The sequence below is a fragment of the Vigna umbellata genome, chromosome 5, assembly GCF_029865625.1.
Source record: "Vigna umbellata cultivar VRB3 chromosome 5, Vumbellata_1.0, whole genome shotgun sequence".
In the NCBI taxonomy this organism is placed as follows: Eukaryota; Viridiplantae; Streptophyta; class Magnoliopsida; order Fabales; family Fabaceae; genus Vigna; species Vigna umbellata.
In genome coordinates, this window is record NC_142169.1 from 66,534,506 (window position 1) to 66,590,282 (window position 55,777).

At 30.8% G+C, this 55,777-nt stretch overlaps 8 protein-coding genes across 9 annotated transcripts; 4 read left to right on the forward strand and 4 right to left on the reverse strand.

The window, feature by feature from the left end:
- Positions 1-4,760: 4,760 nt before the first annotated feature.
- Positions 4,761-8,647, forward strand: LOC124835001 (phosphatidylinositol N-acetylglucosaminyltransferase subunit P). 2 transcript variants are annotated; one of them, XM_047309843.2, is made up of 7 exons: positions 4,761-5,185; positions 5,603-5,665; positions 5,962-6,039; positions 6,851-7,046; positions 7,232-7,304; positions 7,746-7,864; positions 8,060-8,647. In XM_047309843.2, exons 4-7 carry the CDS (start codon positions 6,860-6,862, stop codon positions 8,179-8,181), a joined length of 501 nt encoding a protein of 166 aa, XP_047165799.1. In that variant the 5' UTR covers positions 4,761-5,185; positions 5,603-5,665; positions 5,962-6,039; positions 6,851-6,859; the 3' UTR covers positions 8,182-8,647. The 2 variants fall into 2 exon arrangements, with proteins under 2 accessions (XP_047165799.1, XP_087970936.1); XM_088114810.1 differs by lacking the exons at positions 4,761-5,185; positions 5,603-5,665; positions 5,962-6,039 and having other exon boundaries at positions 6,046-7,046.
- A 1,574-nt stretch (positions 8,648-10,221) lies between these two features.
- Positions 10,222-14,966, forward strand: LOC124835006 (ATPase complex subunit). The gene is made up of 8 exons (XM_047309853.2): positions 10,222-10,432; positions 10,510-10,550; positions 10,674-10,737; positions 11,239-11,427; positions 12,087-12,158; positions 14,281-14,459; positions 14,548-14,666; positions 14,819-14,966. Exons 1-7 carry the CDS (start codon positions 10,283-10,285, stop codon positions 14,663-14,665), a joined length of 813 nt encoding a protein of 270 aa, XP_047165809.1. The 5' UTR covers positions 10,222-10,282; the 3' UTR covers position 14,666; positions 14,819-14,966.
- Positions 14,967-16,153: 1,187 nt separating this feature from the next.
- Positions 16,154-16,932, forward strand: LOC124834996 (Small nuclear ribonucleoprotein family protein). The gene has a single exon (XM_047309838.2). It carries the CDS (start codon positions 16,285-16,287, stop codon positions 16,627-16,629), a length of 345 nt encoding a protein of 114 aa, XP_047165794.1. The 5' UTR covers positions 16,154-16,284; the 3' UTR covers positions 16,630-16,932.
- Positions 16,933-18,197: 1,265 nt separating this feature from the next.
- On the reverse strand, positions 18,198-22,651 carry DEG5 (DEGP protease 5). Its single transcript, XM_047309837.2, has 8 exons — positions 22,368-22,651; positions 22,106-22,255; positions 21,698-21,760; positions 21,455-21,544; positions 20,477-20,599; positions 20,063-20,150; positions 19,292-19,366; positions 18,198-18,446 (listed from the first exon to the last, which is right to left on the reverse strand). Exons 1-8 carry the CDS (start codon positions 22,593-22,595, stop codon positions 18,340-18,342), a joined length of 924 nt encoding a protein of 307 aa, XP_047165793.1. The 5' UTR covers positions 22,596-22,651; the 3' UTR covers positions 18,198-18,339.
- A 2,786-nt stretch (positions 22,652-25,437) lies between these two features.
- Positions 25,438-26,382, reverse strand: LOC124835010 (uncharacterized). Its single transcript, XM_047309858.2, has one exon. It carries the CDS (start codon positions 26,315-26,317, stop codon positions 25,577-25,579), a length of 741 nt encoding a protein of 246 aa, XP_047165814.1. The 5' UTR covers positions 26,318-26,382; the 3' UTR covers positions 25,438-25,576.
- A 5,508-nt stretch (positions 26,383-31,890) lies between these two features.
- Positions 31,891-33,864, forward strand: LOC124835009 (uncharacterized). The gene has a single exon (XM_047309856.2). It carries the CDS (start codon positions 32,415-32,417, stop codon positions 33,804-33,806), a length of 1,392 nt encoding a protein of 463 aa, XP_047165812.1. The 5' UTR covers positions 31,891-32,414; the 3' UTR covers positions 33,807-33,864.
- A 7,249-nt stretch (positions 33,865-41,113) lies between these two features.
- On the reverse strand, positions 41,114-42,542 carry JAZ8 (jasmonate-zim-domain protein 8). The gene is made up of 3 exons (XM_047309859.2): positions 42,393-42,542; positions 42,180-42,300; positions 41,114-41,555 (listed from the first exon to the last, which is right to left on the reverse strand). Exons 1-3 carry the CDS (start codon positions 42,461-42,463, stop codon positions 41,349-41,351), a joined length of 399 nt encoding a protein of 132 aa, XP_047165815.1. The 5' UTR covers positions 42,464-42,542; the 3' UTR covers positions 41,114-41,348.
- A 5,775-nt stretch (positions 42,543-48,317) lies between these two features.
- LOC124835014 (DUF1365 family protein) lies at positions 48,318-52,490 on the reverse strand. The gene is made up of 5 exons (XM_047309862.2): positions 52,155-52,490; positions 51,709-51,820; positions 51,143-51,235; positions 49,729-49,929; positions 48,318-48,687 (listed from the first exon to the last, which is right to left on the reverse strand). Exons 1-5 carry the CDS (start codon positions 52,469-52,471, stop codon positions 48,460-48,462), a joined length of 951 nt encoding a protein of 316 aa, XP_047165818.1. The 5' UTR covers positions 52,472-52,490; the 3' UTR covers positions 48,318-48,459.
- Positions 52,491-55,777: the final 3,287 nt, after the last annotated feature.

Below are 55,777 nucleotides of genomic sequence, written 5' to 3' on the forward strand. Positions count from 1 at the left end.
CAACAATAATTAATAAAAATTTATATTAAGACCTAGCCCAATATCATAATTGATAACTTAATTCTCTTCCCATAAAATATGGATTTATTTATATAGACGTTTTTTTTTGTCTCAAAGTTAGGAGTCGTTGAAGTTATGAAGCGTATTGTTGATAGTAGTGTTCCATAAATCATTTCTAAGGTCAACTAATTAAATATCGTTCATAATTTTGATCAATTAAATACAACATTTCATAAATTTATCATAAGCGTGAGTTATAAGAACTTTAATAGTGAAGCAAAACGAAAAAAAGTGTAATTCTATAAAGTTTCAAAGATTTTACCGCCAAAATTGAAAAGTACAGATAAAGATATACGACGTAGTATTAAATCAATCGAAACACATAAATTATTGTGCCATTTGAAAACAAGTAGAAAATACAAATAATTCATCAAGTAGGTTAACTATTATCAGTCTTGCTTGTCAATTTCAAATATTTTATAATAATCATAACATAATTACAAATATAAATTATGACGAGGAATTTAAGATTACGGAAAAATGAGTTGAATTAATAAATAAATAAGTAAATTATTACATAAATGGTGGAAAAAGGATGTCTAAAGACAAATAGAATAAAAAAGAATAATTGAGCTAAGTAAATTGTCAAAAACATCAAAAGAAATCTAATCGAGATAAAAATATATTAAGAAAAAATTGATCGAAAAGAGTGGTAATGGAAATAAATGTTGGAGTTAAATAGAGAGAAACAGTTATATGAACTTACAGTTAAAGTGAAATCAATGAGAACATTAATATTAAAAGTAGTTTAAGGCAATTACTTTAATTTTAGTGTTTTCCTTTTATTTTAATTATGAAGTAATATAAATATATAATTCAAATATAAATAAAGATAACAAATTGTGAATACAATTAAAAAATATATAACATCATGATCAGCAAAAAATGATTAACCTAATATTGGTTTGTAACCAGTTGAATAATCTTTTCATTGATTTACTTTATTGTTATTATTTTACTGTTAGATAATTTTTTATAGGTAATTCATATTCGTATAAATCATTCATATCCATTCTCTTATCCATTTATCATTTTATCTTTTGATTTATATGCCATCATAGTTGTTAAAAAATAAAAATATGTTTATTAGAAATAAATGCATTGGATTGAAATCCATATTAAGAAAGAATTCATTAAATTAAAAGATTTAAGTGACTTTAATTTGATTAATAATATTAGTGACTTTGATTTATAATATAAGTGAGTTATTAATCAAATTCGTTTTAATAATGGATACGTAAACACTCAAACACTTTTAATTATATTGAAAATCGTCTAAATTTGTTAGCTCACTTTAAATGAGTCCACATTAAGTAAATCATGTTCATGAAGTGATATTAAAAAAAACATTTAACCATGATTATGAGAAACCGAGGTTAAATAAGTTTTTGTTCATAAATTTTAAAATTCATTATTATCTAAAAATTTATAATATTTTTTTTAGATTTATTAAATAAACATACTTGAATAGTTAACTTACAACGTGTTTTGATATATCCAAAAGAATTTAATACAACTATATTTATTTATTTTTAAAATTGATGACCAAAATATAATAAAGTTTAAAATATAAATAAATTGTTGAAATTTAAAAATTAAGAAACTATATTTAACCTTTGATTATATATCAAACTCAACCAATAATGTAATAATTTTTTATACTTTTGTAGTTTTCTCTTAATTATTGTAAAAAGTTTAGTTGAAAGCATCCGTTTTTGAATTTAGTATATTTCACAAAAAATAAACCCATGTACCTTGAGCCTTTTCAAGGTTATAACAAAGTAAGGGATAAAAATAAAACTTGTGTAGATTTGGATTAGAAATAATGAGCTGGTTTTGAATTAAATCAAAATTAGTGTGGTGAACGTGGTTCTAAGACACCCTGTTTCTATCTCATGAATCCGATCCTTTAATTCTATTTTATTCTGTCAGTCTCTCCCACCAAAAAATATTAAAAATAAAATATCTGCAAAGCTGAAACTGTTACCTTCTTGATGCATTCAAATCATTAGTGTAAGTTGGACATTATATTATTAGTATCCCCTGTTTAAGGCTTCATTATTTTTTTTAATGATGTATAAAACAAAAAAAAATAATCAATGCAAATTAATCAGAAAGTGGGAAATAAGTGAATGGATGGATCAATGGAATTTGTTCAGATTGAGTAAAATAAAGTACTGATATAAAAGGATGTTCAGTTTTCACACAAACGGAACACTAAAGAAAAAGTTTATTCTTTACAAGTGGTATTCGTTGAAAGCTTTTAAAAATGGTTGAGAAATTCTTTCAATTTGCTACTTTAAAATTTGTCCTACCTTTTATGGGTATATCTAGAAAGAAAATGAGTTTTGAATTTAATTACATAAAAGATTCATATTATGTTTTTTTCATACTATCTTTATATTTATACAAGGTAAATGTGAGACTTAGATTTATACTATTTTTATATTTATTCATACTATCTATACGATTTTCACATTAGTAGATCACTGACTATAGAGACAAAAAAACTGGATGACCAAAGTCTTAAGTAACTTTAAACACAACTTCTAATCAAATTTATTGGTAAGTTCTATTTGATGGTGGACCGTGATTATAATTTTTCTAATCATAGACTCATTTTGATACCCATAAATATATATCAAAGGTAAGAAGATAAATGATTTCATTTATTATGAATTTAAGATTTTTATTATTACTCCTAATCGGTTATATTACTAACTTGAGCGTCAGAGTCCTTTTGATAGATACTTACCCATACAGTTTAGAGTTCGAACGTCAATAAAACAAAATAAAGTTAATTAAGAGTGTCTATATGATAACTTAAACTGAACTATAGAAAGTATAACATATAAAATTTTTGGTTATGTACTGAATATACTAAATATCTAAGTATTTTTTATATAAATTTTCTTATTGTTTTGAAGATTTTATATGATGTTAAACAATTATATGACATTGTTATGAGTGTGTCAATTTATATATATATATATATATATATATATATATATATATATATATATATATATATATATATATATATATATATAATTGATTTGTGTAGTTATGACCTAAAACTTGTTATAAAGCATAAAAATGCATGTATTTTGTATCGCAATTAGGAATCATAGAGCATGTGCCTTTAACATTGTTCTCATACTTTAGATTTGGATCCAATAAATCACTAACTAAACCAGAACACGCGCGCACGATGTGGCATGTGTGCATTCATGGCATATGCTTTCGGAACACTCTTTGGTTAACTTTAGCAAAACTAACATATGCTTTTAAAATATTCGTTAATTGTTACCATTTCATCATTAATTGATTAAATTGATTCAAATTAAATTAACTACTTTGGTTTGGATTATCAATACCAATTCAACGGATGGAGATCAGACAAGTTAACCAATTTAAGAGATTTATTCTTTCCCTTTCACAAAAAATTATTATTATTCTTTTTGTTTTTAAAATATTTTTTAGTCACTTTACAATTTTTTTATCAGTTGATAAATAATTAAAATATCGTAATTCCGAGATAATGAAATCTTTTTGCCAAGGTGAGGGTAAATTAAAATAATATAAAATCCGATTTTATATTATTTGTTCTTATTGAAAAAAGAGTATGACTCTTCTAAAATGATCTTAAAATGTTGATCATAGGTTTATAAATTAATATAAGAAATGATTTCCTGATCTGAAGAACAATATATTAAAAAAGTAAAATAAAGTGAATATTTTACGTGATAACACATTATATTTATAAACAAAATATATGATATATAGTTTATTACTTTTATATATGTGTCTTAATTATCAGATTTAATTATTTTTAATATATCATGTTCATAATTATATTTATTATGATATAATATTTTGTGGTGTATTGTAGTTGTATTTTCTAAAAAAATAATGCATATTATTATGAGATATTATGAAAATATTGATTATAATTATATTTATTTATTTTATTTTTGTAAATAAGTTAAGATGATGTTACATATGTAAAAAAATGGACTAATAGTAGATAGGTAATAGCTAATTCGTGTTAATTTGTGTATCTATATCTATAACATGAGAATATATAGCAATAAATTTTTCTGCTATGATGAATGTGCAATGCTGTAATATAAATTTATTTATAGTAAAGTTGTTTTATTCATTATTTTTGTTAAATAAATACATTAGTTTGATAGGCTGGAGGTTTAAAGGATGTCATATCTGTTTAAAGGTTTAATTTTTTTATTTTAGAATTTTATGTCATGGTTTATTCGAGTACACACCTGGAGGAAGCACAACACACACTACACCCACAAGAGGAAAACTGCTTGATAATTCTTTCCACCACCACTAACCTTTGCAACTTGTAGTATCTCACAGCATACCAAAGAAAGAGAGGAACAAATATAATGTTAAAATGAAAGAAAAATATTTTATTCATACACGGTACTACAATAGGTTATTAGTGAAATAGGTTATGAGGGGATAAAATTAAAAAATAATAATCCTAAAAATAAATTTTACTGAGAGACAAAATAGTAAAAAGGAGGTGGAGAGAGAAAGGTGTGATGATAGAGGGAGCAACACCTAGTTTAAGGCGGCCAATATGGATTTAACATGGCCCAATACAAAATAGCCCTCATTTGGCCCAATACAAAATAGCCCATAGTATAAAAAAAATTCAGAGACTTAATCTTGCAAATGCAATTCCCAATCCATAAATCCCTCCACCAAAAATAGAAAAAATAGAAACGGCACAATAACGCATCGTGTTTTGGTACTCCTCCTCCTCCCTCTCCGACAAGTCCCCTGGTCCGTTCTGGGACCTACCCGGCGTCGTCTTCAGTGGAATCGTGAAGCCCATCCAAATCCTCGAAATCATAAAACGCAGACAAGATAAAAGTGCTGGAGACAAACGTTACTGCAAGAAAGAATGCACAGTTACTAATTCTCTCATTACTCATTTACAATTGCGAGATAAGGGAAACGCTATTGAACCTGCATTGCGAAGAACTGAATTCACAATTCTTGAAAGAACACCGCCACCGGATGCCGCGAAGAAGAAGCCACCCGTTACTTCGAGTCCTACTCAGAATCATCAAATTCAAATTATGATTTACGTGACGTGAGTATTGGAAAGAAATTTAGGATTAGGGCTTGGAATTTTTCATTTATTTTCTGCAATTTTTTTTCTTCATCTTTTAATTCATGTACTCTTCTTCTCTGTCATTTTATTTTGTTTGAATAAAACTTTCAGTAATTACGTATTTTTAATTAAACAATAGTTATTTTTTGTTGTTGTTAAAAACATATAATTTTACTTTAAGCCACTGGCTGCTGTTGAGTAATTTATCAGCTGAGAAAATAACTTCGCAACTTGTGGGGGTAAGGCTTGCCTGATCGGAACTCCACGTTGTCTGTGCCTCGTAACGAGTCTAACGACAAATCCTTTTATACGCTTGTTGCTTTAGAATATTATGGAATGATTAATAACTTTTATTCATTTAGGTTGTTAAATGTTCGTTTTTTTGTCCCTTCACAGACTGAAGGACATTATCTCCATACGGTCGTTAAACTTGTTGAGAGAGCTGGATTCAAACTGAAGGTAAATTTTAAATTTGAACAGAATACTATGGGAATTTGATAAGAGATCATTGGAATCATAGCTTTAGGAAAATTATATACAATATAATGGTCTTGAGCTGTAAGAATATTACATTATATTTAACGAGGGAGAAGGCGACATGGCTGATTGGTTTTGAGAGAAAATTTATGCAGCACAACCACAATAACCTGCTTGCCAACTTTCATTTGGACTTACTCTATCTCAGACAACAAATTCTTGATTGGTCTGTTGGACAAATCAGTGTTCAACTGATAATAATTCTATCATCATTGCAGGAATTTCGGGCCTGGTTGCTAGTGTTAGCAGGACTATCTACATATATAGCTTAAGCTTTTGGCCAAAGTATTTTCCTGGTAATTTCTGGTTGTTGATTAAATTGTCCTGGCCCCGTATGTATGTAATGAAGTATTTTATATTTTCTAATACTGGTTTTCTGTATGGTAATATCATCCATGGTCGATGCTGTTAATGATTATTTCTTTTTGTTATGGTTTAGAAATAGGGTGTACACCTTATTAGGACCTTCCAACAATAGTTTGTTTAGAAGCCACGAAAATGAATATTGCTGGTTTAAAAGATAGCTACAAGTTGATCGTTAATGCTCTCACTCAGGATTATCAAACTTCAGAGTTTACTTTGGTAAACTCGAATTTTAATTTTCATAAGATTATATTTCAAATAAAAAATATACTAAAATACATAACATAATAATTCAATATTATATTATGTTATAAATAAATTTTTATGTTTTATACTGTAATATTGTTATTATTGTTAGTTGGTAATATCATATACTATTTTAAATATTTTTTATATTTTTCTAGTATTATTATCCTTTTATAATTACACTAGGTGCTATATTATGTAATTTGCTTTACGTAAAAAGGACGTTGATGGACTTACACCGAGGCCAACAGTCCTCTAATTTGACCTTAATATGACCCATAGCTTGGGCCAGCCCTATCAATGAAGCGGAATAGAGAAAGGAAACGGGAGAGTACCAAGGCAGATTTTCAATACAATGATGAATGCACTCATTTGTATGATTGAAAGTGTGTTAGTGAACCTAGTTATTGGTACCCCGTTATGGTTGAATTTGATATTAAAAGAAACAGAGTTTGCATTATTCTTGAGCATTTGTTAAGAGTTTAAATGTAATTGAAGGGACGCAACATGGAAAGTCCCCACTCTGTGAACAGTCCAAGAAGAACTCTCAGTCTGTCAAAGCAGCGGAGGGCAACTGTGTCCTTTTTTGACCCTGATGACAAAACCTCTGGCTTCGGATTGTCTGGCGATCATGGCCCTAAGCCTTCTGAAGTTTATGGTTTTGTAGGTTCTATTACCACTGTTGTTGCTACAGGTCTTCCTCCCTTTTATTCTGCTCTTCAGAATTTTAACCCTTTTCTGTCTATACTCTCTTATACGTGCTTTCTATGCGCAATAATATATGTGATGATTGTAACTTTTAGTTGGCCACCAAGTTTTTCGTGATGCTCATATGGGATTTTGACTTTAATTGCATTTCAATATTTCCTTTGTGAATAGTTATTTTCTTCATATGGGCATATGTTCCAGAATCATGGCTACAATCTACTGGCATATCGTACTATCCTAGCAGGTTAGACATCTCCACTCCTGTTGTTATTTGAACCTATGAAAGTGCAGATGTAATTGTTTTGGTGCACAAAACAATAACTTTTGTCGAGAAAACCTGAAGTGAGAAGTTCTGGAGTGTTAATTTTAAGGTTTACAAATGTCAACTCGGTCACGGTGCATGAAGCAATGTCAATTTAGGTGTTAAGTAGGGTTTTTGGGAAGGGATGGAAGTTATTAAGCCCAACTTTTTCCTTTAGAGTCTTTAATAGTGAATATATATGGAAAAAGGGTTTCAAATCACCTGTTTATGTAACCAATGTGAATTTTGCATCACTTTTTGCTTTCGAGATAATGGAGTGGGGAACTTAGTTCGCATATGTAGGAAAAAAAATATTTTTGGATACTGGGCTTTTCAGACTGTTTGTGTGGCAAAATGCTAGTAAAACAACTTCTGGCTTTTCAGATATTGGGCTTTAGCAGTACCAACATATGTGATGGTGACCATTGTTTTGATGCTGGGATTCTACATTGGTCTTAACTTCATTTCAACACCTTCGCCTTCTTCTTTAAACACAGTTTTTGGTGAGTTCGATGCCAAATTCTTCAGTGACACGTGTGCTTAATTTTGATTGTTACATGTTAGTAAACGACACAAGTTTGACTCCCAATTCATTTGGATTTTTCTTTTCTTGAGGCTGTGCTATCAGATAGAATCCAAAATCCAAAAGCATTGCTTTTAAGTTTTCTGATAACTGATTTGAACATCTCTTTGTTTAGATGAATTCAGTAGAGATCCTTCGAGTAACGAGTGTTCTCTAGAAGATGAAAAGCCCATCGATCCCATTTCAGATATCGGCCTTGACAGAATCAATGATATTATGTTCAATAATGCAACCTAACAATCACATATCTCCAATGCTGTTATGGTGGGAATTGCTGTCAAGCAAGTTCTGCTAATTTGGGTTATAGTAGGAGAAGCTATAGCTACAGAGGTGAAGTTTATTAAGCTGGTGGTGTGAGAGAATGATTTCATTCCATCTTACCGTAGAATTTCCTTTTAATGCTGATTTTGTTAGGTCTAGTTTTTAAAAGCTGTTATCTGCTTATTTTGGAGTTTTGAACCTTGCTACTCGATGAATTGGCGGTTCTAGATAAGGAAACGGCCTCTTTGTTTATGGGGGAAATATTATGTATCTGACTCTTGTCCCAGAATTGTGGTTGTATTTGTGCACATGATATTGACACGTCTACTTGAACACGCCCAATGCCCAAAATATGGGACACGGGGATATAACCTTTATGTATGTAATGTGACAAATTTCAATTGAGAATAAAGATTTATATAGTTTAAACTATTAAAACCAATTTATTACACTTTTCTGCAATAACATTCTTCACTATATAATTTTAAATACGATGACTGTCTTGATAGCTAAAGCAAGTAGTTTTTTATTTTAGTACTGTTCTGTGAAGAATAGGGGTCGAGTTTCTTTTCTCTTGTTAAGATACGTTTAGGATTTGTCCAAAATGGTTTGTCTAAAATGTCGCAAAGAGTGTCGGATCCAAAAGAAAAAATTGTAGTTAAGACGTGTCACAAGTCCAATGTGTGGCGTATGATCCGAAAAATAATTTAGTTGTGACAGTAAAAAAATCGTGTCAAGAAAGTGTGAACTCAGGAACAGTATTTTAAAGGTGGTTCCTAGCTTATATGTATATTTTACATTTTAATTAGTAGAAGACATAGATGGTGAATTGAATTCAGTATTATGCTTAGCATGTACAAATAGTGGATTATAACGAGGTAAACGTGAACACCTCTATTATTTTTTGGTTGAAGACCTCTTGTAACACAATCAAGAAAGAAAGCATAAATTTCCAAGAAATTAATTCTTATTTCTTTTAATAACAAAAAAATATAAATTCTTTTATGAGTAGTTTTAATATTGAAGACTTTTCCTCCAATTAGAATATCACCCCCTTTTCCTTAAAAAATATTTACCTAATAAAAGTAGTTAAAATGAGAAGTATCTTTTTTTTTTTTCATATAATGATTTGTGCATGTAAAATATTTAAGTACCAAATCATAGATTGAAATTGTAAGCAGATATACCAATTATGTATCTAAAAAACATTGATCAAACAAAATATCTTTGTAATGACATAAAGTTGCAAGTTAATGAGTTAGATAAAATGTGATTTTTTTACTGTGATCACATATTGGACATGGACATAAGATAGTTATACTAAGAATAGATTTAGTGTTTTTTATTTTATTTTGGACTGTCTTTTAAATTTCAAAAAAGATAATTTCCAATATTATTTTGTTTTGTAATGATAACTAATAAGAGTTAAGGACAATCTCTTACAAGAGTTTGATTTTATTTATCACATATAATTTTATGTTGTTGTTTCAAAGTTAAAACAAAGAAATAATTATAATTTTAAAGATAAAAATGTGAATACCACAGTTAAAAATATTGTTTATAAATAAATATTCAAAACTCTTCAAAAAGAAACCAATACAACATTTGCAATACGTATACAACTGTTTTTTATTTCAAGTTTTATATCAATTAAAGGTATGTTTATTAAAATTATGTTTTTAGTTTCTTTATAAATTAATGACATTATTGATAAAAGTCTTCTTATATAAAGTTTTAAAGTAATACAACATTTTTTAGATGTACTTCAATTTACATGGTCATTTTTGAATATTTTAACAAGGAATGATGAGTATATAATTTTCTTATTCAAATATATTAATGTATTTTCATTATGCTTATCGATTAATAAAAAACATTATAATCTAAGTTACGGTTGGTGGGTAAAAAAAACTAGTTTGATACATACAAAACTTTTTGAACAAATTAAAATTTGAAAAACATTTATTAAGATAATTAATAAATTAATGATAGATATGAGTTTGGAATTTAAGATGTGGAATAAATTGCTCAGCATACAAGGGACGGAGAGAGGCAGATAGAAAGGGAAGCGGCCAAGATGGTGGGTTTGAAGCAAATGATACGACGGCGCTCCACTCTCCGTGATTACGTTGTGGGTTTCGTAGCGGAGAAGGTTCATTGTCATTGTCCTCTTCCCTCGCAGCATTTGGCACGCCTCACCCCCAAACGCTTCCTCGATCTTCATCAGGTTTTATTTTTCTTCGTTTTTTTTCTCTGAATTACGTTAGATTCTTAGTTTTAACCAGGTTTCGTTTTTCTTTGCAGTTTGTAAATAAGAAAGCAATCGAGGAGGAGCGCGCTCGACTGTAAGTTCAATTTATGGTTTTTGTGAAGTGTTGTAGCTAGTAATGAAGGAAAGTGAAAGAGTAAGTGATGTTGACTGATAGTTTTTTTTTTTTTTTTTTTTTTTTTTTTTTTTTTTTTTATAGTGGAGATGAAATGAAGAGGGGATACTTTGCCGATATGGCTGAGTTCAAACAGCACGGTGGTAAGGTAAGGTATCGCATTTATAATATCAGTGTGCTAATTTGGTCAGACATTCTTGCAATATTGCATTTACTTTACTTTGCTGTTAGTGGCAAACAACTATTTTATAAAAAATTCTTTTGTTTCTATAGCATGTGATTTGGTCTAGTGGAATGTGTTGAAGCTCGTTCATGCGAGATCAATGTTGGTTTTCTCCTGTTTAGTTATAGTTTCTATGTTCCAAGTAGGATGACACACCATGTACATAAACTAAAACTAACTTTCCAAACTCCATATCTCAGTTTTTCTAAATTGGTCTAAACTAGCTTGCTTAGAAGTTAGAACTCTACTTATCTGCTAGGCCAATTAAACTCAAAACAGTTATCTGTATATTGTTTGAATCAGTACACACAGACGCACTATCTGTCTAATAAGAAGGAAGTGATTGACTGTTTAAACTAGAAACACGTCTAGGGTATACCAGCTAAGAAAGTAAGAATATGACAGATTTACCTGTGATTTGTGCAGATTGGTGTAGCTAATAAAGTGATAATACCTGCAATGGCAGCTGTGAAGTTTCCTGATCTTGAAGTCAGCTTCTCGGATGGTAAAACAATGAAGCTTCCTATCCGTGTTTCTGATCTTGCAGTTGATTCTGATAAATCTTCTGTCCCCAAGGCATCTTTGGTTTGTCTTTCATTTCGAGCAAGCTCCCAGGTAATGGATTATGGTAATGTTTTGTGATTATGTAATTTCTATGGTGTACAGTCCACACTATTACGTTGCCTGCTTATTCGAGTGCAGGCAACACCAACCATGTATGTCTTACACTGCTTCTGGTTTACACCCTTTCCACTGCCCTAGGTGCGTTAAATGCCAATCCAACTCTTACTGGTCATTGGCATTCAATGTGTTTTAACATTTATTCAAACAAAGCCCTAATGGTGGACATTTAATGGTAGCATTTGTTGTAGTCTTATTCTATTTGATTGAAAGCTGAACAATGTCTTCTATTACTTGTCCCTGTAAAGGGAATTTAAATGTCATTGGAGACAAGAATAAAATAATAGAGTAAAGATATCGTAAAGAGAACATACTTTATTTACTCTTACTGGGCTATGTTTGCATTTCAGCCTTAAGAATCCTTGTCTTTTTTATGGCAAATCTCATTTATTGCTGCAATCTTGACATGACCTGCTGCAATGAATTTGCAACTCTAAGAAGTACATTTTACATCTTTTATTCTGAGTACAAGTGATGAAGGAACTAGATATTATGCTTGTTGTATTGTTTGGTATGTTTGTCAGTAACCATATTTTTGGCTTAATTTGGTCTACTGTTGCTGCAGTAAATTCATTTTTGTATATCTTTGACAGGAAATGATCAACTCTTGGAGTGCACCTTTTCTTGAAGCATTTGGAAAATCAAAAGGTGTTCATTTATATCAGGTAATTTATCTGTTTCTTTCAGGTTTATGCTTTTTGTTGTTGATCATGATATATTTAGTCAGTCGTATATGATAGCACATAAGTTGTAAAGAAAAAGATGACAATACAAGTTATGCATTCGCCAAGTGCTTAGAAGGTTATCATGGAATTTGAAAATTCTACTTGATTTTCTTAAGTTTTTCCGTTTTGTGCCACTATTTGTCTAAGATGAAAACCCTTAACTTAGCTTCTTGGAGAGAGTTTCTCAATCAATCACTTCCTCTGTTGACCCTAACCGAGAAAAAAACCAGGGAAAGAAAACTCTATAAGTTATTGCTAATTTTATCGCTAGGGCAGTATAATGGTGGAGATTGGAGTGGCGTAGAGTAGCCTCTGGCCATCATTTCATACCTGTACTAGAGTTTTTTATGTACCAGGGGTTGCGGCTGCTAATTGCAGCCACCATCCAGAAATCATGGCCTACTTGGTCACTGTGGCTGGCAGAGGGAAATTCCCCTCTTTATTCCTGAACCAACTTTTTGGGATTTTCAGTCTTCATTTGAAATATAGACGTAGGGTGCAAGATTTGTTCTTTTTGTCATCAGGATGAACACAAGAAAGACCAAAATACAGCACAATGTTTCCTTTCCAACTCTGTTCTGGGGACTGTTCTGGTCTTTCTCTCTATTCTCCCACAGGTCTCTTTGTTCTCTATCTTCTACAGGTCTTTCATTTCGTCTTTGTTTGCTGTTCTGATTTATTTATTTACATCTTTATTTTTTTATCTTTGAGCTTTTATATGTTGTGGTGTAAATTATTTTTGAGCTATATCTGAACTTCATCAGTCATTCTGTGAGTTGCCGAACACTGGAGTGGTCAGCGGTTTTGGCAAGCTATGTTTATTACTTATGTAGCAAAAAATTTAAACTGTTAAGAATATATATTATTTAGAACAATCAAAATGTTAATATATATGTATGACCTATACAATTTTTATATTGAAATTATAATAGCTACTGGGAATGTTTTGCCAATTGCATTTATGCACGGGTTGATTCCAATTCTGTATTAGGAAGTGAATTTTGAACCTAGTTCAGTCCTGAAATTGACTTGTAAGGTGGTCTTTATAACCATGATTAGATACTATAATTTTTAATATTTTTAGTCGATGTAAAATTTTCAGTATATCTCTCAATGAATACTGGGCATCTTAGAGGTGAGATTAAATATTTATGGGTGGTGTGTTAAGGAGTGATATGATAGGTCTAACAAATGTCAATAGGATAAACTTTAATATCATATTGTAGTGATTGCTAGTAGTTGTGTGTTATGTATACATAAATGTTATTATCTGTAATGAATAATAAGAAATACAATAATAAGGAACAAAATCAATATTTAATTATAGGAAATATCTTATACGATATTTTCCTTCAAATCATATCATATCTCTCTCCATTTAATGTAATATTCAAATCATATCTCTAACAAATATATTTAATTTTCAAAGAATTTGAAGTACATAAAATGAAGGTTAAAATCAATATTTCATATTTTAATGTTTATTATCATTGTCTCTTGCTAACTGTAGAAGCCATTGTGATTGACGTCCTCTTAGCAATCATTGTTGTGGACACGTGCTGAGGACGGATTCAGTGACTTTTTTCTGGAAAAAGTCACTTAACTTTAGTTCATTTCATGTGTGGAATAACCAACTTTAATTTTCTAAATCAAATTATAAAAGAAATCAGCTAGAAATTGAGCAAAGTTAACTAAAGTTAGGTGACTTTTCCCGAAAAAAATGTCACTGAATCCGTTCCTGACACATGCCATATCATTGTCAATTATCAGCAATTGACATTGATTGTTTCCTGTGTTCTTTGGCCATCATCACCATTGACGTCCTTTAGTAGAATTCCAACTTAATTTGGATTATGATTCTATTCATCAACTCTGTCCCAAACATAAAAGAAATGTGATTCTTAAGAAAATCCAATTCCAAGAAAATTGGATTAAAATTATAATTTCAATTGTAATTCCAATATTATTATTTAAACAGAATTTCCGTGATTATTTTTGTATTTCCATCTTTTCAATCACTAGCTACAATTATTCCATTAAGTTTTATCGTGTTTCTTGTCAGGTATCATTTATAGATTCGTGGCTTTTGTGTCGGCCTCCTATAAAACGTTTCCTTCTATGGACTATGAAGAAGCCTAATAATCATGAAAACAAGGATACACTTGAGAAGCATATAGTCTATTCATTCGGTGACCACTATTATTTCAGAAAAGAACTTCAGATATTGAATCTTCTAACAGGGTTAAAAGCTTTTTGATATTCTTTCATTTTTTAGCCAGTGAAGTTATTAGTTATAAATAAAACTGTTGTTAACATTCCTACCTCACAGGTATATCTTTCTACTTGATAATTTCGGTAGAGTAAGATGGCAAGGCTTTGGGTTGGCAAAAGAAGATGAAATATCTTCTCTACATTCTTGCACATCACTTCTTCTGGATGAGAAATGAGGTTAGGGCTAGTTTAATCTGTTTTTATGACTGGTTTCAGTTTGGTAAATCTATTCTTGAAACATTTATTTTCACTCCCGATCCCTGTTTGTTCTATTTTATTTGTTCATTGTTTCTTTGGCGAGAACTTACAATGATTTTATGCATGTGCAGATATTGAGTATGATGGATGTGAATGAGTATGCAATTTTAACTAGTGACATTTGCGGGAACTAGAAATTGTAACCCAAGGAAGTATCCATGTGGTGATAAATAGAGTACATTTTTTCAATAATTCTTGTTCCAATTTTCTTTTTAATCATATATTGAAATTCATTCAAATAAAAGCACACTAAAACTTACAAATTTATGGAAAACCAAAGATTTATTCTAGAAATCTGGTAAACTATTAAATGTTTGTTACTTGAATTTACCGATTATACACCTCGTGGAGAGCAAAGACTGAGTAATGACTTCGACTGAGATTTCTTATGAAATTCAACCGTTATTGAAAAGAATGGGGGAACAGACTAATGCCTGACCGTCTCATTCTAGAGTAGAGACTTGAATTGAAAGAGGGCAGACTTTAACCCTCTATATAGAACCATTCTCAACTGCCTGACACCTGATAGATTAATCCAGAAAGAGGAGTGAGGGGGTCATCTTCCTCTGTGGGGTCCAAACTCCGTGTATGGTTGGCCGTTAAAGATCAGCAGAATGATATTGTAACATCCCCTGCATAACTCCATTCCATTCTATATATCTCCTCATATCGTAACATTTCATTCAAAGTTCTTTATGTTGAGCAGTATTCGCTTTGGAGATGTCTACACTTTTGATTTGTTTTCAAAAATAGCTATAACATAACAATCTTAATCTTTGAAGAGTCAAACCTCCAGAATGTAAAGAATGAGGAAGGTATTTTTGTTGCACAAAAGAGAAAAAAACAACCATTTTCCAACCGCAAATGACGATCATCTTCAATTCATTTGGAAAGAAAAATGTTGAAAGAAAATTAAGTCTAAATTTTAATAAACAAGAAAATCAATATATAAATTACTATGAAAAAAAATATTGGATTTTATAAATCTATTTTCATAAATTGACTTCAGATTCAATTTGTTGTTTTCAAGAAGATACTGAACCTGAGAACTACTGGTAAATGGCCGAAATGAAATGCAGTTTAGCTCTATGTAAACTAATTGTCTTGGTATAATCATGCATCAATGAGGCATGTGAAGTGGGTGCGATCAAGCGTCTTTACAAATCATCTTGTCTCTGAATTTTAAAGATTGATATGTTCACATGCATGAAGGGTCTCTAGAGACTATCCACGAACATAAAGTATCAAGGGAGTACATCTTTTCATTTGTATTTTTTTTTTCATTTTCATAAATGACAGGATTAACAAAGATAAAACTAATTTATTTAGTTTTTTTTTATAAAGTGGCTAATTTTAAAAAAAAAAAACATTTGAGTTTACTATAATAAAGTGTGAAACAGGTTCCAAGTCCATTTGAAGTTATAAAATTCCCACATTAGGTTAAGGCGGTGAATAGGTGCGGTGGCTTTGCTTTGGAATCCAAAAGCCAGTGGAAAACAATTGATCGCAAAACACACACATACATCGGTGCGGTGAGATGGAAGAAGAAGAAGCTGTTCCGGTCGAAGCAGAAGCAGAGAACTCCAGTGGCTCCGGTGCGGTGAGTCGGGCGCGGAAGCTGCTGTTTCGGCGAATGCTGGTGGGGATCAAAGACGGAAGGTTCTTTCTGGGCTCCTTCTATTGCATCGACAAACAAGGCAACATCATTCTCCAAGACGCCATCGAGTATCGCAGCACGCGCCAATCCTCGCCTTCTCCCATGGAACAGAGGTGTCTCGGTCTTATTCTCATTCCCTCCTCTTGTCGCACCTCTTGTCACGTCGATTCCTCTATCCACGAACACTTCTCTCTCCTCTCGCTTCATCCAGCACCACCGAGTTAGCTAGGGTCTCCTATGTATCGACTGTGAGTGCCTCTTCAATTGCTAATGTTTCGTTATTGAAACGAAAGAGAGTATATTCGTGCTACTATGTTCATGTTTTTGTATATTTTGAGATGCTAAATATTCTATCGGATGTGATGTGAGCGAGGAACGGGTGAATTTCTTTTGTTAAACTGCGGTTGTGGTAGTAGTTTGTATTGCTTGATATTGCGGAAAACGTATGTATACATCTCAAACACAATCATGGTTACATTGCAGATGCAATTACTTCATAAATCTTGATATTGTAACTGGATTCATGTTCGCGGATAGTTATTATTTGTTTTTTTTTTCGTGTTTGAAATCAAGAGAGTTTATAATCAAACAATTCCTAGTAGAGCTCATTGATTATTCTCTCATAATCAGTATCCTTGATGGTTGTAAGAGAGGTATTATGGATGCCATGCCAATGTTTGGGGTCTGTAGTATGACAATTTTGACTACAAGAACAAACTCCTCTGCTGTGCACTTATCTGTTGTGGAGTGCGTAAATTCAGTGCAATGCATAATCCATCGGGTACGTAAAAAACATCTTGCGTTGGTCTTCCGAAACTGTCAAATTGGTTAGTTAGAGAAACACGAATGACAAAAAGAAAAGGGTGTATAGAAGGAAAACCCATATTAGTAGAGCTCCTAGTGTGAATGCTGTGCAACAGGTAAAAGAAAGTGAGAGATAAGCATTTTCTGAAAATGAAATATTCTAAACGATAACAAGTTCGTGGGTAAAAAGGACTTGGAAGAGCATTATTATCTCACATGTACCGGTTAATCAGTAGATTTTGCGCAACATCACCATACACGAATGATTTATACTAATACTACATGGTATTTTGTGCTTTTAAAAAGCAAACCAAAATATATATTATTAAAACCGTAGTATATATTACATATATTGAACCTTTATTTATTTTTTATTAATATTCGTATCTAAGTATTATTAGCACGGCTACCACTCTAGATTACAGAACTGAGTGAATATTTTTTTTATGTTCTCTTATCATCAATCACGTTTAAGAATTTGTGCACGAACTAGGTACAACTATCAACTGTTAGCTTTTTTGACGGTGATGATCAATTGGTCTCGACAAAAATGCTGGAAATGTAACAATGGCACAAGGGAAGTAAATAAACAAAGTGAAGTTGATTGTGCAAAAAATCATCATTGACTCGATGCTCAAGAATCCATAAAACCACCCAGATCACTGTAAATGAAGAAACAGACTGCAATTCACCGCATATCCGACATATATGGTTTGAAAAACTCCCATATGCATGACTTTGCTTTGCCTATTGGAGCAACTATAACAAAACTTGCTGTATCACAAGCCTGAGAAAATGAACAATCTTTTCTGTTTGTTTAGTGATGTGTCCAAAAATATGCATTTTAGACCGGAGGCCAGCAACTAATATCTATTTACAAAGAAGAAAGCATGTAATTGAAAAAGGTTTGTCCTTTAAATGTTTTATATTTTACTTTGAGAGATTAATCCTTTATTTCAGAACGAAAGATATCCGGATTCACAGAAAAATGTTAAAAGGGTAGTGGCAAATTTTACAGATTTAGAAGTGAGGATACTTGTTTAGCTTTAGAATAGACATGGTGTTTCATGTACAACTTGAAGGTAAAAATGATATTCAAAGTTCGGGTTTTATAGAATGTGACATGAACAATCAAAACCTATTACTATAAGGTGTTCCGTAGACAATAAGGTATGGAACAGTTCTGACGACTGTGTCAATGGGAATTGCAAAGTTAACACCTGACGACATTCCAGTCCCTGAAATGCATCAAAATGAGTAACAATCATTATTCAAACATAATAATAGTCTACTAGTAGAAATTATTCTAATTTAGCTTTAATAACCCTTTCCACCAAAACAATAAGCTTAGATAATGCTGGTGAAATTAAGAGGAACAACAAATTAATTTCTTATTTAGGTTAAAATAGTTTAAATTTAACTGGGCACTGATATGAAATAAGATGTATGGTAAGGAGCGGGTTACAATTAGTTGGTTAGTTAGTAGTTATAACTGGCCAATTATTAATGGATGCATAGGCAGTTTTCATATCTTGTAAAACATTCAATACAATCAAGTAATTATTTCGGAACCCTTTCTTTCCTATGTTCTTTGAGTTTCATGTTAATTCCTAGAACTAGCATTGATCATAACATACACATATTAGACAAATTGACATTGTTAGCAGTTTCAGTGGAAGAAATAGCTTCCTCAATTGAGCGGATATACTATACATATGAAATAAAAGGGAACAAAATCCTAAGGACTGATTACTCTTTTAGAAAATAAAGAAAAAAAGTAAAGGTGATGATGAATCTGTGAGTTCGTTACCTTACTCAACACCTTTTCTACGGAAGCAAGATACTAGATAGAGAAAAGATCATATCAATTTTCTAGACTTAAATTGTGTTGCAGTTTCTTGTGTCCGACCATCTTTTAAATAAATATGATGTACTGGAGTTTTGCAGCAAAAAATGATGCAAAGGAAGTAATAGTAACATTATTTAAGATTTCCTGTCTAATTCAGACTAAAAGCACAAGTCTCTTATTCCCTCTTTAGAGTATTAAGGAAGTATATTCATAAAAGCAATAGTTTCTTATTACCTTTCTTAGTGAAGGTAGCCGTGTTTACTCCAATAACATGGCCATACGAGTCAATCAATGGTCCACCTGAATTTCCTGGTCACATTCGTGCACATATAAGATTATACCTACATAGTCTCGTACAACAGCAACTTAAGAAAATACTTAACTCCAAAATAATTTGGTTAATCCTAAGAGTTGTAACAAACAATACCATCTAAAACTTGGCACTTCAGTAAACAGCAAACTCATGTCATAAGACAGTGAAACAGGGACCAAAATAGATCTAGTAATTTCTCTAAGTAAAACGTTTTTAACCAAAATTATTTTCAGAACTATATATTTTCTTTCCCCTTTAGGCAGAACGAAGTGAATCTGCCAGGTTGATCTCACTTGGGCCTCATAATTTCCAAGAATAATGCAGCCATCTGTACTAAATATATAACTGGCATTGTTGATGCCCATGTCCTTCTGCAGAATTTTGTTTCAGTCTTGCAGCTGCTCTGATAGCTTCGAAATGGATTTAGCTTAACTAATCAAATCACATCTAAAACTGATATACATGGACAAAACATATTTTAAAAATCATGTTGAGAAGAGAGATTAAAAAGTAATTGTTACGTAGTCTCAATCAATGCCCAAGTTGTAGAGTACAGGGGGAAAATTGAAGTGACCATTTTTATTGATGTGCAATGAGTTAGAGTACAAACTACAGTTCCCCCACAGTCCTTAACTTTTACTTAGAGGAGGTTGAGGTCCTAACACTATGAACGTCAATTAAGGTTAGGTTACCTGCATTAATTGCTGCGTCAGTTTGAATAGCTCCTCTAATAGCCCCTCCATTTGGTGAAGGTATCTCGCGGCCTAAACCACTGACCACCTGCATAATTTACATCAGACAATACAGAATGATCACATTATACTTTTTTGGAGCAACAGAACTTACTATTACTGCTCAAACCCAGTGCCTTCACGTGGCTCAAAATGGTTACATGGTTGCAAGTTGGTCGCATGTCAAATTAGGCATTATTCTGAAAAATCTAACGAATTTTGTTCTATATGAGAAACTATAGATCAGCATGACAAAATTTTTACATGGGCCAGCATAAATAATTTATCTAAATTTCATCTATAAGTTTTATTCTTCTTCTACAACTATTTTGCCTGAATGGACAGAAATGTTAGAAACAGATTACTAAAAATTACCCCTGTTGTGAGAGTGTTCTCATATCCATAAGGATTTCCAATGGCAAAGCAACTTTGGCCAACACGTAAATTGTTAGACTGACCTAGATTAGCTGGCTTTACTTGGTATCCATCAACATCAACCTGCAAATAGAACAACTTTTATGCATTTCTGAGAGTGGCACACAAGAAGAGAAAGAAAAATGCAGAAGATAAATGTAACTTAGTATATTGGTTTTATTAGGCAGACAAAAGAAGAAAAATGAGAATATGTCTATCATGTATAAAATGTATAGTGCAGGCTGCGAAGCTGCGACATCAATTTCTTCCAAGGCTCATTTCATGTTGTCACTGATTTTTCACTACTGCAAGCTCCTGATTCTTTGTCTTTACAAATCCTTTAAGCTCACAACCAACTTTTCATTTCTATTCACTTTAGAAATACTTACGGTCAAAGACATTTAGAGCTTTTTTCTCTTTTTTTCCCTTTTTCTTTTAACTGGGATAGAATAGTATGGCTTTTGCACCATAAATAAAACGTCTTTTCTACCAGACAAATATACTGACTTAGCTACTCAACTGGACTTTCAGTTTGATGAACATCAATATTGTTTAATACTTTTTGGAACCTTAGAAAGGGAAAATTGAAGCCAACAATAATTTTGCTATACTATATCAACATGCTCACAACAAAATTTGGGCTGGAAGATTTAGGCTTTCCCATTATGATGTTAAAAAATGACCATATACCTGAGATAAATTATGTGCTTAGTAAGGCAACTTGCCGAACTTTACTGTAAAAGCCATTATGGGTAACAACAGTTTTGAAGAATGCCAGTTTTCAAGTAGCAGACGAGGATATGTCACGATGGTGGATCGGAGAGTGGAAGTGTTTTGAGAGAGAGCATTGAGTAGATGCCACAGAAGTAGCAAAGAACCATATGTTCTGAAAAGGAATAAAATGAAGGGTAAAAAAAAAGAGAGGATTGGAATGTATACCTTCAGAACAGCTAGGTCGTACGCTGGATCAAAACCAATTATCTTGCCTTCCCTGTAAAAGCTATTCCCTTTGGCATCAACTAGGAACACCTGTAGACAGCAGTACGAATGTGTAATACTATTGCTACCCAGAGAAATGCTAGTAAAACAAATCGATGGAAAATGTGGGAAAATATAATCATTCTTCTCTGACAAAAAATACAATATAGAAGTTTAATGGAATTAACAGCATCAAGGGAAAACCTTACAACGTTGTAAACCACTTGTATCAGTAGCCAGTTTAGAAACAACATGGTAATTGGTTACCTGTCCACCAGAAAAAACACATCACTAGTTTGAACAACCGGTAACCACTACAATTCCTTATTAGCCATTAAGATATCTTGTCAAAATATGCATACATGTGTTATTCACTGTCAATTACGTTGATAATGATCAAAGAAATTTCAAAGTCAACGGAACAGTTTTCCACATTTCAATCTTCATTGAATTGAAAACACCATTTTGCAAGTAAAAATTTGTCCTTTCGGTAACTATCATCATAAACTTCAAATAAAAACTGCTCCACCAGTGAAACAGTAAATTGAGATAAACAGAATAAAATCCAAATGGGTCGAACAATTTCCCTATTTCTGATTTGGGGTATCTTACTATGTGACCAAATTTATCCCAAATGAAGCCTGAACCACTGCCTTCAACTTTTGCATCTTCGTCCTCATCCAGCACGGCTCCCTTGGAAAAAGACTTGGGAACTTTAGCCAATTCAATGTCTTTAATGAAAACAACCGACAGTGAAGTATCCTGTGACAATCCCAATTCCCGTATTTAATAAAATATAGCAAAAGAAGAAAAATTTATACTTAACAAATTCAACAGTGTGCTACTGATACTACCTAAGCAAAGTTGGGATTACCTGAAAGAGTTGCACAACGTGGTCTTCTTGTTGCTGAAGCTCGTCATCCAGCAGAAGCTGTGGAAGTGCAAGTGGTGTTGAATTGAGATTGGGAAAATTGAGAAGAAGGAGGGTGGAACCAAAGATGGTGGCTCGACGCGTAGTGACAGAGGGAATGCTCTTGGTTGAGAAAGTACTGTTTAGCATTGGCAATGGAAAGAGGTTGTTTTGCAGAGAACACAGTGCCATTTCTCAGACACGATAAGACCATTCCTTACCAGTGTTTTTATTCCACTTACTTTACTATTTCTTTTCGCAATGTGTAAATGTTTATCTATGTATAAATATTATATAAACTACACTTTATCACAAATATTAATATCAAATTTACTATGTTTTAGGAATATCCAATGTAATGATGACTCTGAATTTACGTTTTTATTAATATGATAACGATGCAAATTTAAGATAAATACGTTGCCTGGTAATTATCCAACCATGTACATACTTGGATTCTAACAATCCAGTTATTAAAATCGAAGTAGGTGTGTATAAATATTATTAATAATATTTTATAGTATGGTATAACACAGTCATCTTTATCAATTTTATTTTATATTTTACATTTATAATAATATTATTGTTAAAACATTGAGGAGGAGAGGGGGAAAAGTCGAAAAATAAAAGATGTACAATAAATAAAAATTGGTCAATTTTTAAATGGTAATTTTTGTTCTTTTAAAGATATACAAAAGTTAAAATATATTATTGTAAAGATAAAAATCCATAGGTAAGATACCATAAAATGTGTATTTCAATAAAATTGAAGAATAGTTAAAAGAAGAAACTAGACGAAGCATAAGTTGTACTGAACAATGGAATGAACTTTCAAGGTACGTAATGTAGAGGTTACATTAAGATAAATATATAAAGTTATAGTTTATAAGAACTTTAATGTAAATTTTAAGGATGATAAAAATATAAAAGTACTCATACTCGTATAAAATGTCAAAAATAAAAGAATATGAAAGTACTCATATTGGTATAAAACGTAAAAAAATAAGGAATATATAACGTAAAAAATATAAAAGTACTCGTACTCGTACTATTCATAGTGTTTCATGTATGAACTATTTAAATGCTTGATATTTTCCTCAATAAATTATCTTCCATTTTTACATTTTTTTTTCATTATTTACGTTTTTAAGTGAATTTTTTTGTGCTGGTATTTAATAATGCATGCAATCTCTTTGCACTTATTGTAGTGTTTTCCTGTACTCGGGTAAAGTTGTCTTAAATACAATATAATTCAATTAAAGACTTCCTTTTGTAAGCAAATCATTTTAATTTTTGTATCATTTCATTTCCTTGCTATTTGTTTTTTCAAATCTGATTTATACAATGTATAAATTTACAATTACATTTGTTTCGAAAATCAAACTTCCTCTATAAAAACATTCCACTTTGGATCTAGCTGTTTTGTTGAAGTTTATTGCTTTAGTAGATTGAAGAAGCTATTTAATATAATATTGATTCCACTAAAATAAAAAATCTCCACAAATATTAGTCTAAATAAAAATAATTCATAAATTGAATTTTTTTTTGGTTGAACATGATAAGTGAATTAAAACGCATAATTTAGATAAACATAGAAATTAAATGAGTAGTTATAAACTCATCATAACACCACTTAAACATGCCAACAACAAGACAGCGGATTGGTTTGTTGACCCAATTATTTAGTCACGTATTATCATATTTATAAGTGCATTTATAAAAGATGAAAACTAATTGATCCTCCCAATAGCCATTGAAAAGTACATTTAATTTTTAGAAACAAATAAAAAATTTAATTTATTAAAAAAATTCCACAAAATACAGAATTAATGTATCTGTAGAAAACGACTTTTAGGGATATGTTTTTTTTGTCTGTGTCGGTTTCTTTTCCTAAATATCCTTCCCAATATTTTCCATAAAAACTTAAGTTTTTATGTCACTTGAGATTAAATTAAATATTTGTGTTTCGTCAGAATCAGTTATATGTATTTTTTACAAGAGTATAATTGGTTTGTATTCATTATTAATTAAAAATTTTACATCAATATTTCATCATTCATTATCCAAAAATTGCGATTAGCCAACACATAGTATCAAATAGTATTAGTTTTTATTGTTTCCACATCAAGTTCTTAGACATTGTATGATTAGACTCAATAATCTAAAATATTTAAAATATTGTTATTTTGAAATTTAAAGTTCCATCATAATTTTATTTTTAAATTTTTTTCAAAAGATTAAAAAAATGTTTTTAAATTATCTCTTTAAACAATATGAATATAATTAATAAGTTATACCAGAAAATAGACAACAATCCGTCAGAATCAAAGAGCCTTAAAAATATATAGATTATGAGAAGAAATTAAGGAAGCCTTAAAGATCTAAAAAATATTAAAACATGAATTGATGAGAAGATGAATGAATAGAAGACTTAACAGAAATAGGAGGAAGCTGTTAGTGTAGTATTAGTTGCATAATCAAATAAAATGTCACCAAAAATAAGATTCTATAACAATAAAATAGCAATACATTTCAACGTGTACACAGTGCATACAAATCTTAAGTTTGTTCAACCGTCATTTTCACCTTTACACGAATGCACAGTAAAGATGCATGCTCCTATATAGATTAAGACCCACAATATCTCAATCAACATATATAACTTCTCAAAATGTTAATAGATTTCGCACCAGTTCAACAACAAAATCTATCTCTCATTCTGTGGTCTAACATTTGGATATCCAAAATCTCTTCTCAGAGACGAGTTCCTTATAATCGAAGAGACACGAACGAGAATAAGATAAAAGTCGAAATAAGAGATTGATACAAATCGATTTTTTATTTTTATATAATGTTTTAACTTTTCATTATATAATGTTTTATTTTTTCATTTTTATTATCTGAAATTTAGACTCGCACTTTCCTTTTCAACTTTAAGGGTTAAAGTCTCGATGTTTATACTAACAATTTATTTATACCAAAAAAGATAAAAGAAATGTTGAGCATGAGAAGAAACTGCAGGTGCACACATAGCAAACTAAATGGACAACACAAATATTCAAGATTGTTTCACAAACTGAAAACGAAACTCAACATTTGAAACAGGTCTATGCCATAAGACAGCATTGAAGACAGCTACAGAAGGTACAACGCAAAATTTTTTGGAACATAGTCTACAGATTCTGAATTTGACAGACTTTGCTAGTTGTCTGAGATTTAAATTTATGAATAAACTCCTCTATCCTCCTATTCAGATCCTCGTTTGACATCTTAGAAAACTCATTTTCTTCTTCAACGTTTGCTTTTGCCTTCACAGTCTCTGATCTTTGCACCATCTTCTCTCTCTCCTCATTCACTACGTGCCTGACTCGGTTGGATCTATCAGACTTACTTCGCCGGTAAATTTTTGCATGAATTGCTTTCTCCTCAATCTTTTCATTACCCTCATGCAAATAATGAAGTGCAGACCTTTTCTCACGGGAGAACTCAATAGATTTTTTAGGCTGATTTATCGCCACAATTTCAAGTACACGTTCTGGGATATTTTGATCAGAGACAGTTTCTTGTTTGGGGTTAATGCATTGTTTATGAACTTGTTGATCATATTTGGGTACGCATGAGGAGGCATGGTTTCGCGCTTGACTGTGTTGCACATACTTTTCATAGAGATCTTGGTTTCTTTTGGATGAAGAGAATGCTCCATAGTCAGCAGCAATGATGAGAATGAGGGTGTTGGACATGAAAAACCAGAAGATGTTGTTGTTGAGGAGAGAATAGGGAGATAGGTTGAAGGTATAAAAGACACATATGTAGACGAAAAGGGACAACATAGAGGCAAAGAAAGATAGACTTTTTGTTCCATGGGTACGAACTTTTGGTTTGAAATCTTCCTCTAGATATAGTGGTTTCGCCATGCAGGAGTTTAGGGAAGTGACAGGAGTGTGTGAAGCTTGCTGAGGCCTACTTTAGAGAGTGTGTATAAATTGAGGTTTGGTGGGAGTTCAAATGAGTTCTGTAGAACTTATATATATATATATATATATATATATATATATATATATATATATATATTTATATTTATATAATGTTTGATTCATGATGATTAAGTATTAAATGATTAATCCTTTACAAATACAAATATACCCTTCTATATTGACAAGTTTTGTTTTCATTTGGATGGTTTTGAATGATGATCCAATAAACTGTTGAGCAAAAATGTGCCAGCTAATTTGGTGAATAATTTAATCCCTATGATGTGTTTGAGTTGAATCTTGGCTCCATCTGTATTTGTTAAAAACATGATACAGGAATTGTCTTAATAATGATCTTAGTTCTGTTCAGTGGTACGCACTAAATTGACGGAGAAGAATGTGTTATTCAACTGTGTATAAATATCTTAATAATGTATTCACGTGTAACAGAAACTACAGGTACAATATAGAATAGTTACCAATATCTGCGTGAGTTTAAAAATAAAAAATGGCTAAGATCTGCCTTTTGGTCTCTGGTTTTAGGTTATTTGGCTTAGTTTTCTCTCAATTATTTTACATGATAGCTATGCAAACTAAAAACTATTGGGAATGAAAATGAAAAGGAATTTGGCCACAAGAGGAAGTCAAAATATCATAACGTCATGCATGATAAGTAAGCATTGATTGTTCAAAGGCATACCAAATTTCCCCCAAATCAAGAGTTGATTAAGCAATTATCGTGTTCTTAGATAAATAATTAATGTAATAATTCCTCCAACACGGACCATGTCAAACCAAACTTTATACAAGGCAAGCCGAAAAGTTATTTTATAAGTTAATAAGTCGATATTACGTTGCTTGTTTCATTACCATTGGACACACGTTTTATTTATTGCTTTCCGAACATTAAAATAACAGAAGCATGGACGATATATTGAAGTACATAGCTTGAGGAATTCTCTAGAATGATGAGCGTGTTATAACCAAAGTTTTTGCTAAGAATAGAAATAGAAATAATTCCGAAATAGATATTCCTCCATGTTGTTGTAGCAGCTAGCCGTGAAAGTGAAAATAACAGAAATGATTGAGCAAAATGTTGAAACGTGTGTGAATATGATATAACTCAGACAGACACCTGTGCTATGAAACGAGAATTTGAGATTCCTATGAATGATGAAGAAGATGACTAGTTATAGAAGCTGCCTAGGTGGCCTGCTAGGTGTATCTTTATCCGCAGGATTCTTGAATTATGACAAATAAACAAAAACCAAAATCCAAGCAATCATTTACCAAAGTCTGATTAACTCTCGTTCTTCTTGGGCAATATAATGGTTTTTGTGGGCCCTTTCCAACAACTCTTCTCGTTTTTATAAGGTTCAAAGCTTAGCACACGAAGCATATGAAACCTTAAAATCACCTAACATGTGGCAGAATCTCCTTGAGCAGCCCAAGTTTTGCTTTTCTTCACCAGTTTAAATATAGTTGCACCCGACATCAAGATGATGACATTAGATTGTGTGGCAGGCATATCATGAAACTTTATTGCAAAAACAATTGAAAAATAAAAGCTTCCTTCAATTTATAGGTCATATGCTTAAAATCTCTTCAATACTTGTGCTTTCTTGGGCCTTTGGTTGTAGTTGTTAATTCATTTACTTCTATGTTCGGGAGCAAAAGAACTGGTGGGTTAGAATTCATAAAAGCTTTGTCGATTTATAATTGGCTAATTATCTCTTTCTTTCGGGATCGAATCATCAAAAAAGATTGTGCATTAATTATAAAACTACATTTAATTGAAATTTGTTATAACTGGAGGAACAGACCAAGAACAGCAAGATAAAGATGTGGTTTCGTCTGTTTTTATGATGTTTTGTCTATTGTGTGTATCATTGATGAAAGAGAGGCCAACATGATTTTGGGTTTGCCTCTCTCATGGGATTGACTGGATTTTATTCACAAACACATTATTGTGTTTAAAACATCACTACAAACGATTTAAAATTAGTTTTATTTCTTCTCGCTTTACAACAAGCTAATATTTTATAATTACTCTGTCTGTTTGATCCTTTCACTTTTTATTCATAGATACTATACTACTCTTATGAAAGGAGTTTCTCATCACACAGGTGAAAACATTCAAAAATTACTATTGAATTAAAATATATTATTAGGAATAAAATAATATTTCAAGTCACTCAAAAATTTATGAAAGATTATAATCGTAATATCTTAAAATATATTTTTCATACTTCTTTCAGTACTATTGTTAACTCATCATCTGGTACTCATTCTTTATACAGGTCCATCATCATCACCCCAATGATTGTTTCTAGAATAAAAATATAACTATTATTGTAATAAAATCGTTATTGTTATTTTACAGCCTTCAGGAGTTAATGAAATATTACTAAATTCTTAATTTTTTAACTAAAATTATTTATTTTATTTTGACAGTAATTATTGATTATTTTTTCGTTATAAATTACATTGCTCTAACCTTAATATGGCTCCCTTGAGTTGAGTTATTACCATAAAACATTGCAATAAAAACATATACAATTGGTATATTTTGTTTTTGAAAAATATGAATATAATGGGTTTGTGGTTTGATACTTAAAATACTAAATTCATTAACTTCTACGGGACAAACATGTTCCTTAATTTTTTTCCAAAGCTATGAATATAGGTGGAAATATTGTATTATTTTTTAACTTAATAGTCACATCATCAAGGCTTTCTAACAAATCACTAGAATTCAACAAATGGAATTAATGATCATGATATTTTTTTCCAATAATGTAAGACAGTTATGAGTGCATAATTACAGGGCACAAGATTCAATATAATTGCAATTGTACTTACTTGATTATAATTAGAAGAAGACATAATTAATAAAAGAAAAAATATATTTTGACATAATTTTTCTGATAATATTTTAATATATATATAGTTTTTTTTTTATTAATTCATTATTTATTTTTTATTATAAATTACATATATATTGTTTTCCAATGTTGTAAATCTATGTTTATATATATTGTCCTTAATAAAATAATAGCCCTTATAATTTGTAGGTTGCGATTAAGTGTGAGAATTACTTCCCCACTCATCATATCCATGGTTAGTCTTAAGGTTTTGTCTTGTACACATTTTTTTCCCTTTTTATTTTAGTTTTTAAGCTAATTGGTTATCTTTAATGATATTTCTCTTCTCAATCATATTTTTGTATCCACAAAATTTGATGATAAATGTTTTTTGCTTTTATCTTTACTTTAGTGATACTATTGCATAAAAAGTTATATTAACAAACTTAATGAATTTTAAAATTTAAGATTAAACTATATTACAAATACGAATATGATAAATTTAATTTTTATATTATTATTATTACTTCGTTGATATAATTTAATGATATATTTGGAATGACTTTGAATTAAAATTTATTTATATATATTCTTAAAGGGGCTAGTGTGATTAGAAAATGAAGTTCAGTTCTTTAGTAGCCACGGTGTAATGGTCAAATTTCCGTTTTAGAGACTGAAAATGCGGGTGTTGCTCCCTCCACCACCACACCTTTCTCCCTCCACCTCCCCAATTTTTTTTAATTCCAATTATATCCTCAAATTAAAATTTTTTATTTTTATTATTTTAATTTATTCCAAACCTAGTTCTCCTACTTTACTCCCTGCACTCAATCTTTCCATCTCTCAATTTCGTTTAACAATTTGTCTTCTGTTTTACTTTACAACTCCATTTGTCTTCTCCGTTTCACTTCTCCTCATACGATTCTTTCTTCTTCATTTTCCTTACATTATTAACATACATTAAAAATATATTAAAAAATAATAAATCAAAACATTTAAATTAAATTATTAAAATATTTCCAAAATAAAGAATAAACTAATAAAATAAATCCTAAAATTAAAAACGTAACTCAGAGTCCGTTTAAGGAAAGAACTGATGTTAACATCCGTTTATGGAAAGAACGGATGTCAACATCCGTTTAAGGAAAGAACGGATGTCAACATCCGTTTAAGGAAAAAACGGATGTCGACATCCGTTTAAGGAAAAAAACGGATGTCAACATCCGTTTAAGGAAAAAACGGATGTCGACATCCGTTTTTTCCTTAAACGGATGTTGACATTCGTTTTTTTCCTTAAACGGATGTTGACATCCGTTCTTTCCTTAAACGGATGTTGACATCCGTTGAAGGATGTCACCGTTTAAAAGTTACGTTTTTTATTTTAGGGTTTTATTTGAAGGTTTATTCGAAAACACACCTTAAGGAAGCAACACACGCACTGCACCACTCCACACACTGCACCACGAGAGCGACACTGCATCACGAGAGCGACACTGCACCACGAGAGGGAGACTACTTGATAATTCTTTCCACTACCACCAACCTTTACAACTTGTAGTATCTCACCGCGACAAAAGAAAGAGATGAAGAAAAATAATGTTAAAATAAAAGAAAAATATTTTACTCATGTAGGAGGAACTAAAATAGGTTATTAGTGGAATAGGTTGTGAATGGGTAAAATTAAAAAAATTAACCCTAAAAATAAAATTTTATTTAAGGGCAAAATAGTAAAGGGGAGGTGGAGGAAGAAAGGTGTGGGGGTGGAGGGAGCAACACCCGAAAATGCGAGTCTCTGTAAAGTAATACCTTGAAAACCGCGACCCATGCATTTTCGGGCCTTAGTCTGTCATCATCGAAGCCCAAACAAAATACGAGCCTTTTCAAGATAATATTTCAATATTTTACATTAAAATAAATTTGTAGTAACTAATTTTCTTTAAACATTTTTAAAAATTACAAATAAAAGTATTCAGGAGATAAAAGTCTTAGTTTATTTAATTATGATAAAACCATGTATCTTCAAAAAATTAAAATATTATATATTGAGTAGTAAAGATTTTACTTTCTTATATAGGAACAAAATAAAAAATAGATTTAAAAAAAATGAAAAAAAATTATGTGACAATCTTTGTGAGTTGTAGTTTATGATATGTTTAAAGTTAAGTTAATTAAACTCAATTATTAAAATCTGAAGAAAATAAAAGATGTGAAGAGAATAGATGTGAGATACAAAAAGGACAATGAAAGTTACAGGCCCTCTTCATGGCTTGATTGGAAGGGGGAGTTGATATCCAAAGTATTCATTTAAGATTGAGTATTGATATTTAAAGTATAAGAGTAAATCTGTAGAAAAGAAAAAGAGAAAGAAAGAACTATGAGCATATATAGAATAAAAAGGAATAAAGAAAATCATGTTTAGTTGAAGCCAGATTTGGATGCCAAATACTCGAATATTAATGGTACACTGGTATCGGTGATACTGTACCACTAGTGATCAGACATAAGGGAATTTGTTTTAATTTGAAGTTAGAAACTTTGTTTCAGAATTTTAGTAATAAATAAAAGTGTTAAATTGGGTAAGTGTACAAGATGAAGAGGATCGGTAGTTCATAATCGTACACTGAGAAAAGGATAAAAAATAGCAGTTAACTGGGCAAAGAAAAAACTTTTATATTGTTTGGGTGGTTCAAAAACTGAAAAAGGTTTTGCCTTGCACAAGTTGATTGATTGAACAGATAAAGAATGTAGGTTATGAGTCTGAGTTGTTGTTCATCTCTCTTTACTTTACTTTTTTTGTTGCAGGCTTACAGAGTGGTGTCATTTTTATGCATTAACCATTAAACTGTTCTGGAAATGTATATTACCTTTTATAGCAATCGATTTGTCTTTCCCGTTCAATCCCTTTTCCATGTAAACTAACACTGTCATACTCACAAATGCAAATTTGGGAACCTAAGGGAGACAGCAAGTATTGGCTTTTTCTTTGCAGTCTTGGTTGCTGACACACAAAAAATGAGATCCCTAGAATCCCCTTTACGTTCTTCCCCTTTGCAATGAACACTATTCAAGTAACCTCATATAGAGGAAGTGCCTCTTTCATTTCATTTGCCTCCATTTTTTGTGTTTGTCTCTGCCTGCCCTTCTTCTAGTTCCCCTCACATCACATACAGTCTCAAATGGCCTCTCTGTCTCTTCTCCTTGTTGTGTTTCTTTTGTTTGGTTGCGTACATGGTGAAGAAATGGTAATGGAAGAGGAGTTGTTGGGTTTGTTTGAAGTGATGGATGCTCTTCTGGATGACCCTGACTGGGCCCAAGCACACCCTCAGCCATGTACTGACACCCCATGGCCTGGAGTTGGCTGTGAAGTTAGCAGTGACCCACCATTTTTTCATGTCACAAAGATCCACGTTGGTCCTGATATACTCTTCCCACCTTGCAAGTCTTCTGCTTACCTTTCTAACTCCTTGCTCAAACTCACTTATTTGAAAACACTTTCAATTTTTAACTGTTTTGTTGCTTCACCCGTCAATCTATCTTCAACTCTCTTTGGCCCTTTTTCTACCTTAGAACACCTGGCTTTGCAGTCTAATCCAGCACTCTCTGGAGAAATACCTCCAAGTTTGGGTGGTGTTACTAGTCTTAGAGTTCTGAGCCTGTCTCAGAACAGCTTCCATGGAAACATTCCAAGAGAGATTGGTGGTTTGGTGAGTTTGGAGCAACTTGACCTGAGTTATAATAACTTCAGTGGTGAAATCCCCAAGGAGATTGGAGATTTGAAAAGTATTGCCATTTTAGACCTCAGTTGGAATGAGCTTGAAGGGAACCTTCCTAGCTCACTTGGACAACTTCAAGTTCTTCGGAAGATGGATTTGAGCTCGAACAGGCTTACAGGAAAAGTACCTCCTGATTTGGGGAACATGAAGGGGTTAGTCTTGCTTGATCTGAGTCACAATTTTATTGGTGGGCCGATTCCTGAAACCCTGTCAAACTTGAAGCTTTTAGAATATTTTCTCATTGATGACAACCCCATCAAATCAGAGATACCCCACTTCTTAGGGAACCTTTGCAAGCTGAAGTCAGTGAGCTTCTCAGGATGTGGATTGATTGGCTCCATACCCAATTCCTTCTCATCTCTGACGAACCTTACAGCTCTCTCCCTTGATAACAACAGTCTCAGTGGACCAGTTCCTCCAAATCTAGGTTTCCTCCCTAACTTAGATCAACTCAACATCAGCCAGAACATGCTGGATGGAGTTCTTCAGCTCCCAGACGAGTTCATTACAAAACTTGGTAAAAGGTTGGATGTAAGAGGAAACACTGAACTTTGTATCGGTGATCAGACAAAGAAGAAGAATCTGTCTTCATATTTGGAAATCCCATCTTGTGCAAATACAAAGCCAAAAAATGGCAAATCTTTTGCTGAAGGACCACCAGAAAATCCAGCAGGTATCAAGCCATTATTCTACCAAAGCAACATAAGCTCAAGTTCATCACGGCTGGATACACAAGTCATGTTTGTTTCCTTGGTTTTATTTTTTATCCATAGTTTCCTGAAATTGTTCTTGTGACACTCGGAATGTAATTTGTAAAATGCTTTACTGAAATCAACATCAAAAGCTTCATTCATGGGTAGTGTTCTTGGTGACGATGATCATGGAAATTATTGACATAAAAATAAATCAATGAATGCACTGTAATGGTGTCTGGGAGGCCATTACCGGCTTCAACTGATAGGAGTGGTTGCATGCAACCGTGAAAGCAAAAGATTCACATTTGGACCTTTGTGTTTGAATTTTGTATCGTTTGGGAAAGGCTCGATCTTAACTCCAAAGTCCTATGGCCAGTGTTGTTGTCTGTAGCAGCCTTTAGAAAGAGTGGCAGGGACACAGTACTGTCGGTGTCTGATATAAGTGAGCCTGCTGCAAGCACCCTTGTTGCTGCCAACATAAAAAAAATATATATATATGCACACCTCAAAACTTGTTTTGGTAGAGAGGGAGGCTCAGAGAATCTTGTAAGAAATTCCCAATCTTTACCTGCAACATGCAAAGTTTCAACACAATGAGTACTGGTGTAGAATACAACAGAAGAAAAAATAAAAATAAAAAGTGCAGGGTCCCTCCCATCTACTATGCATTCTGAAGATCTTGTTTTATATAATTGCCAGACTTTTTGTAATATCCTGTGTACAGCATGAAATGTCATTCTAACATATAATATTTTTCAGTTTCATAGTATTTTGTTTCACTTATAATATCATTGCACTGTGCGCTTCATTTCACATTCCACTTTAAGAATTTTAACATCTCAAATTTGTTTACCAGAAGCTAAAAATTTATATTTTTTTGTTTCAAACTGTTACTCTCTGTTTTTGTTTTTTATCAGTTTCCAAACACAGTTTGAATCTAAATACTTTTTTGAGCTCTAACCATCCTCCCTCCTATTTACAATATGTAATGGAATTGATCTGAGGGGTTAACATTCAAAATCTACGAAACTAGATCTAAATGAATGTTTGTTTGGGAGTACCATGAGAACAATAGAGTTGTCATTGTCATCCTTGTACGCATGCAAGATTTGTCTGAACCAATATACCTATTATAGCTCTGTGGGGACCTCTTTGATGGGCTCTGAACCATTTTCTTTTTGTTTTTAATCGAGTCCATTCATTTTATACAACATTATGATTCATTCTTTCTAGGAAAAAGTTGGCAGCATGATTATTTTTTTATAAAAGAACAACAAAAATTATTATGTCTATTTTAGAAATAGATTTAATCATTCTATAAAAACTTTTTCTCAAAATTTTAAAAAAAACCAACCGGGTCTTTAATTAGTGTATTTTTTCAAATATTTTTTTATTCATGCCCTTAATTAGTGTGTGCTTCATCACTGAAGAATTATGTCCAAAGATAAATGTTACTCCTATGCATATCGAGGTGATTGTCAGCGTTTGGCTACAATTTTCCAGACAAACGCAGTTATTCACGCCATTCAAAAATTATACATAATTTTTAAAAATTAGTGTAATTTTTTTTAAAATTATAACAGTACAAAAGTAAGAGAAAAATAGCTCCAATGATAATTACAAAAAGGGTAATGATATTTGATGATATTTTTTTATGATTATTTTAATACTATTTAGGTGTTGTAATTGGTTCAAAATTATTTCATAATTAATAATAATAATAATAAACACTAATATAGATCAATCATAAAATGATAAATAAATTATATTAAAATGTTGTTAAAATAATATTGTAAAAGTATTTTTATCCTTGAAAAATAATAGTTAGAAAACAGTTACCTATGATTCTTATTATTTAATTTGGTAATCTGAAAGAATTAATTTTCATATTATCACTTTATAAAAATCATTCATTTGATTAAGAGAAAGTAATAAATAATATTTTTAAAATTAATTTCAGAGTAATATATTCTTTTATAGTAGGATAAAAATAATTCTGAGAAAGGAGAATCCAAAGGGCAAAATGACAAAATTCTTGTAAAACAGTAATTTCTTTGGCGTAAAAATGCAGACCATGTTTGTCCTGCAACTAGTGAATCTGTGAATCTTAAAAGAGATTTGATGCAGTTAAAACTTGGTTTAATTTATATTTTTCTAAAACATTTGCTGACTTATGATCTAAGGTAGCCAAGTGTTTTCAAATCAAACAGAAAGGTTTTGGGAAAATTCTGACAATTGCTTGTAATGGTTTATTTTAAAGTTCCAAATGCTTCGTCTTTGCATAAACAAAACTTGTACAATTTTTTATTAAAATTTTCAAATATTCAAATTAAATTAATTTCACTTTTTCTATTCTATTAATAGAGAAGTTCCTGGTTTGTAATTTTCTTTTCAATGGCTATTTGTTTTTACTGTTGTTGAGAGAAAAACTAAACAAAAACACATTATACAACTTCTATGTTACTACTATGTTAGGTTTATGGCAAGAACATGTATATACATAGCAGGTGCAGATGCTAAAATAGTAGTTTTATCGTAATCACTCGTGCACTTCTATACATTTTTTTTTGCACTTCCATATAGAAAAATTTAGATTTTGTCTTTTATGAATTAGAATGGTATAATTTATAATTTTTTTTTTCTTAAAAAAAATTATGAATAAAAATAAAATATAAATTTTAAATTATGTAATTAAAAAAATATGAATTACACAATCTAAAAATTATTTTTATATTAAGAATAAAGAAAGAAATAGAGGTGCAGACAAAAACTAATCCAGTTTGACCCAAATGTGTTAAATTTTGTATTTGGGCCTGTCATTAAGCCCAAACTGTACAATTTACACTCACATACCTGAGTCCGTTCTGCTAACCTGTATTTTTAAAAAAACAATTATAAACTAATTAAAATATAATTTTAGTATAAGAATTTTGAAATATTTTGAAATATTTTTAAAACTTAAATAAAAATTAAATAATAAAAATATTTCTTCAGAATAGTAACATAATTTACTTATTAAATCATTAAAAAAACCATTTTTCCACCTTTGTCTAGCTTGTCAATAATCTTATGCTAACTTAAAGTGTTTGTCAAAATCTATTAAACCATGAAAAGATATTTAGAATTCATATGTATCATTTTTAAATAAAATATTTTTACTTATTTTATCCATTATCTATTAATATTTATTTGTTATTTTAAATTTTAAAAGTTTTATATGAGCGACACCGGATCATTGTAAAATAACTATCAATAACTATATTCAACATTCCGAATCTATGTTATAAATATAATTAAATCAAACTTTAAAAAATTCAAGAATTATATTTATTAATATCTTTTAGCTACTCATTAATGTAAAAATATATATCATATTTAAGTAATTTAATTGGGTTTTTTTTAAATTAAAATTTAAATAATTACTAACTAGAGAAAAAGATAAATTAAAAATAATACAAAACTTATTTATATTTATTTTATTATTTTTATTGCTTTTGTATTAAACACGTCTAAGTACAAACTTGTATGGTTTTTTATTAAAAAAAATCATGTGATAACAGTACTTAAGCCTAGTTAGGATGTGATGATGAAAAAAAAGTGAAAATTAGCATGGCTTAAATTTAAAAAGAGAGATTAAAATTGAGAAAACAACAAAATACAATTATATATATATCAATAAATTTTTATTTTAATATTGTTATTTTCAACTATGTTTTATTATAATAGAAACAAATAAATATTAATAATACATTTAAATGAGATATAATGCAGGAGAAATAACTATTTATGTATTTGCACAATTCTTTTCACTCACTGACTTGTTAATAGTCATCAAATTGCAGATAATTTTAAATACTTGACTCTAAATTTATGATTTCGCTTGTTTATTAGCACGAAAGTAAATTAAAAAACTCAATATAATCCTTTTAATCTCTAATATGATTTATAATAACATGTGTAAATATTTCTTTTTTTACTTTTTCATAGTTTTTTATTTTTATTTATTTTTCCTTCGTATTAAAAAAAACAGAAAATTCTTTTACATTAAACAGGTTTATTTAGGAAAATAATATTTCAGAGAACCTATTTAAAGAATTTGTCTTAAAAAGTATTATTTTGAAGAGAAAAAAATCTAAATACATCATAAACTCTTGATTCCCCTGTAACTCATTGATTGCAAGTCATATATTTGTTTTACTTAAAAATTGCAATTAAATATTTATATTTATTTTTGAATGGCTTGAATAGATTTGACAGTTACAGAAAGAGTTTGAGTATGTAGTTAGTCCCATGTGCATACATGGATTCTTTTTCTATGCTCACATTTCAATATGCAAAACCTGTCTCATTCTCATACTCACGATGGATGCTGACTTCACACCACCATTTTAGACTCCTTCGATACGTTTGAACATAAAACTATGCCACTCACTCAAAGTCATTCTCCTTCACTCCTATCATTTTAGAATAAAAAACTTTAATTTCAATCAATTTTGTTCCATAATCAAAGGGTTTTTACACTTAGTTCTTTTATTGGTTACCCTCTATCAATGGTAATGGTAAACACTAAAAAATGTTTGTGATATTGACTTTATTATGCTCTTTCATTTAGTATAAAACACTTTTTTCAGCTCTACAGATAATAAGAAATATTGCAGGAATGTTACTTCATTGTCATTTGTAATACAACACTGATATCTTAATTTTAAAATAAAAAATAAATAGAAATTTTTTACCTTATTATAAATACTCCAATGGGATTAAAGAAATTTTATCCCCCTAATTACGACACACTGTTTTTATTTGTTTTTTTTTCTTTTTTATAAGATTTTAATCTAGTTGTCCCTTACATTAATTTTCTTTTACTAAATACCTTTAACTGATTCAGCATATAAATAATAAATGCTACAAATTATATCTTTTTCTCTTATATGCTATCTAGGCATAATTCTGTCATAAGAACGAATTTTACAATTCATCCAAAAAGAAAAAAAATAATAATTGGAGGTTAAATTCGTAAAAGTAAAACATTGGAGATATAAAGTTCATTACGGCATGTTCGTCAGTCAATAATGGGCAAAAAACGATAAGTAACTTAACCCAACATCAATGTGGTTGACCAATGACATAAGGAATAGACCCAACAGTTAGAAATACCATACACATATTAATGTCATATACTAATATATGTGCTTAGGATAATTAATGTTATTAATTTTAAAATAATAAAATTATAGCTAGAAACGAAATTATTAAATATTAGAATGTTTTAAGAGATATGAATTTTAATATGTGGTTGCTAAGAAGTGTGGATGGGGCTTCACTTTGCAGTTACTTGCAAATTCCACAAATTGATAATAAGTTGTCGTATTACCAAACACGGCCCAACAAATTTGACACGTGACAAATCCTTTATGCTTGTTATCATTTATATGTTTGTTTTAATTAATCAACGGTTACTGCGTGATAGTTCAGAGCAAACTTTCATTTTTGACAGTCAAAGGAATCCATGGTTATGATTTATTAGTTTTTTTTATCATTTTTATTTTATGTACAACTAGGTCACAATTATTTATAATCATATAATAATATAGATACTTAAACTATTATATCAAAATTTAAATGATATATTGTTACAATTAGAAATTTATATAAAGATTGTTAAAATATCATTATTGTTTTTAAAGTTTAGTGATTCTTTAGGCATCTTATGTCGAGTTTGTTAAGTGCCATTTTATGAATTCAAAATAAAATAATAAATAAGATTGTTAGTATAAATATTTATCATTTAATTTTTTTTTTCCATTTTTAAACACACACAAATATAGAATATTAATATGTTTAATCATTAAAAAGTTAAATTAATATCTGAATAAGTTGAAATTTAAAAGAAAAGAATTTTAGGAAAACAAAGTCATTTTTCACGTTATAAGCATTTTTTTTATAGCCTTCTTCAGTGGAAGGTTTGTCTCCTCCAAACTCTCCTCAAGACTAGTCATGAGGTATCCCATCAATTCCAAAAATTAAAAATAGCGTTGATTGGGGGAATATTCTAAATTGATGGGGAAACTTAATTTCATCTTACTATTCTAAAATAATTACATTTTATTAATTTTATACCAAACAATTACTTTATGTGGTTAAAGTCTTCAAATGCATCTCCAAGGTATCCTCTTATTTTGAATTTTCCGTATCTCATTCGAACTCCTCTTTGTTTTCTTTCGTGTCAAATTAATTTATTTTCTTTTCTTACATTTAGAGGTGTTTGATTGTTTTATGATTTGTACCTTGCTAGGATTTGTCAATCCGATGCAAGTGCCAATTTGTTGTGATGAAATTTGTTTCGTTAAGAGAACAAAATAGGTGATGTCACCAACAATTAAAATTATTTTAGTCATCAAAATATAGAGGACAAATAAAGAGAACATAGAAAGATTATGCTAAATTATCAATTTACTCATATCTCTAGGGTTAGATTTGATTTAATTAGTCCTTATTTTTTAAAATTTAATTTAATCATTTATATGAAGAAATTGGCACGATTAATAATTTTTAAATGGTGATGATTAAAAGCAATTGCAAAATACACACTGTTCTCTAAATAGTTTTACTATATATATTGAACTTTCAATTACTTTTCCTCTTAAAAATTGAGCTTCAATCATTGTTTAGTGTAGAATTTCTTTTCTGAAAACTTATGGGTATACGTGGTATCCCTGCTCATAAAATCAAACAAATTCATCTTAGAAAATATATTGAACATATTTTCTAGAATTAACTTACAATACCTAATACAAAAAGTATTTGTATTTGTCAAATTCAAAGTTTTCGATTCCTCATTACTGGATATGAAGAAAACAAGTCATCCAAACAAACAACTCATGGATTAAATATTAAAAACACACAAGAAGACGAGGAAATTGCAAAAGCAAAGATGAGGAAATTGCAAAAGCAAGTGAGAGACTTTCAATTCACACGTTTTAATTATTGTGGCGAATTTCAAGTAACAAATGTTGTTGCATGATGATTTGTTTAAATTATTAATATATATATATATATATATATATATATATATATATATATATATAGCTCTGATTCTAAACCGACTGAATTACTTATTTAATTTTAAAATACTAAGAAATTAAAGTAAATTCAACCCTAATACTACATCAACAGTTTAATAAAAAAATATAATGTTAAGCACGCCCAACAATAATGAGATTATTTTAATGAGCAGAATATATGATATGATCTATTGAACAATCAGTCTAGTTAAATACCAGTTATTTGTAAACCTTCTGTGCTACTTTTATTAAATACTCATATAACATACAGAAGTAACAATAAGTTATCAGTCTGAGAAGAACATTGAATAAAAAGAATAACTGAGTTGAGATGCAAAGAAAGAAAGAAAGAAAAAGTATATATATTAATAAGAAGAAATAGAAAGAAATAAATGAAGTGAAAGAGATTTAAATTAAGTAAGGTTTGGAAGGTAAGTATTTACAGGGTGTAGAAGACAAAAATGAAGATTTAAAAAAGGTATGAAATGGTAAACCTAAGAAGTAGTGAAAAAAGAAAGAAGGGAATGATTGATTGGAAACAGAAGGTGCTCTGATACATTATGAGATTGCATAATTAACTAGTGATGATATGGAGAGGCTTCTTGAACCCGATTCTTTCTCTTGAGAAGGAAGCGTTGCAACGATTTTCTCATAGAAAGGCCACTGCCAGGGCTATACAATTGATTAGGAGATTGCAAAACTGTTGGAGAAGATGCCTCTGACCCATTTCCTGTCCTCGTTCTTTCTTCCAATTTTCCATTTGCAAGCATTAAAATAGATTTAGCCTGCACAACACCAACCCACTTACTGTTAAACTCACAAAATTCACCAATTCAATGCCTTTCTTCTTCGATAAATAAAGTGTACCAGACGGTGACTTTCAAAAAAGAAAAGCATGCCATGAATGTATTTTGGTAAACAGGTTGCGTGCAGTTTTGGAAGTCAAAAGAAGAAGTCTGTGGTGGATTATGAAGTTTCTAGGAAACTTGTTGACTCCTCCACCATTGTCACCTACCGTTTCTTTTATCCTTCTAAAAATCTTTTTGTTTTACTTCTTCTACTGTTCCACACCAAACTTGTCGGCAACCACCCTATCCCCCTTTTAAAATGTCATCACACCTTTCATGTCATTTTACATTAATAAATTATGTATACGATTTTTCCTTTTTATTCAGTAAAACAATATTAATGAATGCTGTAATAATTCCTACTATACTCCCCAAATCCGATCATCTACACTGGCTCCAATTTATTGCATGCAGATATTTATGTTTTGTATAAGGCTCTAACTACCAACAAAAGCCGATCCAATTATCTACAACACATTTTCTAGATCTGATTGCATAGGAAAAACCATAATAAACAAGAGCACGGAATGCTGAAAAAGAAATTGCAACGAACAAACATACCTGAAGCTCGGTGACATCTGCAACACAAATCTTGCCGTCGTAGAAAATTGTGAGTGGTTGTTGTTGGTGTTCCTGGCGGTGGTGGTGATGGAGCGGACTGGTTTCCGTAGCTCCTTGAACCCTTTCATAAGAAAAACAAAAAATTGAATACCGAAATGAAAGAAAAGAGAAGAAGAGAATGAAATGAATTTAGAAAATGGGTTGGTTGGCTACCTGGAGTGGTGGAGAGGGTCAGAATCGGAGGGAGGGAAAAGGGCAAGTTCCAAGTTGCAGTTTCGCCTCATGTTTGAGTTTGAAGTTAGAGAGAGAAAGCGAAGAGAATTAAGGTAGAGAATGAATGAAAGACGTATTATAAATACGTGCGAAAGCAAACATTGGACAGTATTTGTACATAAGAACACGTAAAGCACAAGGCAAAGAATTATCGGCGGGAAGAGTGAAGGATGCGGTGGAAAGGGACAGCGATCGGTGTCTTGTGTTGCATACAGTTTCAGCACGTGTTCCACGCTTTTCAAATATTTTAAATCACGTGTTATGTTATGTGTGTGTAAGTGTATGGTTGTGTGCCACCCCACACGAAACCGCTACACCACTTGTGATTCCAGCCACTGCCACGCTATCACCACCGATTCTAAAATCATTATACTCGTGCATCAAAATCAAAACCTTCGATATTACTATTTTTATAGCCCCTCCACGCATTTAACGTTGTTCTTTTACTAACGTTCCGCACTGTTTCTTCGTCATTAGCCCTATATTAATAATTAATTACACATCCACCACTGTTTCATTCTCATCTTACTATACAAATTTATAGTTTAATCAAATCCTGTTATTTATCTTTTCTTAATCATTATTAGTTCGTGTTCAGCGTGAGGAATATTCGTCTTAATTAAAATGATTGATCGGACCTGATATTTTCAAACACTATCCGTCGACAGTGACAAGAGTTCTACAATGTAATTTAAATTAGAAATATATTAAAAGTCTTATTGCTTTATTTATTATGAGAAATGTTTATTTCTAAAAATTATATTATTTTATATAATAATATTTAGAACTATTCCTTTTTTTTCTCATTATTTGTTTATAATTTAAAACCATTAATTTAGTTCACGTTCTTTTGGTGTTAGGGGCTTTGATTAATATGAATTATCCATGACAGTATGGATTGAATTTTCTTAAAAAATAATAATTATATTCTTCTAAAAGCTGTTTATACTACACTTATCCTCTTCTTTATTTAGAATATACATTTGAAGGAAAGCTGAATGCATAATACACTTGAGTTCATCCTAATATAAGTAAGATTTGTTATTTATAATGAGTTTGGTGATAGTTATGAAAAGTTTTCTTATTGCATCGTAGACGTCATTGCCTATTCCAAAAATTACAAGCGGTGTGAAAAACTTGTGAAAGTAGATTTTTTTAACATATTTTGGACCTAACTACTAGAACGGATCATACCAAATCTGAAACATAAAAGGAGCACACAACACGTGATTTTGTATCAGTTCTTTTCTCTATTGTCACGACACCTAACAGTGTATAAGTCAACGAATGCTAACTTTTGAAAAAGCTCTTTTAATGATTTTTCATTCATAACATTTATAAATTCATGTTTAAAACGAATTCAATTATTTACCATTTAAACCATTAAGCATTTGATGATTTCACTTATAACTTCATTTATGGTCAAAATCTAAAACGGACCTAAACTGGTCCAAAACCCAACATGAGTGTTTAGTATGGAAGAATTAATACTCATATTATTATTGATTTAAAGTCATTTTCTCTAATAAGAAAAAAATACATTATACTTTTATTATGTTATTCTTTCATTCTAATATGTTTCTGATAAAATGTTAAAATATTGTTTTTCTGATTACTTTTCCTTTTCTTTTTAAACAATAAAAATAATTTTATTAACTTTTACAATAATCAACTTAAATCACTCCCAATATATAATTTGAATGAGACTGTCAGGAAGTGGTCTCACAAAAATTTGCAGCTTATATACTTAAATAATATCTTTGAATCCACATCCACTTGATCCATGATAGCTAAATAATATGCTATTCATTTGTTCAAAATTTCTAAGCCAATAACATCATCTCGAAAGAGACTGAGAAAAAAAAATAAAATAAACGTGATATGAAGTAGATCCCAAAAGTTACGGCCTTTGGTTTTGACAATTTCTCGCGTTTCTAATAATAAGGGTGTGAAAAATACCAGATCTGCTAGTCACAGTTACAATCATTTATATATATATATATATATGTGTGTGTGTGTGTGTGTGTGTGTGTGTGTGTGTGTGTGTGTGTGTGTGTGTGTGTGTGTGTGTGTGTGTGTGTGTGTGTGTGTGTGTGTGTGTGTGTGTGTGTGTGTGTGTGTGTGTGTGTGTGTGTGTGTGTGTGTGTGTGTGTGTGTGTGTGTGTGTGTGTGTGTGTGTGTGTGTGTGTGTGTGTGTGTGTGTGTGTGTGTGTGTGTGTGTGTGTGTGTGTGTGTGTGTGTGTGTGTGTGTGTGTGTGTGTGTGTGTGTGTGTGTGTGTGTGTGTGTGTGTGTGTGTGTGTGTGTGTGTGTGTGTGTGTGTGTGTGTGTGTGTGTGTGTGTGTGTGTGTGTGTGTGTGTGTGTGTGTGTGTGTGTGTGTGTGTGTGTGTGTGTGTGTGTGTGTGTGTGTGTGTGTGTGTGTGTGTGTGTGTGTGTGTGTGTGTGTGTGTGTATATAGAGAGAGAGAGAGAGAGAGAGAGATTCTGAGTTGATTAAATTAATTTCGTAGCTTAATTTTGTGATTTTTATTATACCACGTAAATTTAAGATTATTATGTTCACTAATATAGTGAAGTTGTTAAAGTGATTGTTTAATTTAATTTGATAGATATTAACTTTTTTTTTAATTTGAATTACATTGATTGAGCTCTAATGAGTATTTTTTTTTTCACTTTTGATTATGCTTTCTATTTTATCAATTACATAATTTTTTAAAGAAGATTATATTATTCATCACTTAAAGACATTTGAGACATTTAAGGTATGTTAATATCTCAAAGTTCATTAATATTTTTTTTTGTCTTAAAATTTATTATAAAAAAATATAAGATATAAGAAATTATATCAAATTCATTGATAAAATTTATATTTTATAAGAAAGACAAATTATATTTATTATGAAATATATATATATATATATATATATATATATATATATATATAAATATACAAAAATAGAATATTAATTTATAATTTTTTTCCATTAACGAAAGTTAAATTAGTTAACTTATTAGTATAATGATTTTTTTTTCTAAAATAATGAAAAACTTTCTCTACACGTGTATAAAAATTTTCATAATATGTACTATAAATTTTCATAGTTTTGACTGTATGTAGTTTTCAAATTGTTTTAAAAAAACCATTTCTTACGCACATGTATAAGCTACAGTGTCTCGTATGTTTCAATGCTTAAAAAGTTAAGCACTTTCGTAGGGATACTCTAAAATTAAGTGTCTTATTGATACTTAAAATATAAATCATTAATTTCTCTCATTTAAAACATGATTTTTAAGCACTGATATTTATACAAGTAATGCCACCTCTTTTTTAAAATCTATTAAGTAAGGTTGCTATATAACTAATTTGTATGAGCAATTGGAGATTATCTTAATTATTATTTTATTTTGAACAATATTCGGGTAGCAAGAATTATGTATTACAGCGTTATATTTTTCTTATTGTTTATACTATATTATACAATAGAAATACATGCTCCTGTAAACTTATGGTAATTTTTTTATGATAATAAAAAGTTAAAAAAAATAATTAAAAAATTGTTAATAAATATAAAAATACTAGCTGTAGAAGAAGCAAAAAATGCATAGATACAAAATTCAATTTCCATTATTTAATTGTTAATAATAAAAACTTAAAAGTTGATTAAAAATAAAATAGGGTATTTTTTAAGAAGTGGATCATAATATAAATTTAAGGTAGAATCATGATTAAAGCTGGAATGTTAGTCGGTAGAAGTGAGATGAGTGTGAGCGAGGATCTTGCCTAAATGATTTATGTCACATGTATGTTTGAGACAGTAGAAGGGATTGCTTGGGTGTTTTAGGTTATGTTATGTATTGTGAAAGAGATGGCGCAAACACGAGAGGAATAAGACAACATTGGTACGTGTTTACTAAGAAAAAGGAAAAACCATGACATTGGATTGGACATTGTCCTCTCTAGTTTACCGACTTCTTTACTTCTAAAACGTGTCGGAGCCTGTCTTCAATATTCCATTTGTAGGAACTTATATGCAAGTGGAAACCATTACCAACCAATTTGGAACTGTTTTTCACTTCAAGACAATAAATACATCTAAATTACCCTCCCATCACCTTCATATATTTTACGCTACAAAAATATCTCTACTAAAATTAATCAACTTCAGACCAATGTAACACTGCTTTTCTTCACATAGGATTTTCCTTCTGTCAACATCTCTATCTTGTTATCTTGTTTTTCTTTTGCATGTGCGTGATTCTATTTTTTGTGAAACATGAGATTATTTCGTCAACGGTGACATTTCATGTGTATTTACGAAGAATTACTTACAAGGTTCTCGGATCCTTCGTGCTGGGCTCAACCTAATTTGGTTCTTTGTTTGACAAGTCCAGTGAGTCATGGCCACCGATTGTACATCACTTTCTCACAAGTTGTACAATTTGGACACCTTTCTTTCGTTTCTTTCCGCTCATGTTATTGCCTGTGGATTACGGGATGCATGCATTAAACATATGCGTTAAATAAAATATCTTCGCTGTCAATTTTTTTAGATATATATATATATATATATAAATTTGGAATTATCAAATATATCAAGTATACTAAAATTAAAAAAACAAAATTACCTATATACCATTTTATATGTGTAAAAAAAGTTTGAGAGGTCAAGGCTCCTCAACCACAAACTTTGATATTTTTTATAAGATATATAGTTGAATTAATTTGTTTGACCTAAACTCTTTTACAAATTTTATTTAGATATTTTACTTTTTAATTGGTTCCTGAACTGTCTAGGTATACTATCATAGGAATGACAAGATGAATTATATAGTTCATAAAATCGGGTAAAGTTGAAAGATATTATTAAGTATTTGAATCATCTAAGTTACATCATAATATCTCAGATACAGCTAAGTAAAGGTATATGTGAGTTTTGAAGCTAATGTCTCATATTTAAATCAGACTTCTAACATAATATAAGAAACACACAAAATCTTGATAGTTTTGGTGAAACATATGTTGACTCCTGAAAAAAAAATTAAACTCATCACACTTTAACTATTTTCAATATATAATCATGAGTTTTTAAATAATGATAAATAATTGTGAAAGCATCTCCCAATTGTGTCTTGTCTTTTGGAAACTTTCCTCCTTACCAACAAACACATTTAAAACATCTTGTTATATTAGTTTTATATTTTAAAAGGTAAAATGAGAAATTATATATCTAGCTTGGAATTTCATCGAAACTCTTCATGTAAATAAAATTTATGCAATCACGCCATAATTGTCACTGTCAAGCTGCTTTAGTTAGCTAAGGATGCAAAATCTATGATGGTAATTTGTCAGTTGTTGGCATCAAGCAGCACTCAGTCACTATTAATCACTATTGCTTTGTCCCCTAACCAACAATTATGAAATCCAAGAATGTAAAATACTAAAATCTTCTCTTATCATAACCATTTCAGAGAAAAGGAAGAATGTGTTCATGTTTATTTGATTTTCTCTCCCTTTCTTCACATACATATGTCTATTCACCTGTATACAATTACAGTTAAAGTTATTATAATTTTTTTTTTTAAATTCCATAAATAATTTTCTAACTACTCATTTTCTATAAAATTTGAGCATTAATTTTTCAAATATCGAAATTAAAAAATTATTCTATTTGATCATAATATATCAAAACAACGAATTGATAGCTTTATTACACTTGGTTTTTCTACATTTCAAAGTTATAACAAGGCAAAGTCAAACACATGGTGGTGGAAATTGAAGGTTTTGGAGATAATGAATGGGGATGGAAACGGTACTTGAAAGTAGAAGGGAGATAAAGCTTATTCAAACCCTTAAATACCGATGATCATTGACATAAAGATTCAATAATATCATTAACTAATGAGTAATCCTTAAGAAATCAGGGCAATGGTGACATAATATCATTAACTAATGAGTAATCCTTAACTAGTAAAGTACACCGATAATATAAAAGAAATGGTTACTATTTTCTATGACCATGGCCACTTAGCATCTCTCCATCTAAAGCACCGGTTTAAGGAACGAACTTCATCTAAGCAACTTTGGTCGCTTTCTCTCGGTTGCAGATGCCTATTAGCATCACTAAATCCACAACACTGCAGTGTTTTATCCCGTGTCAACGCTTCCTCCTTGTATGCGGGATTGTTATATCTGGGGTGTTGGACAAAACGCACATTTTTCCACCACAGTTTTATAGCCTGTGGAAAACAAGATGGAGCAGGTTCAACATACTGAACACGGTACAACTGTCACTTCAAACATTTGGCATTTCAGACAAGAACACTTGTCTGAAAGTAAGTTAAATACTCTACACTAACAATATCCTTTTATTTCTAAGTCTATCAATGAAATATGTAATGATTTCCATTTGGCTAAACAAAGGTTGCCATACACACCAATTGATTCATATGGATATTAGAGTACCTGTTTCCAAAATTTCAGTACTTGGCCACAAATAGTTTTTTTACTATACTTGATGATTTTAGAAGTTATACTTGGATTGTTTTGCTAAAATCAAATGTAGAAGTGGGATTACATGTGCATAATTTTATTTACTTGGCTGAAAGTCAATTTGATGTAAGGGTCAAACCATTCCATACGATAATGGAGTGTTTTTATGATGGATTTGTTTCCTAAGCATGGTATAAGCGAGAGGAATGTCCAAGAGTATATCATTAGCATTTCTGTAAGTTTTTTTCCCAAGATCTGTGCACACAACCAAGTTTAAGTTAAAAACTATTTAGTGGATAACCATATTTATTATGCCAAAGCAATCATTATTCAAATCCAAAGGAGTGTGCAATTATAACCTTTTCTAAATATCAATTCTATAACTTTTCTATAATGTACAGGTTTTTATCTATCAACAGTAAAAATACAAGATTATTCAGTTAAGAGATATAAAACTATTAGATATAAAAATACATTCACAAACCTTCAAGTACTAACTCAAGCTTGTGGGAAAGTTCATGCTTGACATGGTACTATTCCTTATGATCACATGATCAACAGTTTAGTCACTATTGTCCCCTATTGTGTTTAGTACAGAGGGCCGCCTCTGATTATAAGGAGCCGCTCTCAGCAAATTTCAGCTCCAATCACAGTTCATATTTTAGTAATTTCAAGTTCGAAACTCTTCAATTGTTTGCAAAAAAAAAAAAACGTCTGACAGCATTTGCTCTAAATACTTCTTGTCATAAAAGAACGCAGCAAGAGGAAAGTATGAAAAAGAAGCTTACATGCCAATATATCCAAACTGCAACTTTATGAGGCATCAACCAAAAGAAAACTGCATGATCTAACTCTGGGGATGAACTCAACTTTTTGGCTTTCAGAGTGGCAGTAAAATAGTTTCCATGCTCAGGCTGATGAACCGAAATTGATATTGTAAGATTCTCTCCAGGATCACTTGCTTTGATATTCCAACTTCCTAGCATATCCTAGCATAGCACAGGGAGTTGCTATCAATAAAATGAGGAAAATTATAAAAAGTTATTGTGATTATATTAAAACTTAAATTTAACCTTGTAGACAAGTATTTAACGTAAACCATGATATCTAGAAAACATTGTAGTATACATAGGAAAAGTATTAGTCCAGACAGAGTCTTCATTACCATCATTTAGTTCCAGTTTCATTTCCCTAACATAGTGAACAGTGGTATATTTACTCTCTATATTCTGAGAATGACAGTATTTTATTTGCATCCTCTATAAAAAGACAAAAAACAGATAGAAGAGACGCTCAAACCGTGTCCTCTGTTCTATATAGACATAATCCAGTAAATGTAGGACATAATTTGCCTATTTACATGATACAATGTGCCTATAATTACATAGACCCTAATTAAATAAGGAAAAAAATCATAAGATATATAAAAAGAATAAATTATAGGAGATCTTTTAAGATACTCTAAAAATATTCTAAGCTACAAAAATGATATCAAATATTTGTCAGATTTTAAAACATCCTAATCTAAATACATCAGACAGTGAATTATGATAATTGTAGACCACATCATAGCATTTACTAGACCATATCCATAGGTTCTTGCCAATAACTTAATTTTTATTCTTAACAACTTTCAGTACAATTTTACCTCATAGCAAATCTGATGTATAGCAACTACATCGCAAGCATACCATGTAAACGACAGTAGTATACAGCAGACTGTGATATAATGTAACTTTATCCTTTTCTGGAACTTCCACAGGCAACATCATCTGAAGCTACTTTGGGAGCACGAATAAGAAAACACATAGAATCCAAAAGCAAAAGGTAAGCTTGCCAACTAATCAAACATTTGTCTTAGAATATAACATTCCATGTGATGTCTCCAAAAGTATACTTCTTACCCTAACTCTTCTATAAACACGGAGAAAATTTTATCTCTTGTTATTTATATCATTGGCTAAGTGCAAGTAGACTCAATCTCCAGTTCAGGAAGATGAACACCGAAGAAAAGATGCAGAACAGTGTAAATAAACCCATTCTCAACAACCACAAGAAAAAAAAAAATACAAGGGTAGAGAGGAACTGAGGTGGTAACTTTTGTTTTTTCAATCCGGATAAAATACCACAATATTGAACCAATAATTGTTAAGTGAACCATAATGTCGTGACTCCTTACTAAAGCAAAAGGAACTTACATACCATAAAAGGACTGACATGCAAAGCCTTGGCCACTAGATCAGAGTGCGGGTCAAAAACAAAAGATACTCTTTCACCCCATGGTGTATTCGTAACCTGAAAAAAAAAATTGCAGTACTATCAATACAGCAAAAATATGGTCCCAAACATCCTACTGATAGTAAGAGAACAAAGACCCTTGCACAGCAGATTCTTAATATCTACTTGGGGACATTATTTTATAGAATTGGAAAAGGTAATGAAAATTTTCATTTGAATTTCAAAATGCTTATCCCCCACTTCCATCGAAGAACAAAAAAAGTCTATTTTTTATTTACTAAAGAGTAAACTGATAAGAAATGAAGCTGCTAAAATGCTGTCAATCATGCCAACAAAAAGAACACATAAATTATAAGCCTAAACGTGTCTTATTTGAGCGAGTTGAGAAGAATTGATACTGAGAAATATAACCTGATGACTTGAGTGGGGAACAATGCATAAATTAGAAAGTCACAGATACTCAAAAAAAAATAGAGCATAAATTAGAAGAGTCACATAAACTTAAAAAGGATAACATCTTTGTCACACACCTCAGCAATGCACTTCTTCAACCGTTTAGTAGAGCCTTCAACAGCATAACAATAATACACACTCAAAGGATTCTGCTCATAACCCACACTAGGAGGGATTGTCAGGAGAAAACTGCGAAATTGGGTTCGACATGAAGCAATATCAAATCAAAACTTCCCAGCGTAGAAAAAGAAAATATCTTAGTTCCCTTAAAGATAAATTTGTCATTATTCGTGAACAAAAACAAGAAAATAAAATAAATTGAGATTTTTAAAGTTAAAATTGCAACTACTTTATAAACTCTCCGATCTAACTTCTCCTAAAGCTTATACAGATAAAGTTGATTTTAACAACAGCTCAAGCCATAAGCTATTAGTCACTGAAAACAAATTGAACGTCAAGGTGAAATTTTGCATGGCTCTAGCAAAACCCAATGGGGAAAAAATAGAAAAAAAAAATGAATTACATTGGTCCATTGGTATCGGTAATTTGGCGAGCTTCATCGGGAGAAAGATGGTCGTGAGGCGCGTGAGATGCACAGTCGAGGTCAATGAATGCGTAGCGAACCCGATATTGGAATGAATGGTTTACAGGGTGACGACGTTGGTGCCACACTGTGCCTTCGTAGAGCGATACGGATTCGTCTTCATCACTGGATAAGGAAGAAGCGGCGCGTGCGGATTCCCGCCGCCGCAGTAGCGTGTTAAAGGCAAGGATAAGGGAGAGCAGAAGAGAGGTGAGGCAAGTTGACACGATAGAGCAAAGAAGATAAAATATTTCCATTATTATTTTTTTCCAATTTTTCTTTGATTTAAAAGTCTTTTGCCAATCAGGTTTCTTCTGTCCGCCAAAGATAAACCCTTACACTTTAAATGCCACAAATAAAAAAATATATTTAAAATTTGTAATTATGTTTAAAGCCAAACAATTGGTTAATTGTTTAAAATAAATGTAGAATATAAATAAACACATGATTAATAAATCTATTTTTGTTATTAAATAGTTATATTTTTCTATAGTTATTGGTGAAAAAACATTGTCTCTCTATTTTAAAAAAGAAGAAAAAGAATAATGTTTCTTTAACAATGACAAGCATAACAATGAGTGTATTTTGTATTGGGTAAAGTGGTATACATATTGCGTAATTTGGTATGAGAAGAAAAAGAAGGATGCCCTAGTCTATATTGCGAAATATCTATAGAGCTATGTCTTATTGTAGAACAAACAATAGAATTCTCAGAAGTAATAGCAGCTGGTGAACCGAGGGGTGTGGGTGCAGGAACTATTATGACATACAAGCCATTTCTTTCTTCATCTTTCCCAATCATTTGCAGGGTTGACTTGTCTTGTATTTCACACGAAAATTCAGAAATGTTAAGTTTACAAGATAGAGATTTAGTTAACTTTGTGACCGAAATAAGATTGACAAAAAAATTAGGAACAAACAAGACATTATGTAAAGTAAGGTGTGGGCTAAATGAAACTGTGCCAGAAAAATGAGCAAATGAAGAGTTCTTGTTGGGTAGTGATATTGTAATTGGTGAGATTCTATGATAAGAAATAAAATGAGACAAAGAATTGGATATATGATCAGTAGCACCTGTGCCTAGAATCCATTGGGAATAGATATTACCTTGAGCCTGAGAAGAAGTGGAAGCATTATGAGAGCTCACTAGATTGGTAGAATGTGGAACTGTGGGATTAGATTGAGGAAGAAGTGTCAATAGACCATGAATTTGCTCTTGAGAAAGTCTCAGAGTTGAGGAATGTGACTGTGCTGGAGAATTATTATAAGAAGGAACTACTGTAGAAGAATTTGTTGCAACATTGTGGACTCTTTTGGATTTGAGATCAGGTGGTAATTCATGTATTAGAAAACAAGTATGAATGGTGTGGTTTGTCTTGCCACAGCGAGTGCATTGTCGAGGTGCACTAAACCTTCCCCCTGAGGAAGGAGCCTGAGAACCTTGATATGAAGATCTTCCCCGGCCATAATCATTGGCAGGAGAGGGTTTACCTCTGCCATTGAAGGTAGAAAAAGAAGGTTTAGATTGAGAAACTTGTGACACCATGACTGAGGTTGAGAAAGAATTCCTGATTATAATTGTCGCTCATATTGAATTATCATCGGAAAAAATTTTGGATAAAGAAGGTAAGGGATCCATGAGAAGGATCTGAGAGCAAACAACAAAGTAATTATCATTCAAGTCTCTAAGGAAACAAAGAACACAATCATTTTCACGATATTCCTTCATTGTCTTAGAAACAACACAACAAGAAGCAAAAGATTGACATTCAGGAATAAGGCAAAAATTGCAAAGTTCATCCCAAAGAATCTTCATTTTAGTGTAATATGCAGTAACACTTAGGTCAGATTGATGCATTGAATAAAGATCTTGATGCAAATGTGAAATTCAAACAGAATCACCTTGGGAGAAACGATCTTTGAGATCCTTCCATGTCGCAGCGGCAGAGTCAATCCAGATAATACTTGTAACAATCTCATGAGAAACAGAATGATTGATCCAAGATAAAACTAGATTATTGCAATATGAAACCATGGGATCTGTATCAGCTAGACAAGGAATGGAACCATCAACAAAACCAATTTTATTCTTCATTTGCAGTGTCATAGACATCGAGCGAGCTCATCCATGATAATTGTGACCTTCAAGAATCGGGGAAACAAGCACCAGTGAAGGATTCTTGTTAGGGTGAATGTAATAGTCGGGTGTTGTATCTTACAACGATACGAGAGTAACAGAGGGAGTAGCCATAGAAGGAGAAAAAAAAGGCAGAAAAACCAAGAACGAAAGGTAGAAGATGAAGATCTAGACAAGAAAAAAATTAGTTGCAAAAAAACGTGATAAAAAATTAATTTTCTTTTGATATCATGTTATGAAAAAAGAAATGATAGGAATTATATTTCTTATTCCATAATCACAATTTACATATATATATATATATATATATATATATATATATATAAAATTGTTTGAAACAATAAATTAAATCCGATAGATTTTATTTAGAAACAATGAACGAAATACATTTTTATGAAAGACTACATTGTGAGTGTTATCAAATTATTCCGAGGAAAAAAAATGAGCTAAACTATATAACTTTTGACTAAAATGAGTTAATCTAACCATTAATATTAAGACATAAGATCGTAACGGTAATTTGAAGTGAAACAACTTTTGAGAGATACATTATTACATTTTTTTAATGATAGTAAGAAATTGAAATCATAGTATTTAAAATAGTTATAATTAAATTATTTTTTTAAAATAAATTGTTCAGATTTAATAATTAAAATACCTCAATTGTTTATGTTAATGTTTAGATAAAACTATTTAACTTCTCTTTTAAGATAAAATTATATTTTAAAAATATTTTGATATTTTTGGTCCCAATCAATTTGTTTTGTTTTTTGTTTAGCATTAAATTGTTTTATTTTTAGTTTAAATTAACTCGTATTAATTTTTAGCTTGTATCTAGTATATTAATTCCTTTCAATTTGAGCCAATTTGACAAAACATTCGATATTGATAAATTTGATTCAAATTTTAATCCAAACTCATTGGTTTTGTCTTTTGGTTCATATCAATCCATTTTGACTTTTGTTTATTTTACTCATTTTCCCGTTTAAATTAACTTTGCTTGATTTTTGTGAATGAAATGAGAAGAGTAAATTCAAATTTCTTATAGAGATATTTGAAATCTTTTTATTTTATACATTTCAAATACCTTTCAAAACTTCTCAATTTTTTTTAAAATTATTTTATCCAAGTAAATTATTTTAATATAAATAAATTTAAATGATTTTAATAAATAAATTACTCTTTTAAATTATCTCATCAAAATAAATAATATTACTATTTTCATGAAATTGATCGTTAAACTATATTTTACTAAATCAGATTAAGTTGTTCCTCGCATAAAAAATTACATATTACAATCGAAATTATAATCTGTCGCTGTGTAAGTTAAATAAAAATATATATTTAGTAAAAAATCAGTTGATAGGAAAATTCAATTTAATGTTACCTTTTTTTCTAATAAACAACGGAAGGAATGGTAGAAGAA

What these genes read in the sequence shown, in the direction of transcription:
- LOC124835006 (XM_047309853.2), top strand. Translation starts at nt 10,283, where the DNA reads ATGGTGGGTTTGAAGCAAATGATACGACGGCGCTCCACTCTCCGTGAT. An exon ending in TCAAACAGCACGGTGGTAAG is followed by an intron (nt 10,738 to 11,238) that starts GTAAGGTATCGC and finishes TGATTTGTGCAG; the next exon opens with ATTGGTGTAGCTAATAAAGT. An exon ending in AAGGTGTTCATTTATATCAG is followed by an intron (nt 12,159 to 14,280) that starts GTAATTTATCTG and finishes GTTTCTTGTCAG; the next exon opens with GTATCATTTATAGATTCGTG.
- LOC124835001 (XM_047309843.2), top strand. Translation starts at nt 6,860, where the DNA reads ATGGAAAGTCCCCACTCTGTGAACAGTCCAAGAAGAACTCTCAGTCTG. An exon ending in TACCACTGTTGTTGCTACAG is followed by an intron (nt 7,047 to 7,231) that starts GTCTTCCTCCCT and finishes CTTTGTGAATAG; the next exon opens with TTATTTTCTTCATATGGGCA. An exon ending in ATATCGTACTATCCTAGCAG is followed by an intron (nt 7,305 to 7,745) that starts GTTAGACATCTC and finishes CTGGCTTTTCAG; the next exon opens with ATATTGGGCTTTAGCAGTAC.
- DEG5 (XM_047309837.2), bottom strand. Translation starts at nt 22,595, where the DNA reads ATGGCACTGTGTTCTCTGCAAAACAACCTCTTTCCATTGCCAATGCTA. An exon ending in AGAACACTCTCACAACAGGG is followed by an intron (nt 20,151 to 20,476) that starts GTAATTTTTAGT and finishes TAAATTATGCAG; the next exon opens with GTGGTCAGTGGTTTAGGCCG. An exon ending in TGACGCAGCAATTAATGCAG is followed by an intron (nt 19,367 to 20,062) that starts GTAACCTAACCT and finishes GAATGTGACCAG; the next exon opens with GAAATTCAGGTGGACCATTG.
- LOC124835010 (XM_047309858.2), bottom strand. Translation starts at nt 26,317, where the DNA reads ATGGCGAAACCACTATATCTAGAGGAAGATTTCAAACCAAAAGTTCGT.
- JAZ8 (XM_047309859.2), bottom strand. Translation starts at nt 42,463, where the DNA reads ATGAGGCGAAACTGCAACTTGGAACTTGCCCTTTTCCCTCCCTCCGAT. An exon ending in GACCCTCTCCACCACTCCAG is followed by an intron (nt 42,301 to 42,392) that starts GTAGCCAACCAA and finishes TTCTTATGAAAG; the next exon opens with GGTTCAAGGAGCTACGGAAA. An exon ending in CAGATGTCACCGAGCTTCAG is followed by an intron (nt 41,556 to 42,179) that starts GTATGTTTGTTC and finishes GGTGTTGTGCAG; the next exon opens with GCTAAATCTATTTTAATGCT.
- LOC124835014 (XM_047309862.2), bottom strand. Translation starts at nt 52,471, where the DNA reads ATGGAAATATTTTATCTTCTTTGCTCTATCGTGTCAACTTGCCTCACC. An exon ending in TGCATGTCAGTCCTTTTATG is followed by an intron (nt 49,930 to 51,142) that starts GTATGTAAGTTC and finishes GTGCTATGCTAG; the next exon opens with GATATGCTAGGAAGTTGGAA. An exon ending in CAGTTTGGATATATTGGCAT is followed by an intron (nt 48,688 to 49,728) that starts GTAAGCTTCTTT and finishes TGTTTTCCACAG; the next exon opens with GCTATAAAACTGTGGTGGAA.
- LOC124834996 (XM_047309838.2), top strand. Translation starts at nt 16,285, where the DNA reads ATGGAAGAAGAAGAAGCTGTTCCGGTCGAAGCAGAAGCAGAGAACTCC.
- LOC124835009 (XM_047309856.2), top strand. Translation starts at nt 32,415, where the DNA reads ATGGCCTCTCTGTCTCTTCTCCTTGTTGTGTTTCTTTTGTTTGGTTGC.